We start from the raw sequence: 72,089 nt of genomic DNA, 5'->3' as shown, positions 1-72,089 counted from the left end.
AGATACATAACCAAAAATTCCGAGAGCTAACCGGCAATGATATCTTCAAGCAAGATGTCGGTTCAGATTCTGTCGAAAAACCCCTGAGCCGGGCAAAACTGCGAGAAATGAGCGGCAATAACATCTTTTCCGAGGGGAAGGTAGAATCTAGAGATCATCTGGGCGGGGTACGCAAGCCCCCTGGTGGTGGGAGCAGCATTTCCCTGTTTTAGGTTTTGATACATCATATATATATTGCGCTGCCTGTGCCTGTTTACCCCAGCGATTAGTGTATTTGCATTACATATATATTGATTATGCAAGTGCCCTTGATGCCTAACGACGATCGAGTTTCGGCATTGGAGTGGCTTCTGTATACATCGTTAGATCGTAATGTTTTAGATTGGAACCGTGGATGAAGAAGCTAATTGAGTCATTTTCCAAGAGTTTTTCTAGTGTTGTGTTTGTTGACGTTTGCTTTGGATTCATGACCAACTCTGTTGCTGTGGAATAATAACTCTTTGTTAATGAATAATATTATTATTGTCTATAACTCAATGCAAAGATGTGGGGAAATTTGAAATTTTATTTTTATTATAAAATCATTAAAAAAATTTAAAATATGAAACAAGTTTTCTTAATGGCCCCTTAATACTAAACATAGCCCAGGATAAAACTGCTACCGAAAAAGAAAGCAGTTTCGTTCGTTCTGCCAAAACGCCTCACAATCTTCAGTTTTTGGTTTTCGTAAACAGATGATGTAATGTTTCTGAAAAGTTCAAAGACAGACCCTGGTAAAATTTGCTACCACTGACCGACGACTATGCCTTGAGCTCTCATGATTTACATCCAAGCAATTCCAGCTTCACAAGGTAGTAAACTCCATGTTAAGCTTGATCATTGGTTTCTTCACGAAGTAGTAAAACCCTCTTCAGTTGGCGTTTTGATCTTTGAGCTTCATCAAGGGAAAAAAAACCCAGAGTTGCCTGAATAAGGAATGGTTGAAAATGGGGAGTAGATTAGGAAGACGAGTTGTAAACTTCGCGAACCTTCCATCTACCTATTGATTCCAAACTCTTTCAGCAACATCGAAGAAATAGCTTTCAAAACCATCCCATCGGCATCCAAGATCAAAATCAAACGAGTGCTTCAATCCCTCTACGGCTTCGACTTCGAACAAGTCTCTACTCTCAAACTGGAGTATCCATGAGGAAGTCTTTCTTTTCCTCTCTTCACGTTATTGTTGAGAAATTATAATGATGCTTGTCATCCAAGTATTTTGAGATGCTTTTTCTTTTTGTTGAAGTTTTATTAAAAAAAATTGTTTCATTGATAGAGCATAATTAGTAGTGTGGTTTTTAAAGGGTGGAAAGTTATTGAATTTATGAAATTGTTTTGGAGTTTAGCATGATTGTTGATCAAATCTCTTTGAATCATGTGTTGCCTTGTTGAGAAATCCAATGCCTGCTTGTTTTTTGTTTCATTGGAGGCACATTTCTAGTGGCCTGTTTATCAGTTCTAAGTTGTTTTCTGCTTTATACATTGATGTAATGTAGTGTTGGTAAGGAAGACATCGTTCAAGGCTGAGAGTTATTTGCTGAGATCACAGATCTTTTCCATTATGAGCATGTCCTATGATCTAAGAACAAAATAAAGTTTGATAATTGCATAAGATCACAGTTCCCTTTGAATATTTGCTATGGTCTTATAACAGCTTACCATTAAGATTTACATTACTGAACATGTCCCTTGCATCTTTCATATGGAAGAAAGAGATGCAGATATACTTTAAGATAAAGATATTGCATAATGATAACATTCATCTAAGCCTTGTGTAATAAGCTAGTCAAAGATGGAAAAAAGATGCACACAATGCTGTTGATGCTATTGCTTCAATCGAGCTGCTTGACCATTGCATTATAAAATGCTTACTGTGAATGAATTCATGAGACTGATCGCCTACGTCTAAAGCTGAGTCTGAAGCCAGCTCTATTTTGCCTTTGCTGTCCATCTCCATTGTAATCACTTTCTGCCATTATATGGAAAGAGTTCTTAATCTTCCTCCAATTCAAAATCCAACCAGATGCATTCTTGTGCTTGCTTGTTATCTTTTCATACTCTTGTTGAAGATCAGAGTAGTCATTTTGTAGTTCTGTCATCTTTGTCTTTACATTCTCGAGTTCTGATTTGAGGTTCTTTATCTCTGTGTTTGTGGATGGCCGGGGTTCATCTTGTTCAGAATTATCACCAACTGCCATTGGTTCCTTACCCTGCATTGCCATCCTCATCTTTGCTTGCTCCGAAAATAAAACCTGCATAGACACAAGTATTACGTGGTAATTTGCTATAGAATTAGGAAATGATAGTTTGTGTAGTTCTTTGAGAATCGGCTCATCGAGCTTGATAGCTGATACACTATAAATTCTCATGGGAGATATCAATGCAATTTAAGATTTTTGGATATGAAGTTCTGAATTAAGTTACCTGGACAACAATTCTTAGGGGTAGTCGATCATTTTGTGCAGCATGCATGCATGCATCAAACGATAGTTTCTCACAGTTCATTATTTTGCACAATCTTCTTCGGTCATGCTCAGATAATGAAGGATGTGTCTGAAAAGGATATCAATAATTAGATATTAACATCAAAGTCAACAAATGATATAAAAGAAATAATAGGCTTAGTGAGTAACCTTGAGATAGATGTCAATGGCCCTATACAGACCGTCATCACATGATCGAGCATTTTCTGGCAAGGATTCAGCAAGAGCTTGAAATTTTGTGATGGAAAGATTTGGATCCCTTGCTATTTCGGCCAGGTAGTTGTCTAATAGCTTACTAACATTTATTTTCCCTATCTTTTGTTGCTGTTGTTGTTCATGCATCAGGAAATAGTCCAAAATCCTTTGTACCACGTCTATGTTGTGCATTGTTCGCTGCTCAAGTGAACTGTTGAAGAAGGTATACATAAGATGGAATATAAAGCAGTTAAATTGCATGGTTATGAAAGGGATTCTCCTTTGGAAAGTATCTTTGTGGATTAGCTTGCTGAATTGTAGAATCTATTAATGAGGTAGAATGGCAGAATACTCACTTTATCATTATTCCTTGATCTTCATCCTTATAATTAGGAATCAGTAGATCGTTTACATTGGCATCTTCCAGCATCAATCCAATTCTCTTTTCAAGATCTGATATCAGAGCCGGAGACGCAGAATACACCACGGCTGTTTTCAACATCTGCAACAAGAACTTACATGTAACTGCTCCATTTTGAGAAGGAAGCATGCTTACTAGGCTTTCAATAATCGTTCTTTGTTCCTTGTTTTGTCCTGCACTCTCTTCTTCCTTCCTTCTCAAAATACTAAACTGCAAGTCACTCTTTCCAAACCCATATCCTCTCAGTCCTTCCAGCCCCTCATCCATATCCGGCAGCCACTTATCTGCATAATTCATTATGCATTTACCAATGATCTCTGCTTTTGTTCCTTTTGCTCTAATTGCTGTCATAATTCTCATGAAATGATCAATGCGAAGGGTAGCCACATCGTCAGACCACCAACTTTCTTCACTAACTATTTCTCCTGTTGATGAACTCTCTCTCGAAGCCTTATAAGCTATTGAGTCACAGCATCTTCTGACAATCTGAAGGTTTTCTGCCCATGGAGATAGAGTTTCACAAGATTTGAGGACAGTAATAGTGTCTTTCCACGAAGCCAGGACAACAAACGTTAGAAAAGATTCTGTCTTGCTTATCAGATTTCCGTCTTCAAATTCTTCTGTCATCTCTAGATATTCAGATGCACATCTTAGTGCAGCTACATTATTGGGGTTCAAGTCTGCTGGGCAGCCGTAACAAAATTTTAGAATAATCTCAAATGTATCTGGTCCACCAGGAAATTTCTCAAGCTTGAGATCATGCCCAAATTTTGAGATTGAAGGCTGAAGTTCCATCTGTCCAATGTAGCCACATTTTGATACCAAGGGATACTGTTTCAGGAGAAACACATGATAGCCAGCTGTTAGATACCGAGGTTAGCTCTCTATCCTTTTAGTCATTAACCTTAAGTTGACCAGTTTCTTGTGTTAATTGATACTACGTATATCGAAAGAGTAGATGGTTTCTTTCATCGTCCAACTTGATCAGAGATTATTCAGATTTTTTTCAGTGTGAAAAGTATGAATCCTTGAAATCTGAACTAAATAAGGGTTTAAAGCAAAATGTTTTATTTGCTAATCATCTATAGTGTCTATATGTGTGTATACCCATATCATATCACCAGGGGCTTTGAATGTTCTACAGTTGCCTTACTCTATGCTTTACCTTATTTGTGTTCTTGTTTAATTATTGAAGCTTTCTGCAGTTTAGTTTAGCAAAAGAAGGGTTAAGCAAGAAAAAAAAAGGGTCTTGATAGTTATACAGTTCATATGAAATGCTACACAAGATCTTCTTAAGTTTGCAGGTTACCTTGTGAACATTAAATATTACATCTTGAACTTGGATTGCTAAATCTGTAGGGATTTGAGTTGTGGCAAACCTGCATTCACCCAAAACAGAAATTAACCAAGAGCTTCAGAGATAATATACTTCGAAACAAATGGTAAATAGCTTATGTTGATTACAAAACAATAACTATGTTGTGAATTCTAGATTTTTTGGATTGAAGCTGGAGGGCTTGAATAGTAAAGAATGCATGCTTTTACCATGAGAGTTCTTTCCTTTCGAAGTTATCAGCTGCGATGATGAGTTTGTTTGGAACTTCGATGTTTTGATCATAAGTTTGATGGCCGGTGCCATCAGTGTCACTTCCTGCAGGACTTTGAGGCTGAGGCATTTGAAGAGGTTTCTTCATGCTAATGATCTTCCATCAAAAATAGGAATTTGAGATTGGTTGAAGAATATTTGAAGCAAAAGCAGGGTGCAGCTTGAATAAATGTGAGAAGCAAGTCTGTGGCTGGAAGACAAATATGGCCAAGTTGGTTGGTGGTGGACTGGTGGGCTTCTCATTTCACTGTTTTATTTTTTTTATATGAATAATAATGAGAGGAATTGTTAGGAAAAAGATGGAGATGGATCAAGGTTTGATGTGTTATAATTGAAGGGAATGTTGGGTATGATTTGTCAATTTCTGAACCACTTATGCCTTTGGATCAATATTATTTAATGGTGATTGTGTGGCCGATACTCTGAACTCCATCTCTTTGATCAGGCGAGGTCATTTAAGATGAATAGCAACGAAAGATGTACATTGTCAAATTTACCACGCACTCGGTTTCGCTTTTTATTTATTTATTATTTTTTTATTTTTTATATTGGTGAAGATTCATCACTGGAGCTGAAGGGTGACTTGTATACAGACTTAAAAGATGTTTTAACTATGGTTAAAACACAATTTTATTAATATTCAAATTTATAGTAATTTCAAACTGAATTAAATAAAAGATTGGGTTTTGGCTAGATTAGATGGATAACTTGGGTCTGGTGGAGGCATAAATGAGTTTGAGCCCCAAAAATTAATTTTTAACATTATCTCTAAGCCATATTATTATTGCATTTGTCTGTCTTTGCTTTTGATAGGCATATCTTAATCCAAATTAAATCTTTGATTTAAAATTTCTCATATAAATGCTAATTAAGCATATTTAATTCACCTTGCCGTTGATATTATAACACTTCTAACCCAATCTAATCGGGAGTCGAACCAATATATCACGCTGATTGATCAAAATAAAGTCCAACTAAAACCAAATAAAGTCAAAGATTCACATCTATTCAGGCATAATCAAGGACTTAAAGGTAAACTATACAAACATCAAAGTCATAATACAAATCAAACAAAATTGAAGGACCATTTAAAATTTTTAATCAATTTAGGCTATTAATATCGATATTGTGTGAGCAGTACTGATATTAAACATTAATGATACTCAACAATACCAACACCAAATTAATATAGTGCCCTCAATTTAACCTATTGGTATCTATATTTAGATATAAGTTTTGACAATGTTAAAATAATATTAATACTTGAGACTAATACGATATCAAATTGATAAATTATCTGCTGAGATATGTTTATGATTCAAATGCTTCTTTTAATAATACAAAGACCTCCCATTGATTTAGATCCATATCATATCATATAAATATTAAATGTGTTAATTGCATTATATGTCTCTAAACTATAAGCCTTATTTTAAATCAGTTCTTACATTTTTAAATATTTTAATTTTATCCTCAAACTACAATTCTTATTTTAAATTAATCCTTAAACTTTTGAATATTTTAATTTCATCCCTAAACTATGACCCTCTTTATAAATTGGTCCCCACACTTTTGAATATTCCAATTTCATCCCCTAATTCATTCAAATACGTAATTAATTTCAATCATAATTTCAACTAATTTTTTTTCAAACATGTAATAATATATGTTGGCCTAACGATTTTATTAACAATGGATGTGGTTAGTATATACATATAGTTTGGGATGAAATTGGAATATTTAAAAAGTTTGGGGACCAACATAGAATGCATGTCATAGTTTGGGGATGAAATTAGAACATGTAAAACTTTAGGAACTAATTTAAAATTAAGGTCATACTTTGAGGACATGTGATGCAATTAACTCATATTAAATACACCAAAATAAGCAAAATTTATCCTTTAAATTGATCTTTAACCATTCAAAACATCCATTTATCATCAACTGACAGATCATAGTTGGAGGTTTCTCGTGGAGTTTATATGAAAAAGGATATTAAAACTCAAAGCTTCATTTTATTCTATCTTGAAAATTTCCATTTCCACCTCACAAGGAATTTGTCCGTCAAGATTCGGATTTAATTGGCAAAAAAATAGAGAGAAGTTGGAAAAATGCCGACGGTGTCCCCTCTGGCGAAATACAAGCTGGTGTTCTTTGGAGATCAATCCGCTGGGAAAATCAGCATCATCACTCGCTTCATGTACGATAAATTCGACACCACTTACCAGGTAACTTTTTATTCAACAATCAGACGCCATTCTTCCTTGATTCATGCCCATTCCACGATGTTTTCACCGTTTCTTAAATTGTTTGGATTTGTTTAGTTTCCGTATTCGAATCATGATTTCACGGTTAGGGATGGCAACGGGCCGGGTATTGGTCCCCGTCCCCGTCCCCGTTTAAAAAATCGGTACCCGTCCCCGTTTAAAAAATCGCGGGGATTTAAACAGGGATCCCCGTCAGGTAATCGGGGAAACGGTATCCCCGTTTAGCATAAACGGTTATTTAAACGGGTATTGGGTCGGGTATTGGGTTGGTATTGGGCCGGGAATCGGGCCGGGTATATATATATATATTTAAATTAAATATATATTTTTTATTTAAATTAAATTTATTAATATTATATATATATAAAAATAATTATTTTTAATATTTATCGGGTTGGGTATCGGGACGGGTAATCGGGGCGGGTAATCGGGGCGGGGATTACCAAACCCGTCCCCGTCCCCGTCCCCGTTTAAAATAAATGAGTTTTTCCCGTCCCCGTTTATCATCCCGAACCCGACCCGTTTAATTCGATTTTCGGTTTTTTCCGTCGGTTCGGATTTTTTTGCCATCCCTATTCACGGTTGCTTATTGATTTGGACTCTTAATCCCGGCCTGAATATCTTCTCTGCTTATGTTGTTGTTCCCAAGCCTTTCGAAAACGATGATAGTTTTATAAGGCCTGATCTGTAACGCAAACTGAATTATGATCAGTTTGCGTCAATACGCTCGAACTGATCTTTATTTATATTATCGTTTATGCATATATATCTTATTCTTTCCCGCAGTGTAATTCAATGAATTTGAATTTTTCTTCTCTCGGATCGTAGAATGGTGGATTGAAGAAGATTTTGCTCGTGATTTTTTTATAATGTATCTAGAAGATCGAACAGTTCGTTTGCAATTTTGGTAATGTAATTTCTCACTTTTCTCTCTCTTATAACAATGTACATCTCTAGAACTATTGCTTTTATATGTGGAATGAAACATGCGATCAAAAATATTTGTTTTCAACTCATTGCATATTTGTTTAGACTACAAATTTGTTATACAATTTCACCAAGTATTAGAAATCTCCAAAAGCACGAGTAATAATAAACAGGAGGCATCACCACTCATCAATCACATAAAGTATAAATCTCATATAACATATCTCGAGTTTGGATCTCTGATTAGGCCCAACCTATTACTTGATATTTGTAATTTTCGAGAGAGAGAAAAGGTATAAATATGAAAGATAGACACAATACAAGGGAGAGACCAAGACTATCATCTCTCTCTAGCATCCAACACTCCATCCATATCAAAATGTGTGGACCAAAAATCTCAAATCCCTAACAATCGTAAACCACCATTTCACCAGTATTATATCAAAATTGGTGCGGTGAATGTGGACGATTTTCTTTGTTGTTGGAATCTGCCAATATGTTTAACCCACACCAAACTCAAAACCAATCTTGTGATAGGGAACTTGTGATGAAGTACAAGAAAATCAACATACAGGTCAGGGACGGAGTTATATTAAGATTGAAAGAGGATGTAGCTCTCCAATCCCGCTAAGAAAAGAATTTACATTTAATATATATAATTAAAATTTTATGGGATAATTAAAAGTTATCCCCCGCACTTTCAAAAATATTATACTTTGTCCTCCCAAATTGAAGTTCTGAATCTGTCCCAGATCCAGGTCAGGATCTATTTAATGGCCCGACCAAAAACACACATGCAATTATAACTCTTATTAACAATCAACATGTTCAGCGAAAAGGTTTCTTGAACATTAAACTTGCCAATATAGGCAATGTTTCTGGGCTTATGTCCGGTTTCAGGGTGTGTAACCTCGTCACAATAATCGACCAACCTAAACCTTACGTACGATTATAGCCCCTTCTGGCTGATTTCGTTGCAGCCTCAGCTGTGATAGTAGCAGGAGCAGTTTAGGGCTTCTCAAGTATACTCCACCAACAATAATTATAGGACAACAATAGAAGACCATGCAAAGGACATTGAATGAACTCTTAGCCATTAAATAGATACGTGGCCAGGGAACAAGGAGACACATATGCTACAAATCTTACAACGGTGTAGCAATGACAGAGTAAGGCCACCGACACCTTTTGCAAGTCTGAGACTTAAACCCAAAACCAACATGCATAATATCAAGAACCACGGGATAATAACTTTTATTATCCACATAATTACTGAACATGCATGTGACAGTAGAAATTTGAAATTTTAATTAAAGAATTGAATGAGTTCAAAATTACTCAAAAGGCCCTAGCTACCTCCAATTTAATCTCGGAAGAAAGAAGTCCTTAACTTATAGCAACATATCTAGCCAACTTTAAGTTACTGAAGGAGATATATAATGGCACTTGGGACCTCATGTATCATTTGTTCTAGTCAACATGAATATTTTGGGAGCTTTCAGTGAGCTCAAGTCAAGTAAGTCTTTCCAACCACCATTCGAAGACACTCATAGCTAATACTATTCTCTTCCTCCTAGTCAACATGAAAATTATAAAAACATTTTAAAAACAGGAGCTATGTGACAGTTAAAATCAAATCATACAACTCAAAGTTGATAATCTAAAAACATAAGGTGCTATGAATACACATGCCCATTAAAACTACAATACAATACTCTAGAGAAGACGTTGGAAATCATGATACGACGATGTTTCTCGAATGACTCAACTATTAATCTACGAATGAAAACATCTTAACGCCAAGCTTAAAATGTCCAACAATATAATTGCAAAGAGTAGCATTATGAGTCTCATAAACATAAGCATGCTAGATGAAATGAATAATAGGTTCATGCAGGATCATAATCCCATTCTACCTACTTAAGATTCAATAGTTCTATCACCATAGTGTAAGTGCAACGCTTTCCTTATTCTCTACTAAGGGCCTTGCCATGAGTAAACATATATTGGGTCTCTGGCCTTAGTATTATACTACAATGCATCATCATGCAACACACAATGATAGTACCTAATATTACAAAGATGCTAGGTATAATCACATAATGACAAGTAAGCATCATAGTGTAGTTCGAGGTCACATAGCATCGTAGAAATCGCATCTCTATTTGCTAACTGGAGGTACCTTGGATAAGATCTGGGTCACATAGCATCAACATCTCACAAGTACCCTAGGCTAGGTCTAGGTCACATAGCATTGGCACCTTATCAGGCTAGTCTGGTCCTCTAGAGTACTCGAAACGTGTATGGGTCGCATAACATCAGTACAACATTCAACTAGCGTTTTAAGTGCCTTTGTACTGATTTGGGTTATATTCAAATATTTTCTTAGTTAATTGGACGATTGTCACACACACACAAGTAACTCGGGTTTCCTCATCATTTATTGAATGTCAAAAAAAGGCATAAGTCTTATAGAATCTTACCTCATAAGGTTATGATTATTACATAGATTAAATTATTATTACATTATTATCTCATCGTTGTTATAAAGCTCTTCCGTAGAGCTAAACGTCTCGACACACATCAACCAAGGCCATGCAAAGCAAATCATGGTAGCTCGACTACTCACTATCGAACTTGTCCTAATCTGGTGAGGCCATCCCCTCACTCGTCACTATCTCACTCGTTCTCTCATTTAGAATGTTATGTAAGGGATTATTAGCCTTTTAGCGCTTTATACCCTTAAGTTAATCAATAATCCTTACCACCCATTTGTATAGTACTACTAGCTTAACACTCGATTCGGGATTGGTTTATTGATAATGACTCATTAGTCGCTCATCACACTTCCCATTGGTTCACCCTTGAACCAGTAGGGTAACTTGCTCATATTTGATTATAGGTGTTCATGTTTTACTCGATTTTCTCTATCTCATTAATCATGTTGTTCACCATCTCACTTGTCAACACTTCTTACGCAACGATCCTTCGCTTGTGATTACTCGACACGCTCTCGATTGAAGATACTTGGAAGTTTTACGCTTAACATGGTTACTTCGGTTGTAACTCACCGCTAAGAGTGTTTCTAGGCACCTTTTTCCATTTAAGTGTCTCGCGGACTAAGTTCACCATTATGGGTTATCCTTAACTCTTACGAGCCTTAACAAAGTTAACTTGGACCATCTCAAATAGATAGTATCGATACTTCACATGTAGTATTGATACCCCTTAGTCAAGTATCGATACCCTTGAGTATCAATAACTTTTTTTTTACTAAAACTGGTCGAGTATAGGTATAAAGAACCCTCAATATCGATACCAGAGGGGAAATATAGATACTCATCCTCTCAATATCGATACTCCCTGTTGAAATTTCCATAAATCATCTCATTTCATCCAATACCGATACTCGAATACAGAAAACTAAAAAATAGGCTCGAGAATCACTCAAAAATCCTTCCACACACCCTAGTTTGGTCCCAAAATAAGTTCTAAAGTTTATGGGAGATATTTAGGGTTATCTTACACTATAAAAACACAAGCTTTATAACAAAAACATCATCTAATGTAATAATCAAGCTGTCGACACCGTTTTCCGCCTGAGCGGGGGAAAAACTTAGTACGACTTGGGGTCTATTATTTGAAAAAATTTTGAAATGTTTTTGAGTTGCCATCGACCTTTTGGATTAGGTAGGTCGAATACCCAAAAATTTTCTTTTAAAAGTATTTTTAAGGAAAAAGTCATTTTAAAAGATTCACCAATCCACGTGTAACCAAAAATTCATTTTTTAGTAATAAAAAAGGTTCGGGGGTCGATTACGTGTGAGGAAGGATAAGCACCCCCACAACGCCCAAAATTGGTACCTATCGATTATATATTGTCTCTAAATAGTAGAAATCTAAGAATTCGAATACATATTTAAATTACGATTCCGTTATTCCGAATTCAACCATACAATATTATAAAACAAAAAATTCTATGGAAAAATAGAAAATATTCTTATATTTCCAATTGAAGAGAAAATAATCCCTAAATATTTTAGGACGAATATTTCTCTTTCCCATTGAAAAAAAGGAATATAATAATTTTTCCTAAGAATCCAATATTAAAATAATTTTTATTCTACAAAAGAAAGAAATTAAACCCATTAATCCGAATTATTATTATTAGAAGAGATAAGGGATATTCAATTATTTTAAAAATACCGAGACTAAATCCCTAATAAAATTAGACGAATCGTCTCGATAAGTTTAAAATAGTGAATATTTCATTTTTCCCTTCAAAATTAATTAATTTTAAATGCAATCAAATTTTTTAGGTTTTTCTAGTGAGATATTTATTTATTTTAAAATATCGGAAAAGGACATCTAGTTGTCTTAAGATTGTCCCTTCTTAATATTTTAAAATACATAAATATTGCCCTTAATCCCATTATGTAATCAGTTAAGTTATGATAATGAGGCTTTTAAACAAAATAAAATATGATACATTTAAGCACTTGGAGAAAAATAAATAAATACACATATGGATAAGAAAACAATTTTAAGGTTATAGATACATATTTTCTAAATATTATATTAAACATAGAACATAATATTTATTATAAATGTACTAAGATGTAAAATATAACATTCATATACACAATACAATACATTTAGTATTATATAAATATATATAATAAAGTAATATATATATAATAATATACGTAAAATAAATACATAATAATATACATAAAATAAATACGTAATATATAAAATATACTTAATGGTACAACATAAAACAATATTCATATGCATTCATTCGTAACATAGTGACAAAAATAAGTGTAAAGTAAATTTGAGATCATAAATATAAACAAACAAACATCTAGGCATGAAACAAAAAAAAAATCATGTAACAAGAGAACCATAATCGTAATAAAATCATAAATATACAGGGCTAAAATGAAATAAATAAAACAGTAGCCAAGTTTAAGGAAATAACCAAGCAATTAATGACTAAACTATAACAAAAATGAACCATATTGTCAAATTCATAAAAAATAACAAAATGAGGTACTGAGTGACCAAATTAATAAAACAAGGGAAATATACATGGAGCTAAAGGTGATTTTACCATGATAGTGACCAAAGCTTAAACACGCTGAAACTATGATGACCTGGTACATGATTTGACCCTGCAATAGATGAACAAAATAGAAAACCCCTAGAAACCAGGGACTTGATACATGATTAACCCATTTTTCATATAAACAAAATACTTCCCCATGTTTACGTGAACCATCCGAGAAACCATTCAAAACTTCAAACGCACTCGGTCACCGTACGCCGACCCTCACAAGCCGGCCACCGGGCCGATGACCACCCTAAACCACCGGTGACCTCGACCATGAACGAAGGAGGATCGACCAACTCCTTTGAACGGCAAAAAATCTCCCAATTATTCCTATCTCACTCTCGTTCTTCCTTTCTCCTCCCCATTCGACGGTCGAGAAGGCTAAAAAACGAGCCCCAACGTCGACCACCACCCTTGTCTACTCAACGTCGAACACTCGAACACCGAAGCAAAGATCACGATGAAGGGAAAAAAAGCTAAAAAAAAAGAAAGAAAGCAAAAATGGAGAGCAAGCACAAAGTCAAAGAAGATATATTTTTATTCCCTATTTTTGGGGAAGGGGGTCTCTGATTTTACAAGGTTGGTTGGGGTATTAATAACCCCAACCACTACAATATTATAATATTTTTGTACATAATAAATAAAAATAAAAATGGTGTTTACAACTGCCCACTTTGCTCATTGTTGTGGAACAGGAATAGAGCAAAGATATTATACACTATTTTTTATCTAGCCTGAACTGCTAAAATCTTGAGCTCTAATTTCTTCTGATCAGACGAGTTCTTCTCATTATGAACTCTTCACTGGGAATATCAATCCACTCCCTTCTATGATGGAATCACCACGGTTGAACAAGTTCTTCTCATTATGAACTTCTTCTCCATCATCGGATGAGTTCTTCTCATTATGAACTATCCACTGGAAATGTTGATCCACCTCCTTCTATTATGATTGATCCAAGGTAATGCTGATCCAACTCCTTATGCGATGGAAACAAGCTAAGGTTGAACAAGTTCTTCTCATTATGAACTTCTTCTCCCTTATCAGATGAGTTCTTATCATTATGAACTCTCCACTGGAAATGTTGATCCCTCGAGTGAGGTATTGCTGATTTAACTCCATATGTGATGAATCGAGCTAAGGTTGAACAAGTTCTTCTCATTATGAACTTCTTCTCCTTCATCGGATAAGTTCTTCTCATTATGAACTCTACATTGGAAATGTTGATCCCTCGAGCGAGGTGTTGCTGATTCAACTCCATATGAGATGAATCGAGCTAGGGTCGAACAAGCTCTTCTCATTATGAGCTTCTTCTCCTTCATCGGATGAGTTCTTCTCATTATGAACTCTCCATTTAAAATGTTGATTGGTTCATCTTCTCATTGAAAAGTTTTAAACCTGCAAAAGATTATCATATGTCAGTGATTTGGTGTTTGAAGTACCCGAATGTATTGATTCAAAGGTCTTCGAATTTTACTGTGATCTATTTCTTTCAATGGTGAAACATATGGACTGATTCTTTGCTGAAGTCGTGAAATGAAATCTTTGCTGGCTCTTTGAATTCCTTAATGTTGCAGATTGCTGAGTTTTTTGCCTTTGTTGGGTCCATCTTTGTTGGAAATAGATGCAAGAGCAGTCTTCATTTTTTTCCTGGTTTGATTGTCTTCTTTATCTTTCGCACTTGAGTGTATTCTTAATAATCTTGACTTGCGAATGGGCGCATCTTGCCTTAGTAAATATTTTTCAAAAAGATTCATTTAAAGTTATCAAGAAACCCCTGAAAATCAAGCTTAGTTTCTTCAAATCTTTCGTTTTTTAGTTGTCATCAAGGAACCCCTAAAAATTAGGCTTAGCTTATTTTAAAAATTCTTTGGAGATAATCGTCAAGAAACCCCTGAAAATCAGGCTTAGTTTCTAAAAACTCATTTGAAAACATCCTGCCTGAAGGTCTTATAGATGGTCCGAAGGACTTATTATCTTGCTCGAAACACTTATAGATGACCTGAAAGATTTAAACATCACGCTCGAAAGACTTACTGATGTCCCAAATGACTTACTCATCAAGAAACCCTTGAAAATCAAGCTTAGTTTCTTAGCTGTTAAGGAACCCCTAAAAATTAGGCTTAGCTTCCTTTTAAAAATTCTTTGGAGATAATCATTAAGAAACCTCTGAAAATCAGGCTTAATTTTTAAGAACTCATTTGAAAACATCCTGCCCGAAGGTCATATGGATGGCCCGAATGACTTATCATCTTGCTCGAAACACTTATAGATGACTCGAAGGATTTAAGCATCATGCTCGAAAGACTTACTGATGGCCCGGAAGACTTATTCATCAAGAAACCCTTGAAAATCAAGCTTAGTTTCTTAAAATCTTTCATTTTTCAGTTATCATCAAGAAACTCTTAAAAATTAGGCTTAGTTTCTTTAAAAATTCATTTGAAAATATCAAGAAACCCCTGAAAATCAGGCTTAATTTCTTTGAAAATTTATTTGAAAACATCAAGAAACCCCTAAAATTCAGGCTTAATTTCTTTGAAAATTCATTTGAAAACATCAAGAAACCCCTTAAAATTAGACTTGGTTTCTTTGAAAGGTCATTTAAAAATCATCAAGAAACTTCTGAAAATCAGACTTAGTTTCCTTAAAAGCTCATTTGAAAATTGTCAAGAAACTTCTGAAAATCAGACTTAGTTTCCAAAAAAACACATTAGCTGAGTAACATGCCCCACTTCAAAAATCATTATTGTTCTGTGTATTGAGTTCCTCAATTCTTGAGGTTCTGCCACTATTAATGTAATTCCCTCCATTTGAGGCTTGAATTCTGGCTTTTCCTTTTCTTTTTTCTTGAAAAATCTATAAAGATGTGCTTTGATGCATGAAATGTGAATGTAATATGTATCTACATGTAATTCATGACTCTATTATATGCAGAAATGTTAATTATTAATCCTCTTTTGGCTTCAAAGTGGAGATCTCGGTCCTCATTCACTTGATCCCTCTTGTATGGAGTCTTCCTCAATGGTAACTTGTCAGCTTAAGCTTGCGTCTTCCGAAGAGTAATCTGATTATCTTGTGCAATCATGTCTTTTCTATCTTCTATCTTTGGTTTCTTTATTACAGTCTTAGAAGAAGTGCTCTCATGCATTAAACATGTGGTTTTGATACCTCTTTCTCGCTCTAATTCAATGGTTCTTGTCGGAACTGTCTTTCGGGCTTCGACTTAGGTTAAATGAATTTGAGTCGTCATCGAGCACTTTAAAAGAAATTTAGGTGGGTAGGACGCCATCTTACCTGATCTGTGTTGTACAAAAAATGTATCGGGTTCGGGAGTCGGTTACGGTCAAGGTAGGATTAACACCCTTGAACTGCCCTTTCGGTACTATGTAGTTTCCAGTTGTCTTTAAGTAAGAAAGTTGTAAGTTAAAGTTAAAAGGTAAAACAACGATCCAAATTGCTTACCTTAAATAGTTTTAAAGGTGTACCCTTAAGAAGTCACGAAAGGTGTTAGGAAACAAAGGTAGCGAAAATGAATAAGCTATAAAAAAATGAAGTAAATAGAATATGATAAAGAAACGGAATATACAGAAGTTAAGAAATAAACTAGAGATGAAATAAATATTAAATACAATGAAATAATATAATAAAAATAATAATGTATATATCGTAAAAAAAAGAATGAAAATAAGAACAAAGAATTAAAATAGATATAAATGTCATATATAAAAGTGAAATTAAAAAATTGAAACAAAAAAAGGTAGTAAGAGAGAAAATAATAATAAAATATATATAATTATAATAATAGATATAATCGGGCATAAAAATAAATAAATGAATATATATATATATATAAATATGTATATATATACATATAAAATAATATATTATATATAAAAAATATGAAAAGATAAATTAATTATATAAAAAAAGACACACATATATATACAATTACGTAAGTAACCAAATTGAATGAAATTCAAAATAAAAGGCAAAATTTCAAAGAAAAATCCGGAATTGAAATTGATTTTGGGACCAAAATAAATGTTTTTTTAAATATAGGGAGCCAAAACGCAGTTTACCCCTTTTTAGTAAGAAAAACACGCGGGTTGCGTGTGGGCACAGGTCAGGTCTTGGAGGTCCGATCGGTCAACTATATAACTTAATTTGTTTTTAAAACTCATTTGCTTCTCATTTGTAAACCGAGCCACCCCCTGTTTTCATTTTCCCTCAACGTTCTTCACAAATGAAGAATAAATGCCGCGATTGCCAGATTCCGGTGGTTGCGCTGCCTCACCGGCCGCCGTTGATTGGCACCGGTCGTCGATCATTGATGGCGAAACCTAAAAAATTTAGTTTTTCCAAGATCTCTCTCTTCCCTTAGTTCAAATATCCACTTTGTTTTTTTAAAATCGCATCGGGGGAGAGTAGATCTAAAAGAAGAGTTTCGAAAAAATAACCCCTGGGACCTTGGCCGAAAGCTCTTAAACCGTGAGAAAACAACACATGCAAGCAAAAGGAAAACGAAAGCAAGGTAAGAACAAAATGATACCTTTATTTCTTTTTGAACTGTTTACAAAATATGTCGTGATTCTCCTGTGCTTTTTGTGATTTTCGTGCCTAATATCGTCTCCCCTATTTTGTTCGATTACATGGGTATTTATAAGTACCAAAAAACCTATTTCTACAGTTTGATTCTGAGTAAAACTCGATTGTTTGATGCTTATCAATCCACGACTCTGATTTGTTGTTTGGTTGGTTGTAACGAGCGTCGAGATCCTTGCGCCAGATGATGTGGGTTGTTGGGGGTGAGACATGCGACTGTGGAGTCCTCTTTGGGACGAATTTCTCCTGTTGCGGCGATGAAGGTAGGTTTTCTAGGGTTTTGGAAACGAGTCAAGGTTGGGCTAGGTCACGTGCATCTAAATCACCCCTTATAACAAATTTGGGCCCCGTTTTTAGGCCTGAAACGAAAATAAAATGGATGTAAATACGATGTTTTAATAAAGCTTATAATATATATATATATAAATGCAGTATATATAATATAAATATATGTTTATTTCGTTCAATAAAAGTGTGTCTACAGCTGCCCCTCTTTGCCCATAGTCATATAACGGGGATAGGGCAAAGATTAAAAGACACACTTTTCGTTTAACATAAATGTATCTAAATTTAACACCATCCACATAGGGGTCAAATCTCATCGAACATCCTCTATTGTAGAGTTGAAATCCGATATTTGGATTAAATCACAAAGTGATTCCCTCTTCGTGTGGTTGAGTTGAACTGGAAACTTCTGAGCACGATATCCTTCATCGTGAAGTTGAAATCAAACTCATAGGTTCAGTGTTTCAAGATAAACATGTTCAAAGGTTTTCTTTTGTGCTTCCAGAGAAACAATTTCAAATGTTTCATTTTGTGTTCCAAGAGAAACAATTTCAAAGATTTTTTTCAAGAGAAACTGTCTCTACGGAGACAAAATTTGTTTCAAGGGAAACTATCTTAAGAGAGACAAAATTCATTTCAAGGGAAATGTTTTTAATGTTTATGTTTCAAGAGAAACTGTCTCAAGGGAGACAAAATTTGTTTCAAGGGAAACTATCTCAAGAGAGACAAAATTCATTTTAAGGGAAATGTTTTCAATGTTTATGTTTCAAGAGAAACTGTCTCAAGGGAGACAAAATTTTGTTTCAAGGGAAACTATTTCAAGAGAGACAAAATTCATTTCAAGGGAAATGTTTTCAATGTTTATGTTTCAAGAGAAACTATCTCAAGGGAGACAAAATTTTATGTTTCGAGGGAAACTATCTCAAGCGATATAAAATATTGTTTTAAGAAAAACAATCTTGAGGGAAATAAATCTTCTTTCGAGTAAAACAGTCTCAAGTGAGACAAAGTCTGTTTTAAGAAAAACAATCTTGAGGGAGATAAATCTGCTTTCAAGTAAAACAGTCTCAAGTGAGACAAGGTTTGTTTTAAGAATGACAATCTCAAGAGAAATAAATCTTTTTTAAGTAAAACAGTCTCAAGTGAGAAAAGGTCTGTTTTAAGAATGACAATCTTGAGGGAAAGAAATCCTCTTTCAAGTAAAATAGTCTCAAGTGAGACAAGGTCTATTTTAAGAATGACAATCTTGAGGGAAATAAATCCTCTTTCAAGTAAAACAGTCTCAAGTGAGACAAATCATCTGTATTAAATGAGGCTGTCTCAAGCGAGACACAATTTATATTGGAAATGTTGAATCTGAAGACGATTACTCCTTCTTGATGAGGATGCCTTGTTGTCTTTTAATATCATCTTCTCTGAAAGATCTGTAAAATATATCTGGATGCAACTATCATGATGATGGGTGTTTGATGTATGCCAAGATGAAATTTATTTGCTGTTTTATTGAATTTGTCCTCAAAAGAGGAAAAATCAAGGCCTTTACTACACATGATGATGAATGCAAAGATGCGAATTTCATGCATAATGTATGCATGTGTTGATGTATATGCGAAATATGTTAGGGTTTGAAGAGAAATCTCAATCTTGGTTGTCAGTCTTGATGACTCTTGACTCTGGAATCTTGAATTTCTTATTCTTGATATTGGATTCTTCAATATGCTTAAAATAGAATGTTGATATGTGAAGGGAATAATTGCGTGAGCAGTCTTTATTCTCTCAGTTTGTCTTCATTTCCACCATGGTGTATTCTTGCAAACCTCAACCTAAGACAAATTATTTTCATTACTCCAACAAATTTTGCCCCAAAAATTTGGCTTCTCTTGCCTCAGTTTCAATCTTGAATTTTCAAAATTTTGAAAAATATCAAAAGGAGTTTTGAAAAATATTGCATCTTTCTAGGTTTCACAATTGAAGTAAATCGTAAAACAAGAGTTTATTGAATATCAACAGAATCAAATGCTCTTTTAATTGATAACTGCAAATCTTTGACAAATATCAAGATCGAAAAGTTGGTTTAGAGGTAGGTTATTAAGGTTTGTTTCATCGATTCGATCATCGCGAAAACCATGGCATGCCCCTCTTTCTTGATTTGGCATTTTGATCGGAGGCAAACAAAATGACACAACTACCAAAATCAATGGCTAGACCTTTCAGAACACTTCTGTTTCAGTTCTCTGAAATTTTCCATTTATTCAAGTTTTGTAAGTCCTCTAACAAAGGTAGTGCAGAAATATCGATCTAAAAATGAGATTCTTGAGTGCTCGTGTGTATTTAACTATAACAGGTGTTCCTTAAATCTCTTAGTCCATTTTTACTGAAACTCCTTATTTAAATAAATTTAATTCGCCATCATCTGGCTAGCTGAATCCATAAAGCCGGGGTGTTTAATCAATTGCTCTAGAGGGACAACTCAATATGTAAATACCTTTATCAGGTTAGTTGAATCTTATCCATAAAGCCGGGGCGTTTAACCAATTGCCTTAGAGGGACAACTCAAGCTTTATTGTATAGTATAATCGCCTTTATCAGGCTAGCTGAATATTATCCATAAAGCGGGGCGTTTAACCAATTGCTCTAGAGGGTCAACTCAAGCTTTATTGTATATATAATATTATAATGTGGGTATACGAGTCCAATTTCTTAAGTTTGTTAAGAAAACCTGTTATAGTCTAGCTGTTTTTGAAGGTCAGAAAATCTCATCGTTAGAGTTCAATTCCCAAGCAAATGACCTAAACTAGATTCACCTACTTGACCATTCCATCTGAGAAGATCATGATCATCATTGAATGTCATAAACAAATGTATAAACCAATTAGTTTTGCAATCTCATTTGCTAGTTGCCCTATTTTTTTTGCTCCTAACACATACCTGAATACCAAACCTTTGTTGGACTCTTCATGAAAAGAGAAAACTTAGCTCGGTAGGAGAAAAACATATAGTCTGATGTATCTTTAGGACCAAGGGGTCTTTGTTTTGCAAGGTTCAATCTTGTCATTTGTTAAAGATTTACAACCTCAATTATTAAACAGCTTTTAATTAAGGTGATATTCAAGGAATTCAAGATTAAAATTTGCTCATTTCCTAAGAATGAAGCATTTTATTTGAAATGTTTAAATGTCAAGTGACTTAAAAACGTTCACGCATAAGAAGTACGAAAGAAAAATAAGTTCAAACAAGATGACATGCTTGATAATGCAACAAAATTCCTGATGGATGCCCCATTTGACTCTCAATCAGAATGCCCCATTACACATTGAAAGTCCATGCCCCTGAATCGATCAGATCTTGGACTTTAAGTTTCAAGCCCCACAGTTCTCAGTGGTGTGCCCTGAGCTCCCAATATGATAGCTGCATACAGCGTTAACATCATGGCCTTCAGGATATGGGGCCTCTCTGGGTTTGGATTGAACCAGAGTCACAAGATTCTTCTCAATTAGTCTTGGGAGTAACTCCTCATATGTCATTGGGATTGGACTTATACGAATCTTTTCTTTCCTTGGTTGTCTCTAAGTTTGTTTAGAAGTACCGGATGGTACAACAACAGTGATTTTCGAACTTGAGATCGTAACACCTTTGTTAGCGTTGTAGGTGTTGACATTATTGATCTCTCGCTCTTTGTTCTTCATGGGAGGCTTATCACTGGAGTCACTTCCCTTAATTTTTCCTTATTTTATAGCTAGCTCGATCATCTCACCAGCCATAATTAGATCTGAGAAAGTTCCCGATGTAATTGCCACCAGGTGCCCAAAGTAAGGTGTCTTCAAGGTGTGTAAAAACAACTTTTTAGTTTCCTTTTCATCCAAGGGTGGATGAACTTGCACAGACAAATCCCTCCAACATTGTGCGTATTTTCGAAAACTCTCGTTGTGCTTCTTCTTTAGGCCTTGTAGTATAACCCGGTCTGGTCTCATATCGTTAATATACTTATATTGTTCCAGAAATAACTTGGCTAAGTCCTACCAAGTCTTGATATGGGTTCGGATGAGCTGATTGTACTACTGGATGGCTGAGCCCGACAGACTTTCCTGGAAGTAGTGAATCAGGAGTTGGTCATTTCCCACATATCCTGTCATTTTCCGACAGAACATAATGATGTGGGCTGAGGGGCAACTGTTTCCGTCGAACTTCTCGAACTCAGGGACTTTGAATTTCGGAGGAAGAACCAAGTCCGAGACTAGACTGAGCTCCGCGGCATCGACTCCAGGGTAATCATTGTATCCTTTAACTACCTTCATTTGGTTCTCCAAATGCTTAATTTTCTCCTCTATCTTCTTTGATTTGTCCTCTTCATCTAAATCCAGTGTATAGTAATAACCTGGATTGTTCTCAGGGTTAAATACAAAAGATGAGGGTTTCACTTTTACAACAGATGAGTCTCTTCGAATTTTCGGTATGATTTCAGGTGAGATAACCACTTGTGGGGTAGGTGGCCTAGTTACCCCTTCTGGTGAACCTTTCCCAGATGCACTGGTTTGTTGTAGGCCAACTAACTTGGTAACAATCTGATTAACCAAGGACTCTTGGTTCTTTATGATTGTATTCAGAGTACTCAGACTACTCTGGTTTATCTTATCTTCTAGCTCTCTCTGGAGCTTCAACATGTTCTCCTCGATATGAGAAATCCTGACTTCCATTTTCTTCTTTTTCAAGTGGGTGTTATGCTGATGGGGTGTGTCCAACGCTTGAGGTGGAATGTCCAGTGTTTGTACCCTTTTTTATGAGATATCACTTGTTAGTTAATGTGGATGAAATGAAAAAAACAGAAAAGAAAATGAAAATAATGCGGAATATGCAAGAATGCATGATGCATGAAATGTTCGAGGCATTGATCCAAAAATGTGTCTATTATTATAAATAATCCTTATTGGGGACAAAAGTATTTTATCTTTTAAGAGACAAAAATATCCTGACAGCTTCTGACATGTTGACTAGTCTTCTACCTTCGTCAGTCACCTGTTGAACCGCTCTGGCTTGCAAATGTTGAGTTACTTTTTGTACTGGTCCGAGAAGTCTCGAATGACTACATCTCTGACATTTATCTTTTTTTGAACCCGTTCCCAACAGATACGTCCTTGGAGCATTCAATTGATAGGAACTATGTGAAGTTCATTTGTCTGTTTCTCGAGTTCGTCAGCAATGGTCTCCAATTTCAGCTATCGTTTTGCCATTGTTGTCTTTGAAGGGACTCCCAAGATCAATAACCTTCATCTTGCCCCTGCAACCTCTGTCAGTCAGTTCTTCAAATATATACTTTCATTGTGCTTGATGTTGACCTAGTTTATTCTGAGTCCTTTATAATGCAGCAGAGTGATATACTCTTTAATTTTTGGCACCACGTCTTCTGGATTGAATGTGACACATAGTCGCCTTGTAGAATGTCCTCTGTATTTTCATCTCTTGTATTACAACCCCTTTATCCATTAATTCAGATTATTTTACGTGTAACAAACACCTTTTTAGGGATCAATGGCCTCTTGTTATGATGCAAATGCTTTTAAAAAACAACGAGGCAAAGAGTTAGTAAAATAAATAAATATATAAAAAAAATGACGAAATAAAGAAAGAAAAGTAAGGAAAAAACGACATGGCTAGGGTAAAAATGTCTTATGTTTTGGAATGTGGTTTTGGGGTAGGCTCTAATTCTCTACAGTCTCCCGGTTTATGTTCTAAAAATGGTACCTAAGTTCTCCTTGCCAGTGCCCCCTTCGGCTTGCCAGACCCTTAATCATAAACCCATCACAGGCTTGTGTGGACTAAGTTAAACTCGAGAGGACACATTCCCTTATACCCATACGGAGAATAAATTCACACGAAGGCATAAGGTATATGAATCCCGAAGGCTACTTGCTAGGCCCATACGGTGAATAAATTCACACGAAGGCATCGCTTTCACCCCCACTTAAAATGGGTTTGGAGCTCGGGTTTAGAGCCTTAGATGAAAAAATCTTTAGGGGCTGAAATCATTAGAAAACGGTTAGTACAACTATTTACTCGAAAATATAATCAAAAGTAAGTAATAAGGATCAAAATGTTACCTTAAAATTTAAACTTACCCTTTTCGTTAAAAATACAACTGGAAATTACCTTAGCCTAACTCGCTTATCGTCCCCAGCAAAGTCGCCAAGCTGTCGGAACCGTCTTTCGATTAGGCCCCGAATTGGGCTTTGACTTAGGTTAAATGAATTTGAGTCGCCACCGACCACTTTAAAACAAATTTAGGTGGGTCGGACACCATCTTACTTGATCTGCGTTGTACCAGAAACGTGTCGGGTTCGGGAGTCGGTTACGGTCAAGGAAGGATTAGCACCCTTGACCTGCCCTTTCGGTACTATGTAGTTTCCAGTTGTCTTTAAGTAAGAAAGTTGTAAGTTAAAGTTAAAAGGTAAAACAACGATCCAAATTGCTTACCTTAAATAGTTTTAAAGGTGTACCCTTAAGAAGTCACGAAAGGTGTTAGGAAACAAAGGTAGCGAAAATGAATAAGCTATAAAAAATGAAGTAAATAGAATATGATAAAGAAACGGAATATACAGAAGTTAAGAAATAAACTAGAGATGAAATAAAAATAAAATAAAATACAATGAAATAATATAATAAAAATAATAATGTATATATCGTAAAAATAAGAATGAAAATAAGAACAAAGAATTAAAATAGATATAAAGGTCATATATAAAAGTGAAAATAAAAAATTGAAACAAAAATTGAAACAAAAAAATGTAGTAAGAAAGAAAATAATAATAAAAAATATATAATTATAATAATAGATATAATCGGGCATAAAAATAAATAAATGGGAAAATATATATATATAAAAAATATGTATATATACATATAAAATAATATATTATATATAAAAAATAAGAAAAGAGAAATTAATTATGTAAAAAAGACACGTATATATACAATTACGTAAGTAACCAAATTGAATGAAATTAAAAATAAAAGGAAAAATTTCAAAGAAAAATATGGAATTACTGATTTCGGGACCAAATTATATGTTTTTTTAATAGAGGGAGCCAAAACGAAGTTTACCCCTTTTTAGTAAAAAAATACGCGGGTTGCGTGTGGGCACAGATCGGGTCGTGGAGGTCCGATCGGCCAACTATATAACTTAAATTTTTTTTAAAACTCATTTGTTTCTCATTTGTAAACCGAGCCACCCCCTGTTTTCATTTTCTTTCAACATTCTTCACAAATGAAGAACAAATGCCGTGATTGCCAGATTCCAATAGTTGCACCGCCTCGCCGGCCGCCAGTCATCAGCGGCGAAACCTAAAAAAAATTAGTTTTTCCGAGAGATCTCTCTTCCCTTAGTTTAAATATCCACTTTGTTTTTTTTAAATCGCATCGGGGGAGAGTAGATCTAAAAGAAAAGTTTCAAAAAAATAACCCCCTGGGTCCTTGGCCGAAAGCTCTTAAACCATGAGAAAACAATACATGCAAGCCAAAGGAAAACAAAGGCAAGGTAAGAACAAAATGATACCTTTATTTCTTTTCGAACTGTTTACAAAAAACGTCGTGATTCTCCTGTGATTTTTGTGCCTAATATCTTCTCCCCTATTTTGTTCGATTACATGGGTATTTATATGTACCAAAAAACCTATTTATAGAGTTTGATTCTGAGTAAAACTCGGTTGTTTGATGCTTATCAATCCACGACTCTGATTTGTTGTTTGGTTGGTTGTAACGAGCGCCGAGATCCTTGCGTCGGATGATGCGTGTTATTGGGGGTGAGACGTACGCCTGTGGAGTCTTTTCTGGGACGGGTTTCTCCTGTTTTGGCGTTGAAGGTAGGTTTTCTAGGGTTTTGGAAACGGGTCAAGGTTGGGCTGGGTCACGTGCAACTAAATCACCCCTTGTAACAAATCTGGGCCCCATTTTTGAAACGAAAATAAAATGGATGTAAATACGATGTTTTAATAAAACTTATAATATATATATATGCAGTATATATAATATAAATATATGTTTATTTCATTCAATAAAAGTGTGTCTACAGTTCTATTAGGCACGTTTCGAGGTAAACTCTTTGTGTCCTCATATTCTGCCCTTGGCATTCTAAACGGTGAGACTCATTCACCATGTCTGTTTGATTTGAATCTTGTTATCTCAGCGAGATCTGGTTTTGGTAATGCCCCAATGTGTGTACTTGTGGCTCTCTTCGTGTCAAAGTCTTAATCTCGGATGGTCTCAATCTGGTGTCACCAAACAAAAATGTTATCGAATAACTTGAGGGATGAAGCCACAATTAGATGGACATTTAAGAAGTGGTCAATTCTTCTAACAGAAATGTCTTGAATCTTTGCTATGAACTGAGATATGTGCCATTTTTCGACTAAGGCGATCATCCGATTCTTGATGGATTACTGACCATGTCACAAAGAAGTGTTAGACATTCTATCCTCTAGTCTTTCTGATCTCTCAGACTATGTGAAATATCTTCATTACTCTGACATCATTTGTTCTTTTCTCATATTGAGGCAGAATGAGCCTCACCAGCTTCAAGGACCTTTTTCACTTGAGATTGTCCTGTTTGAAAATGTTTTTCTCCTTTATTTTATTTTAGAAATATGAAAAAATTGTTGAATAAATTTTAAAAATGTTGTCATTTTCTTCAGGCTCACAATCAAAACAAATTATAACACAAGAGTTCATTGAATATTAAATAAATCAAATACTCTTTTAATCCTTCAAAAAGTATACACATTTGAAAAGTGTAAAGATTAATGTTGATATAAGGCTTAGGATTCCTTGGGAAGGTAATGTGTTTCAGATTAATTTGGGGAAGTAATGTGTTTCAGGTTGATTTGGGGAGGCAATGTGTTCCGGGTTGGCTTCTTTGGTTGAAATCTTGCATCATTGATTCTGGTGTTTATTGATATGATGCAATAGCCATTACACTTATCTTTCGAAAATGTTCATTGGTTCCAAGCCCTCGTGAGCAACTTTGGGTTGTGCAGTTCTTCGTCAAGAGATGTATAAGATCGTTTTTTGTACAGTGGTTGACAATCTTCATGTTTCGCCTTTTCATGTTTTCAACTCAAATTCTCCTTTGGTTTCAAGATGTCATCTAAAATTTTACGTCCTGAACCCTCCTTTTATTTTTTCCCCTATCATGCATTAAAAATTTTAGAAAACTAATTTTTGCAAATAAAATTAACCCTGAAGGGCATAATGAAATCTGAAGATAATCTCTCTACTTAGAAATCCATGTATGATTAGAAGGGACTTTTCAAGCACGTAATGTAGGCTAGGGCTCATGGTTATGAAAGAAAAGGATAAATCGGCCTAAATAAATGTTTAAGGGTTATCGAACCAATGATCAATTAATTTTGCCATCTTCAATCTTGCTCTGCCTTATTTGAATCTTCTCGCGTGTCTTTTATTTTATTTTCTTTTGGTGTTCTCTGATCTTCTGGTGAATTGATTCTAGATATTTGAATCGCTCGTCTTAAAGTGTTGGATATGTCTATTTTCTTCTTTCTTTTTTTTTCTTTTTTTTTTTGTTTTTTCTCTTTTTCTTCTGTTTTCTCTTTCTTTTTTTCTTCTATTTTTTTTCTTTTTTTACTTTCCTTTTGTGTGTGTTTTTTCTATATCTTGTTATATCTCTTCTTTTTCTATATCTCTATTTCTTCGTTTTGATCATTTGAGCTTCATGAATTCCAGTTTGATGTATCTCTTCAGTTGTTTCCTGGAGCACCATTCTGGATCATTGATGCGTTTTTGCATTTCTATTCTACCTCTTCTAGCGACATTGTTGTATTGAAAGCTTTCTAATGTAACTATTAACTCGGTAATCCATACCTTTTATGACATGACATGTATGAAACATGTGTTAAATTCAAGGTAATTATTTTATAACAACTTTCAAATACCTCACAACGTCCCAACATTTCAAAGCGGTTAAAAAATATATACCCCTTCGTGTAGCGTTATCATTTTAAAGTCCTTATAATTTTGATAATTACCTCGAGTATTAACATCATGTTTATGACAAATAAAACAACATGGCAAGGAAAAGATGTTAGCAAAAATAATAATCAAAGAGAGAAAATGTATGTTGGTGAAATATGAAAAGATTAAATTCAACTAACAAATGAACCATAAAATACAGTGAATAAAACACATAGAGAAAATTAAAATCATAACCGCATAATTTCTAGTTCACATGCATTTATTAAAAAATATCTATCTAATAAATTAAAAGACGAAGGTTAGAGTTCATTTCTTCTTGGTGTACACTTATTTGGGTACCTATGGATAGAGTTTCAGCATGGTTATAGATCGGGTGGGTTTCTACAGTTGACTATATGTTGAGTTTCGGTCCTAGGAGTAAAGGTACTCAAATTGTCCTTGTCGGTGCCCCCTTAGGCGAGCCATACCCTCAATCCTTACCCAAATCCTTACCCATTATAGGCTTAAGCGGATCGAGTTCAATTCAAGAGGGCACATTTCCCTACGCCTGACACGGAGAATAAATCCTCACGAAGACATAGGGCATATGAAGCCCGGAAGTTACTTTATAGGTCTAACACGGAGAATAAATTCCCACGAAGACGTTGCTTTCACTCCTACTTAAAGGTTAAAGAGCACGGGTATAGAGCTTATGTTATGCAATGCAAGTGTCGTCTGTGAGGAGAAATTCTCAAACCTTTGAAAAAAAACCACACTAAAATCGAACTAAAGCGAAACCAAAATTTCTATATCTGAAATCAATCAAATACAAATATTAATAAACAATGATAAAAAAATAATAAAAGAATTGAAAGAAATCAAAAGAATCGTAAATTAAATAAAATCAAATTCTCAATTTACAACTATAGAGATAATATATAATCGATTTAGGGCTTGGTCCACTACTGTCCCCAGCGGAGTCGCCAAGCTGTCGACACCGTTTTCCGCCCGGGCGTGGAAAAACTTAGTACGACTTGGGGGCTATTATTTGAAAAGATTTTGAAATGTTTTGGAGTCGCCATTGACCTTTTGGATTAGGTAGGTCGAATACCCAAAAATTTTATTTTAAAAGTATTTTTAAGGAAAACATCATTTTAAAAGATTCACTGATCCACGTCTAACCAGAAATTTATTTTTTAGTAATAAAAAGGGTTCGGGGGTCGATTATGTGTGAGGAATGATAAGCACCCCCACAACGCCCAAAATTGGTACCTATAAGTTATATATTGTCTCTAAATAGTAGAAATCTAAGAATTTGAATACATATTTAAATTACGATTTCGTTATTCCGAATTCAACCATACAATATTATAAAACAAAAATTCTAAGGAAAAATAGAAAATATTCATATATTTCCAATTGAAGAGAAAATACTCCCTAAATATTTTAGGACGAAATTTCTCTTTCCCATTGAAAAAAAGGAATATAATAATTTTTCCTAAGAATCCAATATTAAAATACTTTTTATTCTACAAAAGAAAGAAATTAAACCCATTAATCCGAATTATTATTATTAGAAGAGATAAGGGATATTCAATTATTTAAAAATACCGAGACTAAATCCCTAATAAAATTAGACGAATCGTCTCGATAAGTTTAAAAAAGTGAATATTTCATTTTCCCTTCAAAAGTAATTAATTTTAAATGCAATCAATTTTTTTAGGTTTTTCTAGTGGGATATTTATTTATTTTAAAATATTAGAAAATGACATCTAGTTGTCTTAAGACTGTCCCTTCTTAATATTTTAAAATACATAAATATTTCCCTTAATCTCATTATGTAATCAGTTAAGTTATGTTAATGAGACTTTTAAACAAAATAAAATATGATACATTTAAACACTTGGAGAAAAATAAATAAATACACATATGGATAAGAAAACAATTTTAAGGTTATAGATACATATTTTCTAAATATTATATTAAACATAGAACATAATATTTATTATAAATGTACTAAGATGTAAAATATAACATTCATATACACAATACAATACATGTAGTATTATATAAATATATATAATAAAGTAATATATATAATAATATACGTAAAATAAATACATAATAATATACATAAAATAAATACGTAATATATAAAACATACTTAATGGTACAACATAAGACAATATTCATATGCATTCATTCGTAACATAGTGACAAAAATAAGTGTAAAGTAAATTTGAGATCATAAATATAAATAAACAAACATCTAGGCATGAAACAAAAAAAATTATGTAACAAGAGCACCATAATCGTAATAAAACCATAAATATACAGGGCTAAAATGAAATAAATAAAACAGTAGCCAAGTTTAAGGAAATAACCAAGCAATTAATGACTAAACTATAACAAAAATGAACCATAATGTCAAATTCATAAAAAATAACAAAATGAGGTATTGGGTGACCAAAATACTAAAACAAGGGAAATATACATAGATCTAAAGGTGATTTTACCATGATAGTGACCAAAGCTTAAACAAATGATGAATAAAACAAAAAACCCCTAGAAACCAGGGACCTGATACATGATTAACCCATTTTTCATATAAACAAAATACTCCCCCATGTTTACGTGAACCAGCCGAGAAACTATTCAAAACTTCAAATGCACTCGGCCACCGTACGCCGACCCTCACAACCCGACCACCGGGCCGGTGACCACCCTAAACCACCAGTGACCTCGACCATGAACGGAGGAGGACCGACCAACTCCTTTGAACGGCCAAAAATACCCCATTCTTCCTATCTCATTCTCTCGTTCTTCCTTTCTCCTCACCATTCGGCGGTCGAGAAGGCTAAAAGATGAGCCCCAACGCCGGCCACCACCCTTGTTTACTCAACGTCAAACACTCGAACTCCGAAGCAAAGATCACGATGAAGGGAAAAAAAGCTAAAAATAATAAAGAAGAAAGAAAGCAAAAATGGAGAGCAAGCACAAAGTCAAGAAGATATATTTTTATTCCCTATTTTCAGGGAAGGGGGTCTCTGATTTTACAAGGTTGGTTGGGGTATTAATAACCTCAACCACTCAATATTATAATATTTTTTGTACATAATAAAAAAATGGTGTTTACACAAGCAAAACTCCCAAATATGCTCAATAACCAAATCCCCAACAAAACATCATATTTAGGAAAGCCATAACTCCACAAAGGATTAGAAATGTACTACCTTGGCTCTAGAATCCCGAAATGAAGCTCCTTTAGCTAGCTACCGCTCTTCTCCAAGACTTGGTTGTTTCTCCACCGTTTTCTCTAGCCATACAAGGAACGCAAGTATCTTCTTAACAAAAATGATTGTAGGAAGACTAAGGGTGGATTAGAAGTTGATGGAGATAAAGAATGAGCTCCTACCCTCAACCTTTGATATATAAACTTGAGGAATAAAAGAAAAGGGGAGAAAAATAGAGAAAAAAGAAGATGAAGAGAATGGACCATGCCTTTAGCTTTTTCACCCAAAATGTCTCGCCCAAACCTATTTCAAATCTCTTAATATCAACCTCATTTTCAACAATGGGATAATTACACATTTGGTCCTCATTTGCCTCTAATGTAAAAATCCCCTTTTTATAACCTAACGAGGCTAGTTTACATCAAATTGAACTCAAACTTGGCTAAACGCTTTTTAATTGAAACTCCACTCGGTGCATAAGCCTATTGGGTCAATCCAAAACTATTAATCCAAAATTTAAGGTGTTATAATTCCCTTTATAAATTTAGAGGGTTGTCATAGTATTTTAAACACTTTTTGGCCAAAGGCAATCCTTAAGTTGATATTGACTCTATCTAAAGTGGTATAAGAGTCATGTAACACCCCGAATCCTAGAATAATTGTTTCGGGTTAACCTGATAAAGTGAATAAACAAACCCATTATCTTGTAGGAAGCTATGACCTAAGTTTAAGTGGATTTGGGCTTGGTTTGAGCCTAACATGAGTTAAAATGAGTGTTTTTAATTGGTGACCGAAACTCGAAGGACTAAGAGAGCTATTATACAAAAAATAATTGTAAAGGTTGTATTTCATTATAAACATGGTGATCTCACGCCTAACACCCTCCTTATATCTCATTTTCTTCACACTTTTATCTTTTCTTTTTTCCCATTTCAAACTCTTCTATCTCCCTAACTTTCCAAGGAAAAGGTACAAAATTTATAGGATTTCAGACCTTACCCAACAACCTTAAGATAAGAAACTTAATCTCTTCTTTCCAACCTTCAATTCAAGCCCTCTCATGCAAGTTTTCATTATAGATAACAAATATATGTTATGGGTTTTAGAAACCTAAGTGAAATCAGCTCATTTTTTAGGGATTCAAGCCTCAAGAAACGCTCTAAACACTTTTCTAAACTTCCCAACAGCATTAGTAACACTTGTGGTTAATTCTTGTCTAGTAAGGGAAGTTGGTGAAAGCTCCCAGGTTAAGAGGAAAGAAAAACTAGCTATTATTCTGTCTCCCCTAAAGATGTTATAGAAATAATAGTTAGATAAAAACACCTGCACATATCTATTGCTAAAAAATAAACACTCGACGAGAGACATCTGAGGGGACGTAATGTCATATATAAGCAGAAGAACTGACCGCTTATTACCTTTGAAAATAACTTAGATCCTATCATCCTAACAATGTCATGTCAGTGAGTTAGGTTTTGTTTTTACTGTGTAAGGTCTACAAAGCTCTTATGTCTGCACCGCACAGACTACGCACAGACATTCAGCTTCGCAGACCGTTTGATTTTTAGAAGACAGAAGCTCTTCTAACGTCTGCGCATGGTCTGCGCGGCGCATACGTGGCCTTATGTCTGCAGACGTCTTCTAACTTCTTCAAAGAGGTTTTATATTTAATTTTATATTATATTTGATTTTAATTTTAATATTAATTTTTTTAAATAAATTAAATATTAATTTTTAATATTATATTATATATATTAATTTTAATATTAATTTTTTAAATAAATTAAATATTATTTTTTTAATATTATATTATAGATATTTAATTTTATATGTTATAAATTATTTTATATATTATTAAACTTTTATATTTATTTTAATTATTTTGATTTAAGTTTAAATATAATATTTTTTTGGATTTGTTATTTTTAAATTATATTTACACTTTTTATACAAAATGTAAGTATTTAAACCACATTTCTTAATAAAAAATGATTTCATTGTTTGATAATTAAGATTTTAAAATATAAAAAATTATAAATTATGTTTTTAAAATTTTAAAATATAATCACAATTAAATAAAAAATAATCATAAAATAATTTTATAAATTAAAAAATATTTTCTAAAAATATCATATAATTATAAAAATAAATTATGAATATATATTTAAAAAATTAAAAGTATTAGATAATTGCATATTTAAAAAATCATATAATTTAATGATCATTTATAAATTTTATTCTATAAAACTAATAATACATGTGATTATGTGATACTTATAATAGAATTGATAAGGTGGTGTTTGTTTTTTTTAAAAAATTATTATTGTAGTTGTATGAATTATTTAAATTTCAGTATTGTAAAACTAAAATTATTTAAATCTTAGTATTGCAAAACTCTTTTAAGTTTAAAAAATCAGTTTATTTATATTTCAGTTTATTTTAGTAGTCTGCATACGTTAAAAAACAAACAGTCTTCTTCTTGTAGACTGCAGACTTTTGGTCCACCTCTTATGCTACAGATGGCTGCAGATGTGGTCCGCTGCAGATTTTTTACAGAGACCTAGGCTTAAAGAGGATTGGAAAGTCAATTTTCAAGACAAGGATGTGGCTAAAGAGCGACGGAAGATGATGGATGACACTTTAATAGATTTTGTTCGAATAAAATATTTCTCTTCAAAAGAATATCGGTGGACAGTGGCAATGTCATAGAAGTGTTGCAATGAGAAATTTTCCAAAATATAAATATCCATTAGAATCATTGAAAGCATATGGAACAATGTATAAGTTTTTAAACTACCCAGTTGAAATAAAAGGATTGATAATGTTACCTATATTGATGGGAGATGGAAGACACAAGGCAGTAACATACACTGATTTCTTAGTGGTAGACCAACCTTTTGCCTACAATATCATCTTTGGAAGACCCTTGATGAGAAAGGCTAAGCGTGTTTTGGCCATATTTCTTAGTGGTAGAATAATCAGGACAAACATAAACTTATTACTTACACTCCAGTTCGGGTACTTTAGATATTCATATATCTTCTTAGTTTATGATGCATATACTCTCAGTTAATCAATTTTGTAGTCTTCGTTTTAATTTCATCTTGTAATTTCACAGGGATACTGCAGGGCAAGAGAGATTTAGGAGTCTAATTCCTAGTTACATCAGAGATTCTTCTGTTGCAGTAATCGTCTATGATGTAGCTAGTGAGTATAATAAGTTAACCCAAGTATTCCTTATCTTTTCAAGTTAATCAAAATGAGATACTAATGGAAAGCTCTGGTTAATTGACTCTTGATAATGCTTGTAGACATCTCTCTACTATTACAGTCATTATCATTTATATTCTCATACATTTTAACCCAAATTACTCACATCCCCCACTTGACTATATCCTTGCAGATAGGCAATCATATTTGAATACTTTTAAGTGGATGGAGGAGGTACGCACAGAACGAGGGAGTGATGTTATTATTGTACTTGTTGGAAACAAAACTGATTTGGTTGACAAAAGGTTAGTGATGAGTAATTTTTCATATTACTAGAACCAGAAGATAAGCCTGTAAACGAACCGAATGCACACGAACAGAGGTATGTTCATGTTCGTTCATTTAATAAATAAACGAACATAAACGAACACGAACATAAATGAACAAAATTATTTTTGTTCATGTTCGTTCATTAAGGAATATAGCTTGTTCATATTCGTTCATTTAATAAATAAACGAACACGAACGAACGCAAACGAACACAATAAACGAACATAAACGAAAAACACAAACACAAAAAAAACTTATTCGAACACAACAAACGAATGTAAAAAAAAAGTAAACAACAAGAATAACAACTTAAAATTCATTAATATAACCTACAACTTTAGAGTTAATTTATTCGAATACGACAAAAACATACATAAATCATAAATAAACTATATGAACATAATAAAGTCTTAAAGTTAATTTGTTCAACAAAACAATCTTCTTGAAATCCAAACAACTTCAATAATCTTCGTAACATATTCAACTTGTCCTCTGTTCGAACATAAATGAACATAAATGAACGAACATAAACGAACATATAATCGAACGTTCACGAACGTAAATGAACGAACGAACCCTTTGTTCATGTTCGTTCATTTAATTAAACGAACGCAAAATTTTATTCATGTTCGTTTATTTAATAAATAAACGAACTTCCTGCCGCACGGTTCGCTGAACGTTCAATTCATTTACAGGCCTACCAGAAGAGCTTCTTTACTTGTGTTTATTCAAAATTTTACAGTAAGAATCTGATTATCACAAACTACATTTCATAAAATCATTTGGGTCAGTCTGAAACTTCTAAGGAATATCTTTTAGGCAGTCGTAGCGATATCATACGTGAACTCTTTATGTTGTTTTCATTTATAATTTCTGATGATCATTAAACAGACAGGTTTCCATAGAGGAAGGAGATAACAAGGCCCGTGAATCTGAGATCATGTTTATAGAAACCAGTGCAAAAGCAGGATTCAACATCAAGGTGAACGAGCAACATTTTCTGTTGGTTATGACAAAGTATTTTTCAAGTCTTCCATACATATCTCTTTAATGCAATTTGAAGAAACATCTTTTTGGTAATTTATATTAAGAATGTAAAATTACAGCCTCTATTCCGCAAAATAGCGGCGGCCTTACCTGGGATGGAAAGTCTTTCTTCAACAAAACAGGAAGAGATGGTGGATGTGAACTTGAAGTCGACCGCCAATTCATCCCAAACAGAGCAACAAGGAGGGGGCTGCCCTTGTTGAAGGAAAAATGCACCATTTACTAAAAGCGCAAGGGAGAACAAAACCAAGCATTCCAATTTAACAAAATACAGTAAAGATATGTTCCATAGCAAAATCAATTTTTATCCCTTCAATTTATGCTTCCAGGCATTATAAGTAAGGTCCCATTGTTTTTATATCTTAGAAGAAAAGAAAACAGTCTCTTCTTGATTTTTTTTTAATTAGAAAAACATAGGGTACACTAATTGCTCCCATGTTCCATTTTTTCTGCGCTACTTTGTCTAGGTACCCATTTCCAACACATATTTAGACGTGAAAACATCTAAAACGAGTAAGGTCAATATAAAGGGATGTAAGTTACAAATTGCAACACATTCCATGTTCTATTTGCTTTTTGGTAGTTGTTAAAAATTTAGTTCAACTTGCTAAAACATCAAGTTTTTATGTCATTCAATTTGATTTCTAGCCGAAGATTGTATTATATCAAGATTCATCATCAATTTCATGATCCCTTATATAAACACAAATTGTAGAATTTGGGATATTTGAACATGCAATATTGGTATCAAATGATAGCGTTTTTCGCGTATAGAAATTCCTCTTTTACGACATACTCAAAATCCAAATGAAATTGCTTAAAAATTGAATTGAAATTTTCTCTCACCTTTGGAGAAACCCATGACAGCTTGGAGTAGAAGATGAGCAAGTTGGAATGAAATGTTAGGTACATTTCATCTTAGTTTACATTTAATTCCACTATAAATGAATAAAATATTCATTTAATTGAGATAAGACCAAAACACCCTTAATGAATCTTCTTATTTACCATAAAACCAAGACACCTCATCCTTATCATATTCCAAAGTCAAATATGAATTAATTTGACTTTGATTTACAAAATTTCCCCTGAATTTTTCAAATATTACGTTTTAGTCACTAAATTCCACTGTTTTCGGTTAAATATGAAAAATTGCACATTTCCAAACCAAATTTCCCTAATCTAAAATATTAAAATAAAATTTCCAACCATTTTATAACATCTTCAATTTTTTTGTAAAATTTCAATTCGATCTGAATTACTGATTCCTTACCAGCTTTAACACTTTCTAATTTTTCTTTACTAAAATTCCAAATCCAAAAATATGATTTCTATAAAACCCCACTCTCAAGAGGAAACTATTTATTTATGGAATAAAATTCTTTTTAGGGAATTATCACTTAATTTCTCAAACTTTTCCCAATTTTCTACTTTGACCATCAAACTTTCAAAATTTTTATTTTGTCTATTATCTAAATTTTGGGGTATTACAAGGATCTGGATATTCAATGTTAGTTTTGAACCAAAACCATCTAATTTTCTTTCTTCTTAATCAAAGCTTTTAGTACTCCTTATGAAAGATATTCAGTCAATCAAAGTAGAAGTGAAAGAGGGTCCTAGGCTAAAAATTTTTATCTTCTTGTTTGGTTTTTCTTTAAATCAGAGAATTGGTTGGAAGTATCGACATAGTGAAATCGCAGGCTTAATCCAAGAGATTATTGGTACTAGTTTGTTGGGAATTGTATTGATCCGACCTGTGGTTTTCGGTGTCCTGTGAGCTCGTATTCTTTTTAATAAGTTCATGTTGATTATGAGACTGATATATCGTGAACGAACTTGATTTTTTACATGTTTTAGAAATTTTACAGTTGAATCTGTATTGAATTATAACTTTAGAAGAAAATTATGTATGCACGTAACTCGAAAGGCATCATGACATGGTAGTATATTTGGAGCAGCTACTTGATATGATGGTCGATCATTGCACATTTGCACCTTTATTTCTGGCATATATATGTTTGTTGCAGTGTTATCTATGTTTTACAATGTCTTTTATTGCTGGCATGACATGAATTTACAAGAATTATTGGGTCCTATGATTTTAGTTCCACTATCTACTTTAGATTCTCATCATGTTTGGCTATTGATGAACATTAAACATTGAGCATTAGAAGCAATTATATGTTAAAATGGTAGGCCATTAATGCATTTGCAACTTGTAATGTTGTATTTGGCATTGAATATCTATATTAAATAACCCATTTGACGCCTTAGCTTTTGGAGTGACTATGACCGAACCTCTTTCCCTTTATTTATTAAGTCCTCCTTTTGAATGAGTTATTAATTGATATTCTTGGTTTATTTTAGTTATTGCTTGGTTGTATGTTGTAGTCCTATGAACTAAAACTCTTTACTATTTTCGCAGCTGTTGGATGTGCATGCTCAAGTTCCATCCAAACCTACCAGATTGTCATACCAAAGTGTGGCAGTTGCGAACAAGACAAATTGACCTTGTTACTTTTACTTCAACAGTTTATGCAATAAACGTGATAGGTGCACTTTTCATGTTCAAAGTGCGGGACCCGTTGGATGTGTATGCAACAAACCTCAAATTTATATTGAAGTAAACACTGTCAAATAGCAAATTCATGTTCAAAATTCCAAAACACTTCAATTATATTCTAAACCCTAAATTCCAAAATACTTTAATTATATTCTAAACCCTGAATTAAATTATTTTAGAATTTGAGGTTTAAAATATAATTGAATTATTTTGGTATTTGGGGTTTAGAATAAAATTGAGGGTTGTGTTGCAAGTTTTAAAAGTTAGGGGACCTAAATGCAAGTGCTTGAAAAGTTTAGTGACCATATTGCAAACGAACTAAATGTTGGAGGACTGCCATGTCATCTTCTTCTAATAGCAGTGTAACGACGTCAAACGGCTAGTTACGTAAGAGAATATATTGCAAACGGACTAAATGTTTGAGGACTGTATTGTAAGTTTTAAAAGTTTGGGGATCTAAATGCAATCATCATAAAAGTTCAGTGACCATTACTATGTTTTACCCTTAAAATAGTAATATATTAGAAAAAAAACGTTGATTACAAAGATTAAATGTATAATTATTAGAATAATTTAAATAGTTGAGTGGTATATTTAATCAAAATGAAACATAGGTGGTTAAAGTAATTTTTTACCATAGTTTAGTAGTCACTCGTATAATTTATCTTAATTTCAACAAAAGTTTAACCCAAATTTTAATTATTTTTAAACATATAAGATATAAATTGGCCTATAGTATGTATATATAGTTTGAGATGAAATTAAAATATTCAAAAATTTTGGAGATCAATTTAAAACAAAGGTCATAGTTTGGGGATGAAACTGAGATGTTAAAAAAATTGAAGATTAATTTAGAATAATAGTCATAGTTTAAGGATGAAATTAGAATATTTAAAAATTGAAGTAAAATAGAATGAGATTTATAATTTGAGGATGTATGATGTAATTAACTTATTAAATTACTAGATTAGGAGTATTTTTAATAAAAACTTCCTACTAGCAATAAACAATTACTTAACTATTTACTTTTATGTTGAAATACAAACATAAAAAAACTGATTAATTGAAAAACATGAGTATTAAATCAAGAGAACAAATTTGATGTGCAATATTGAAACAATGAAGACGTTCAGAGGTTAAATCCATATTTAAACCTTTAGTTTATATTTTTAATATTGTTTTGGATCTGTATAAATAACCTTGAGTAAGAGTAATTGTTTGGGTCCAAACAAATCCATTTAACAAAACCCAAACTATAAATCTAGACCCATAATTATTCCACGTGTATGAATCTAATTCATCTCAGATAAAAGTAATGGTCTTCCTTAACAACACTGTATTATCCCCTCTCTCTATATAGACATCCACTGGGAACCCTAAGTTTAGAAGGCAGCTAGCAAGAGAAGAGTGGAGGCATTTCTTCCTCAGAGCTGTAACCAGGAAGACCCATCAAACCAAAATGAAGGTTTCTTCTCTTTTCATAAGAATAGATAAATATCAATCCTTTTTGGGTTTTGTTTATTCTTTTCATTACTGTTTAATTTTTGTGTTGTTGTTGTTGTTGTTTGCATCAGTTCAACATTGAGAATCCCACTACTGGTTGCCAGAAAAAGCTGGAAATTGATGATGACCAGAAACTGTATTTTCCTTTATTTCTCTCTCCGTCCTTTTGTATACAAATTGTTGAGCTTAAGTTTACTTAATTGATTCAATTTCAATGTTAGTATTAAATTCAATGCTTGTTATCTTGACCATGAAAATAGCCATATGAGGGAAATCTGACTTTTTCCCATTTACATCTTCAATCTATGTTAGTTTTTTTTTTTTTTGTATTTATGTTATTTAGGTAGTATTGGATCTTGCAGAGTATATACATAATGTGAAAAATAAATAAGTTTTTAAGCAAATTGAAAATGTATATAATTTGCTAATGAAATTTGGGTTTTTTGTTATTCAAAGATATGATTTTATGCATATACGAAAAAAGAAATCTAATATTTTAATGATTGTCTCTTTTTGAGATGTAGATTTAGACTTTTTTCAAACTCAAACAATGTTGACTTTGTTTTATATTTTTGTTTAGTCTTTGATGTGGTTTGTGAAATTCAAAATCTAGCCAAAACAATCAGCTACTGAATCTGAATCATACATCTTGAAACATAACCGTATATATTTGGTTCTTAAATCACTTTTCCCCCATCTAGATATGAAGTGCTGACCTATAATATAGTATTATGGTGGATTAACTTGTTGGATGTAATGAACCTGTATTTGACGAGGGTAAAAGAACATAGGCAACGAGGCCCTATAAGATGATAGCTCAACTTGCAAGCTGCGATTGTGATGATAGTTGGTGTAAATTTATTTTCTTGCTGCAACGCAAGTTGTAACTGTTTATTAAGAGAACTCATCTTGACATCTGAATTTTCAGTCGAGCCTTTTTTGACAAGAGGATCTCACAGGAAGTCAGCGGTGATGCCCTGGGTGAGGTATGTTCAAAGTTACTTCTAAAATTTTCCTTATCTGCCTCAAATTTCTGCTGGTGTGTGTAGACTTCAAAACTGTGACTTGCTTGCTCCTTAAAATACCATTTAACAGGAGTTTAAGGGCTATGTATTCAAGATCATGGGAGGCTGTGACAAGCAAGGTTTTCCAATGAAGCAGGGTGTTCTCTCTCCTGGCCGTGTTCGCCTTTTGCTCCAAAGAGTTCTGTGGACTCCAAAACTTATTTCCTTTTTGTTTATTGGTAGAAATCTTTCTTGTATGGATTTTTTGTTCATTTAATTTGTTTTTCTAATTTCCTTTGAACAGGTACCCCTGCTTCCATGGGGTATAGTAGAAGGAACGGAGAGCGTAGGAGGAAGTCCGTTCGGGGATGCATTGTTAGTCAGGACCTTTCAGTTCTGAACTTGATTATTGTTAAGAAGGGTGAAAATGATCTTCCTGGATTGACTGACACTGAGAAGCCAAGAATGAGGGGTCCGAAGAGAGCCTCAAAAATCAGGAAGTTGTTCAACCTCTCCAAGGAGGATGATGTTCGGAAGTATGTTAATACATACCGCCGAACCTTTACAACGAAATCTGGTGAGTACAAAGTGATCCTTTGAGAATAAGTTTCCCAGAGGAGTTTTTCATTTATAAAATATCGTTTTGACGGAAGCTGCCCGTGAATTGGAAATAACAATCACTTTCTTGAAATGCAGGTAAGAAAGCCAGCAAGGCCCCCAAAATTCAGAGGTTGGTGACACCTTTGACCTTGCAGAGGAAGCGTGCCAGAATTGCAGAGAAGAAGAAGAGAGTTGCAAAGGCCAAGGCAGATGCTGCTGAGTACCAGAAGCTCCTTGCACAGAGGTTGAAGGAGCAGCGTGAGCGCAGGAGTGAGAGCTTGGGGATACCTTTTTGGTAACCACCAGCAAACCATCCAATTGCAGCAACAGTTACTGGTTTAGATATGGCAGCACCAAAATCTAAATCATGCGAAACTGCCTTTTAGCCGTTTTTGGCAGTTGAATATGTAATGTAACACTCTCAATGCGGGTGATATGATCCCATCCGAGGTAGAGTCATCGGAGTGATCTACACTAAAAATTCAGGAAAATTTAAAATTTTTGTTAATCCATTTAAAATCGTAAAATAATTTATAGAAAAAATACAATTTCAAAAAATCATTTATATATATTAAAATAAAATCACCAATATTCAGTAGTATAACAAATTTTAGACTCGAATATAAAAAAATAATACAACTTTCATGCTCTTTAATTACATGCATCGTACTCTACAAGCAATGCCAGTGGGACTCATTTACGATGTCTATACAAGCACAAAATAAAACTCTTAACTTGAAATGGTAAGTAACAGAGTGAACTTTGGAAAGCTTAGTAATAGAAAAGTACCACATGAATGCAATAGTTCATAAGGTATATGGTAAAGCATAGCTTTCGTTAGTGGGACATACATCATTAGATTTTATCGGTGATTTCAGATTCTATTAGCTAAGTCTTCAGTGACAGGCAAAAATTTACGGTCAGAAGGAAAAATTTAGAGAGACATATTCAGACGATTAAATTGGGGGAATTTAGCATATTCCAACAAAACAGAGAAGTGTACAAATCCTTTAAAAACATTAGTAGTTTAAAACATATTTTAAAACCACAGTAATACCCTCCAACCGAACACCAATATGCAATTTCTCTAGAATTGCATTCCTAAGGACATACCCTAAGCACACAACAAAGAAGCCACGCTAAGGGAGTACTTACGGGCCTACCCAAGGGTCTCCTTAGGTTCGTAAGAATTTACTAACTTGATCAGAGCTGAACCTCCATACTCTAGACTCATACTCATATATTATCCAATAGAAATCAAATTGAGCAGTAACTTTAATATCAAAATCATGATCCAATAGAATGTTGTAAAAATGACAATGTAGTTATTTAAATCACATGAATGTCCTCCATATGTACACCAAAATACAGTCACATTCTAAGGGCATTTTAAAAACACGAGTAAAACATTACAAGATCAAAATACGATTTATCATATAAAATACATAAACACATAAAAACTGACTTGATAAGTCAAGTTTCTGTCAAATAACATGCGGAACAATATTTAGTATGCCCAGCATACCTATCAATCCATATATTGAAAAGTATTTATTCATAGCCCAATGTATGTCAAATAAGAATGCAAGATACATGAGTTGCACATAAGTGCTAAAGGAAAGTATATGTACTGTAGTAACAACGACACTACACTAATATGTTCAAAGTAACTCACAAACTCATTATGAATACCATGCATGCAAACATAGTGCTGAAAGTACACAAAGGTACTGATACGAAAATGCAACGTATGCATTAAACAAAATTGATCGATAGCCACACATAGTGCCGAAAGTACACAAAGGTATTGATACGAAAATGCAACATATGCATTAAACAAAATCGATCGATAACCATCGCTCTCTATGTATGTCAAAATGCACCTATGACTCTCAATGCACATATAATAAGCCTTTAAATCAAATTTGCAAATTAAACATTTATTCTGGAACATCAATAGTTGTTAAAACAATATAAAAGTTCATCAATCTATTTTAGGGCAGTTCATACTCTGAAATTTATTCGTAAAACCCATTTTTATAAACTTTATAAAAATATTTCAAAATACGATAAAACATGCTTTTATAAAAATATATGAGGTTGACTCATCACTAGTCGTCTTTATATCATATAAGTACATAATAAATGCACTCACCTGATATGCCTCACTATTATGTCTTACTATCGAAATCCGATTATTCTTGAACTTTTTCCTTTCCTTTCGTTTTGCTCGTATTATGAGTTTGATCACGATCTACAAGAGCATCTATACAAAACATATATAAATATAAAATACATGTTAGTATTCTTATTAACATTTCATAATAATAATACTCCAAAAGTACTATTATTTCGAATTCTTATAAAAATTCATCTTAATTTTTCCTTTTTTTATATTGAGCTATTGTCATTAATTTTTCAATTCAAGGCCCAAATAAGCCCAATAATTTCCAGCATTAAACTTTCAGCCCAAATATCAACAATGCCATATTTTCCATTTAATCCACTAACTTTCTCAATGTTTACCATTTAGCACTCAAACTTTGTTAACTTTCCAAAATGGCTAAATTTCACATTCTAACTTCAATTTCAGTCCCCATATAGAAATTTAAGGCATAATACAATAATTATCTGAACAATTATACAACCCATACCTTTTTTATAATTACCAATTTGGTCCCCCAATTTTCACAGAATTACAAATTGCCCCAAATATTTTTCTAAGGCTTGTAAAACCTTTCTAATATCATTTCTAAGCCACATGAAATTTTTCAAAAATTTTCCCCATCATTTTCCTCATGGTCGAATTGTTTATGTACCCAAGACTAGGGTTTTCATGATTTTACTCGATTTTGATTCGATTCAAGCATGAAATCAACTTCGATTCAACCTTATACAATCTATACAGTCAAATCCCTAATAAAATTTCATCATAACTTAAACTACATCCAAGATTAGGGTTAGGCTGAAATTACCCATAGCGTATATAGGCATGTATAATTGATTTTAATCATAAACCATGCTTGGAATTGATTCTACAACCTCAAAAACATCAAAATCCTTCATCAATTCCATAAACTCTAATATAAACATAAACCCTAGAATTTGGTATCTTTGAACACATGCCAAATTAAAAAGCAATAAAGGCACCAAACGGCAACGTTTTTCGAATAGAACAATTTTCTATTTCATGGCATGATCCAAAATCCAAATGAAATTGCTCGAAAATGAAAAATAAAATTTATCTTACCTAGTTCATGGGGAGCATGAAATGGAGCCGAAAAATGGCATAAGTTTCATGAAAATTAAATGAATAAAATATTCATTTAATGAGAAATGCCCATTTTTCCATTAATGAAACTTGATATTTATAATAATACCAAGCCATATAACCTTATCATATTTCCAAAGTCAAAAATGAACAAAATATTTTACCCATTTACAATTTTACCAAGCAACTTTCCAAAAATTAAAATCTTGCCACTTTGATCTAAAGGTCCAAATTAAACATAGAAATAAATATTCAAATCCAATGATCCATATTATTTTCCATCATTTTAACATATGGAAATAATATTTTTAAGCCTTATTTACCATCCTTTATTTTTTCTCGAAATTTCAATTCGATTCGATTTATCGATTTCTTACCGGACTTTAACCCTTTTTAGTTTTCAACGTAAATTATGGATCAAGAATCTGATTTCAATAAAACCCACTCTCAAAAGTAAACTATCTATTTATGAAAAAATATTTTTGGGAAAATTACCACTTAGGTCCCTAAACTTCTCCCAATTTTATACTTTGGCCACTAAACTTTCAAAATTACATTTTGGTCACTAACCAAAATTTTGGGTATTACAACTCTCCCCCTTTAAGAAAAAATTCATTCTTGAATTTTAATACGTACCTGATGTGAAGAGGTGCATATACTATCGTTTCATGTCCTCTTCTCTTTTCCCGGTCTCTTACTCGACTTTATGATTCCACCAAAGAACTTTGACCAAAGGAATCGTCTTGTTCTTTAGTTCTTTAACTTCTCAAGCCAAAATCTCAATTGGTTCCTCTTCATAGGTCAAATATGATCGAATCTTTATTTCTTTCGGGGTGATAATATGCGACATATTTTATCGATACTTCTTGAGCATCGACACATGAAAAACATTATGATCTTGTCCATTTCTGGAGGCAATGCTAACTGTTAAGCCACTGGTCCAACTCTTTTCAAAATCTCATAAGTTCTAATAAATCTTGGACTCAACTTTCCTTTGCGTCCAAACCACAATACTTTCTACCAAGGTGATACCTTGAGAAATACCTTATCACCCACTTGATATTCAATCTCTTTTCTCTTTAGGTTTGCATAAGACTTTTTTCGATCAAAAGTTATCTTTAGATTATCTTGAATGATCCCCACTTTAAATTTCATTTTTTCATCAAATCAAGGTTAACTAGATATTGATCTTTTAGTTCGAATCAATTTAATGGTGTTTGATACTTTCGCCCATAAAGTGCTTTATACGGAGCCATCTTAATACTCGAATTATAGTTGTTTTATAAGAAAAGTTTTCTAAAGGAAAATACTTTTCTAATGATACCTTGAATTTGACCACACACACTTTTAGTATATCCTCAAATATTTGAATGGTCTGCTCCGACTCACTATGCATCCGTGAGTAATAAGCCGTATTGAAATTCAATCGAGTACCCAATGCCTCGTGCAAGGAATTCCAGAATCTTGATGTAACCTTGGATCTTTGTCAGATACTATCGATACATGCATTCCAGGCAGCCAAACTATCTCTTTTATGTACAACTTATCATATTATCCATCGAATAATCTATTGTACTGGAATGAAGTGAGCTGTCTTAGTTAATCTATCATCAACCACCCAAATTAAGTCTTTCTTGCCGAGTGCCAAAGGTAGCCCTGTAAAAAAGTCCATAATGACTCGTTCTCACTTTCATTCAGGAATGGATATCGATTGTAACAATCCAGAAGGCACTTGATGTTCAACTTTCACCTATTGGCATATCATGCACTATACCACAATTTTTGTTATAACTATTTTTCATGTCAGACCACCTATATCGACTATTTATATCTTGATACATCTTGTTTCTACCTAAACAAGAATATCTTTCTTTAGTTCTTCATAGTCGGGAATACAAAGTCTCCCACGATACTACAAATATCCGCCAGACCAAACCTCAAAGCCCTTAATCTCACCATTTTCTACTTGTGTAATTCTTACCAAGCACTTTTCGTCTTTCCTTTTTAATTCTATTATCCGATCTAAAAGCTCCAGCTTTAACTTTAACTTGACAATCAATGCATCGACTTCCTTTAAATATAAACGTGCATCCAAAGCTATCAAGGCTGTAAAAGTCTTTCGGTTAAGTGCATCAGCCACCACATTAGTCTTTCATGGATGATAGTCAATGATCACATCATAATCCTTTAAAAACTCTATATATCTTCTCTGTCTCAGGTTCAGCTCTTTTTGAGTCAACAAGTACTTTCGAATTTTATGATCCGTATAAATATAGCACCGCTCACCATACAGATAATGAAACCAAATATTTAAAGCAAACACGACCGTTGCCAACTTTAAATCATATGTTGGGTAATTCTTCTCATAAGTCTTTAAATGTATCGAGGCATATGCCACAACTTTATCTTCTTGCATAAGCACACATCCCAAGCTGTTATGAGATGCATCACTAAAAACCTCATGGTCTTTACCCGACTTAGGTTGTACAAGCACTTGTGCCTCTATTAAAATCTTCTTTAACGTTCCAAAACTCTCTTGGCACTTATTCGTCGAAACAAAAGGCATATATTTCCTTAAAATATTGGTTAACGATAAAGCTATCATCGAAAAGTTCTTCACAAACCTTCGATAGTAACCAAAAAGTCTCAAGAAACTCTAAACTTTTGAGACGTTCTTTGGGGGTTCCAATCCACTATAGCATGAACTTTCTTGGGTTCTACCCTTATGCCATCTGCCGAAACAACATGGCCAAGAAAAACTTCTATCAACCAGAATTCACATTTGATAGCTTGGCATACAACTGTTTATCTCAAAGAGTCATTAAAATTTGATTAAAATAAAATTGAAACACTAGATTAATCAAATCCTTAAATGTTGCAAGAGAAATTGTCAAACCAAATGGCATCGCCACAACTTGTAGTGTCCATACCGCGTCTGAAAATCTATCTTAGGAATATCCTCTTCTATAATTTTAATTGATGGTATCCAGACTAAAGATCAATCTTAGAGAACACTGATACACCTTCCAATCGATCATACAAATCATTAATCCTCAGAAGTGGATACTTATTCTTATTGTCACTTTATTCAACTGTCGATAATCCATGCATAACCGCATAGATTCATCTTTCTTTTCGCCAACAACACATATACCCCCAAGGTGAAACATTCGGTCTGATGCAACCTTGATCAAATAACTCTTGTAATTGTGACTTCAGTTCTCTTAACTCAGTCAGATCCATTCGATATGAAACCATAAAAACAAGCTCAATACCCTAATAACCATCAATCTTGAATTCCACATCTCGATTTGGAGGTAACCTAGGTAATTCATCTGAAAAGACATCTGGAAATTCCCGAGTTGTGGGAATATCATACAATCTTACTTAAGATACTTGAGTATCTATCACATTAGCTAGAAAAGCTATACATCCTTCTAACATCATTTTCTTCGCAATCATTGTCGGTATCACATTGGACGGTGATTTTGTTTTTTAACTAATCACTACAATTTCTAAATACTCCTTATATTTATGAAATAATCGTTAATTGCGACAATCAAACAACCATAATGCAGAAACAACCAACCCATGCCCAATATGATATTAAACTCGTCAAATGATAATCCCATCAGATTCACCAGGAACATAGTCCCATGAATATTTATCGGATATTTACTACATGTCCGACTCACACTTGCACCATGACCCATAGGGTTCACCGCTATCATATCACTTGAGATCAAGTTGAATAGAATACCTCTATTTTAAAATTCCTTATTTCATTCTTGAGGTAATCCGTATAACTTTTTCGGATCCATTAAAAATATTCTCAAGGAGTTGAAACATTTTCCATCTCAACAATGAAAGTCTAAATGTCTACATCATTTAATAAGAAGACTTGACAACTTTGTAGCAATAACTCCATAGCAGTTAATGCTAAAATCACACTATTAAACAAATTTACTCTTTTTCCTACCACTATGAACTCGAAACTTTTCAAGTTCTTAAAAATCAACCGCAATCTAAGCGATAATTCATTATAGCATTGAAGGGGTAGACAATATATTCCACAAATTTTACCTTCGCATGGTAACTCTATCAATCATAAAACTGAACATCTACTCTCATTCAAACTCATTTTAAAACCTTTAGAATGATAACATAATTATCATCCAATTCACTAATAACTCATTTTTTTAAAACATTTTAGGGGACAACTTACTTACTGCTTACTTATTTCCTCTAACTCAAATCAACGTTTCTTTAAGCAACTTAATGTTTAACTTAAATATTCCTCAAATATTTAAGCTTACATGTAGAAACCACAGAGTCATCAGTGAATTAAATAATCTCCTCTGGATCCTCATAAGATTCAACTTCTCTTGTAATCCATTTAAACTTTTTAATGGATCCTCTAGTGCAGTAACTACTTTAAACACTAGGGGTATTTCTTCCACAAAATGGAGAAAAATCCCTTACAGCTTCAACTCTTATAAAGCGTGATACTAAAGTCACATCGGATCTTTTTTGGTCTATTTCAATCTCAACCTTCCTTTCAACGTTATCAATTTTCTCACCTTTATCCTTAGTTCACGACATCTAACACACATAATAACAACTTAAGTTAGTGAGGAGTGACATTAATAATATCATATTGACACTATATTAGTAAATTTTGTCATCCTAGTGGAATGTACACCATTCCCCCCCATAAAATACACTCATTTTTTGCCGAAATCGGCTAAACCTATAGCTCTGATACTAATAAATGCAACACCCATTTCCCGTATATGTCCCCGTACATGAGTCACAGATGTCATATGACTTTTAAAATATTTTCGTAATTGAAAACTAGTAAAATTTTATTTCTTTAAATAAATGAATTAATAATATAGTTTATAAAACATTCTTCAAATACATATATGTATATAATAACATTTAAAATCCATCAAATAACAGTTTAAGTTCGAATATAATATAATACTACAACCAAGTACCAAGTTTCTTATCAGAACATCACAAGATATCTAATTAAATGCTAATTAGAAATATCAAAATAAACATCAAGAGATGTCATACTGTTACTAATGAGGAAATCCTTAACATATGATATAAGATGCACTACACACTCTGATTCGTACACTAAACCTAAGCGTGAAAATAATCACACACTAAGTATTCACTTTGTGAGACAAAATAAAACAAATAAGGCATCTTAAAAACATGAGTAAACCATTATAAGATCAAAATATGATATATCGTATAAAATACATAAACACATAAAAACTGACTTGATAAGCCAAGTTTATGTCAAATAACATGTGAAACAATATTTAGTATGCCCATCATACCTATCAATCCATATATTCAAAAGTATTTATTCATAGCCCAATGTATTTCAAATGAGAATGCAAGGAACATGAGATGCACATAAGTGCTAAACGAAAATATAAGTATTGTAGTAACAATGACACTATACTAATATATTGAAATGATAATTCACAAACTCATTACGAATACCATACATGAATACATAGTGCTGAAAGTACACAAAGGTACTGATACGAAAATGCAACATATGCATTAAACAAAATCGATCGATAACCACATATAGTATCGAAAGTACACAAAAGTACTGATATGAAAAATGCAACATATGCATTAAACAAAATCGATTGATAACCATTGTACTCCAAGTATGTCAAAATGCACCTATGCCTCTCAATTCACATATAATAGGCCTTTAAATCAAATTCGCAGATTAAACATTTATTCTGAAACATCGATAGCTGTTAAAAATAATATACAAGTTCATCAATCTATTTTAGGGCAGTTCATACCCTGAAATTTATTCGTAAAAATCATTTTCATAAACTTTATAAAATATTTCAAAATACGGTAAAACATGTTTTTTATAAAAATATTCGAGGTTGACTCATCGTAAGTTGTCCTCATATCATATAAATACATAATAAATGCACTCACCTGGTATGTCTTACTATCGGAATCCGATTATTCTTGAACTTTTTCCTTGCCTTTCGTTTTGCTCGTATCACGAGTTCGATCACGATCTACACGAGCATCTATACAAAGCATATACAAATATAATATATAAGTTAGTATTCTTACTAACATTTCATACTTAATAATAATAATACTCCAAAAGTACTATTATTGCTAATTATTCTAAAAAATCATCTTAATTTTTCCTTTTTATTCATATTGGGCTTTTGTCATTAATTATTCAATTCAAGGCCCAAATAAGCCTAATAATTTCCAGCATTAAACTTTTATCCCAAATAACTCAATAATGCCATATTTACCATTTAATCCACTAACTTTCTCAATGTTTAACATTTAGCACTCAAACTTTATCAACTTTCCAAAATGGCTAAATTTCACCTTCTAACTTAAATTTCAGTCTCCAAATAAAAATTTCCAGCACAATACAATAATTATTGAACAATTATACAACAACCCATACCTTTTTCATAATTAACAATTTGGTCCCCTAACTTTCACAAAATTACAGATTGCTCTAAATATTTTTCTAAGGCTTGTAAAACCTTTATAATATCATTTCTAAGCCACATGATTTTTTTTTCACAAATTTTCCCTGTAACACCCCAATTTATGGGCTAAATTTTAGAAATTATAAAGTGGTGGATTTAATTGGTATTTTGGAAGAGAATTGAGTATTAAATTATAAAATCGTAAAGTTGGCAGACCATTTTAAGAAATACAAAAAGTTCAATGGCTAAACTCATAGTTTACCCATTTTTCTTTTGGAATGAATTATAACCCCCTCTCGTATGTTTTTTCTGCAGATTTTATCATTTTCCTCTTCTCCTCAACCCTCTTTTCAACTTCGATCTACTCACCGTCCGACCTCCGATCGGTGAACCGAAACCACCATCGTGTTCGTTGTCGAACATGGAACAAAACCCCTCAAACCTTTCGTCGTGAATCATCGCCGTTCGTCGTGAATTTCAGTCGGAAGTATGGTCGGTAATAACTTGATTTCAGTTGGTTTTTTATCGATTCACGACGATCCGACCATCCGTTTACGACACCTCCCGCACCATCGTGTTCCTTGCATCGTTCCGAGTCCACCAGTGTTCTCCATTTCTCAGTCGTCGCCGGCGCGTGGAGGGGTGAGACCGTCAAAGTTTCTGACGTTTCAGAATCGAGCTCTCCGCCGTTCAAAATTATGAACCGAGCTTTGTAAGTGCCTCAAAATCGCTTAAAATAATTTTTAGGAATTTTTTCGAGAATTTTCCGACACAGGGTTACTGTTCACACGCCGCACGTGCCACCCTTGAGAGTGGGCATCGTCTGGGTGATAATTTTGTAATTAATTTATGATTGGTTGCTATTTGTGTAAAATTCGGGTGTCAGTTTAGTAAATATTTGTAGAATATGGCTAATTTGGTCATTAATTTATGTTAGGGTGCTATTTGTGTAAAATTGTCGACTGTTAACCATTGACCGGCGTTGACTACAATTGACCAAAACTTTGACCGACTCTGACTGGGCATTAAATGACCTTTGACTTTGATCGAGTATACCTATCTTGACATTCTTCGACGTTCCAAATCTGATTCCACAGTCAGTTTTTCGAAATTCAAACCTGAAGGCCTCGAAATTGCTAGTCAAACCCGTTGACTTTGATTTTGACCGAAAATTCCAAATTTTTGAAAAGTCATATTTTATACTTTCGACGTCCTAAATCCGAATCCGAAATCCGTTTCGGCAAATTCGAATCTGGTAAGCTAATTTTCATTGATTTTTTATTTGATTCGATCCGTTTTTCAGAATTAAGCTTCGTTTTTTATGTGATTTTTGTTGATATGGATCCGAGGAAATATTGGAAGTTGAATTAAAGATCAAAGGCGTTCGAATGGAATTTATATGGTTGATCAGTATGGAACATAAATCGAGATAATACTTTACTACATCTTTATGCTTTATGGAACATTTGAATATTGGTAAATGCATGAATAAGATAATGTTGGTCTCATTTGGGTAGTTAATGAATTTCTATACTCGATCCGAATACAGTAGAAATTTGGTAACTGATTATGGTTCAGAGAACTTTTATAAGAAATTTAGGGATTGATAGAATAAAATTACAAGTTATGTGCTTAGTGATAAAGAAATCAACCTGGATCTGTAACTTATAATTTATTTCATCAAATGTTAAATGTTAAAGGTACTTGGATGAGAAATTATGAGAATACTCCGGTAGGGTAAAATTACAAAAATACCCTTATGTTATAAAAAGACAAGATTTGAATATGGAAGTTGAATAAGAGGTTTTTACAGACACATTGATCTAATAAAAATATTGATGTGCATAAAAAATGTTAGTTTTACTTTGACATTATGGATAACCAGTTTTTAATCCTATGAGGGTTTGTGAAGGATACTAGAAGTCTGTTAAGGGAATCATTTCAAGATCAGAGAGTGATAAAGAAAACAATTAATCATAGGATCTCTAAATTATATTATTTTCGTTAATAGCTAATATCGAAATTATCTGGTTAAGAAATTACAAAAATACCGTTGAGAGGTAAAATAGTCCGAGTTGACCCTGAATGAGAAAGTACTTGGAAGATTTGTACTTAACTTGATTAAGTACGAAATTGATTGTTAAGATTCCGACTTAGTGTAGAAAAATTCTTGATATTCCGTTGGTAGAAATCTGAGAAGACACTTGACCTGAAAATATCCGAGTTACGAGTAAATACCTGAAGAACAATTTATCGGAGAGTGCTCTTTTATCAGAATTGTTCGAAATGACTGAAATAAATTATAAATTGGAATTAAATAATAAGATAGGATGGAAGGAAATGATTGAAATATATCGGATATGTAGAATGACCAGAATACCCATGAAATAGAAATGACCCAAGAATACCACCAAGCTCAGGAATGATTGGATATCCTCGAGCTCTGAAATGAATGGAATAAAACTGAACACCAAAATTATCAAAATACCCTTATGGCCTATACTAAGTAAATGTCTTGGATTAATTAAGGAATCCAAATAAGCATAGGAATTTGACTACCTTTAAAAGTAATGGAACACAATTTAAGTGAATAGATCAACCCTAAAACTATATCAATACCTAAATGGCATATATATTACTTGAATGTGTGTTTGTCTTCTCAAGTTTGGCTCGATGATAATTTTGGAAGTATTCAACTCAACTCAACTCTAGATCATATTCAGTACTAAGAATTTAACGTTTGTTCGATAAATCAACTACGAAGACCAAATTGAAAGGATCAGAAGTACAATATGTATCTGAAATTAGGAACTTTTGAATTACTCTGGAAAATCCTGAAGTAACTGGAATGGACTTGAATGCTAAATGAATTAAGTAACCTCAATGACTGAGGATTAAGTAAGTGATTAGGATAAGCCTGGAAATTCGGATGAACTTACATGATGTATCATCCCTATGGATTATGAACCATAAATCAAGTACGTCAGCATTTCATGGTATCGTAGAAGCGTGAAAAAGAAATAAAGACCATTAGAGTATTTGTTCGTCTCCTTAAGATATGTTCAGTGATGACTCAAAAGTTGATTTATGGACAATAATTATTGGTATTAAAGAGTGAATACCTGGTAGGACAACGAATGGACTGATCAACATGCATTAGTTTTGGGAGTTGTTAAACTTAAGTTATTTCAATAATCCGATAAATCGACGCCGATTGTAAATGTCCTGAATCTTCATTTCTTCCTTATCAGCTCAAGTTATATTCTGAATAAATGATGATTCTATTAGTTATTGAACTATTCCTATGGTGATTCTAAATACCGACATTCTATCGGTAAACTGAAGATCCTTGTTTCTCTCTCCAATAAGATTATCCAGTATCTCTGAAGAATATCTGATAAATATTTTGATCCTCTAGCGTGTTCCACATATACTAAATGACAAATTTATATGTTTCAAATGAGTTTCACGAAAGTATTGATTTACTGGTTTATGAACCATGGCAATATGGTATGTGATCTCTAATTACGGTTTTCATCGAAAAGTATGAATTGTACATGATTTATGAAATAATGGAATTTACTGGTTTATGAATTATGGTTACCTAAAATGTGTTATATGGTTTCCTGTTTTTCACTGGAAAATATGAATTATTCCTGATTTATGGAATCATGGAATTTAGTAGGTGTGCAGGTGGGTGTAAGGTTCTGTGGAACCTACACATTATGGAGTGTTGGTTGGATGGAATAATATGATTTTTGATAAACGTTTTATGGGAGGGTGTTGTTAGAGGAAGTTATCGTTACTGCAGGCTCCTCTGCTTTTGCTCAGGGTAAGTCCTTACTTGGTGTGTAGGTGGGTGTATGGTTTTGGGGAACCTACACATTATGGAGAGTTTGGTTGGAGGGATTAATATGGTTTTTGAATAAAAATATGTTTTTAAACTACTACTGTTTAAAAAGAAAAGATTTGTATCTCTTCACTGGTTTTATGGGAACACACTAGATAACCTATTCTGATCTCCTAAACCTAGACATCCAAAATATTTCCATCTGAACTGAAAACTTATTATCCGTTATTATCTGAAATATCAGTAGAATCTCCGATATGCATTAAAATTCATAGAGGTTCGGAACCAATAAGAAAATTTATGTTTATCTGTATCTGCACGTTCTTCAGCATCACCTGGTAGTTCTGTATTACTGAGCTTTCCGAAGCTCACTCTATTACTCAACATTTCAGGTTAAAAGAATTGTACCAACGCAGCTATCGACTTCAGTAAGGGAGTTTTTCCGGTGTTGTTATTAGAGAATGGTACAGGTGATTAGGGGGCATGTAATTATATTTTGTTTTATATACGAGTCTGAAGATCTGTTTTATTTCTTCATTCTGGTAAATCATTTTATAAGTTACATGTTTTAATAAAAGTTTTAAATTTTCCGCCATTTTTATAGTGGGTCGCTCCGGTGCCCTAATGTGACACTCCAGACTGGATCGGGTTATCCGCATCGGTCTGATAGGGTTACATTCCCCATTATCTTCCTCAAGGCCTAATGGTTTATGTACCCAAGACTAGGGTTTTCATGATTTTACTCGATTTTGAATTGATTCAAGCATGAAATCAACCTTGTTTCAACCTTATAAAATCTCTACAATCAAAGTCCTAATCAAATTTATTCATAACATAAACTTCCTCCAGGATTAAGGTTAGGCATGTAACCCCCCAGACTGATGCGGGTAACCAGATTTAATCTGGGGTGTCACATTTGGGCCACCGGAGCGACCCACTGTAAAAATAGCAGAAAATTTAAAACTTTTATTGAAACGTGTAACTTATAAAATTAGTTATTGCTATTTAAAAATAAAACAGATTTCCAGAATCGTATATAAATCAAAATATAATTACATGCCCCCTAATCACATGTACCATACTCTGCAACAACGCTGGAAGAACTCCCTTACTGAAGTCGATAGATGCTCTGGTACAATTCTTTTAACCTGAAAATGTGAGTAATAGAGTGAGATTCGAAAAGCTCAGTAATACAGAACTACCAGATGATGCTGAAGAACGTGCATATACAGATAAATAAATATATCCTTATTATTTCCAAACATTTATAGATTTTTATGCTGAGCAGAGAGCCTACTGATATTTCAAATGGTAACGGACAATGAGCTTTCAGTTTAGACAAATATTTCGGATGACTGAGTTCAGGAGATCAAAATAGGTTATCTAGTGTGTTCCCGTAAAACCAGTAAAAAGATACAGATCTTTTAAAACATATATATATATATATATATATATAACACAATCCGTCAAGTCCAAAATATGTAGGTTCCCCAGAACCATACACCCACCGTCAAGTCCAGTAGGCCCTGAGCACACAACCGAGGAACCGGTAAGTAAGGCCCTGAGCACACAACCGAGGAGCCTCCAGGTATAGTTCCTCCAACATTACCCCCCAAGTAAAACATGTTTCGTCCGTAAACGGATATATCAAAAATCATAACATAATCCAGGTCAAGAATCAGATCAAAATCCAGGTCAAGTATCCGATCAGAATCCAGGTCAAGTATTCGATCAGAATCCAGGTAAGGTATTATAATAGAAATCAAATCGAAAATCAGGTAAAATATCCAGGTGATTAGGGAACACACCAGAGTTTACAGGTATTATTTAGAGGTACTTTATCAGGCAGAGAAACACAGTTCTTCAGTATGTCGATAGAATGTTGGAATTTAGAATCACTATTGGAAGAGTTCATTAACTGACAGAATCATCAGTTATTCAGAATGTGAATTATCAGGTTAATATCTTATTCGGACAGTTTTCAGAAGCTGTACGTAATCAGAAGGGTATTCAGAATCCTTTACATCCATGTCAATTGATCGGATAATCGAACAACTTGAGAACGAAGATTCAGAACCTTAACAATCTATGTCGATTGGTCAATTCATTTTCCTTCTAGGGTATTTACTCTTTAATACCACAAATTCTTGTCCATAGATCATCTTCAGAATCATCGCTGAATAGATATTCCAATGGTCTTTATTTCATTTCCAAGGTTCCGCTATATCATGAAATACTGACGTGCTTGATTTGTAGTTCATGTTCCATAAGGGCGATACATCATGTAAATTTATCCGAATTTCCAGGCTTAACATAATCACTTACTTAATCCTCAATCATTGAAGTTATTTAGTTCATTTAGCATCCAAGTCCCTTCCAGTTACTTCGGAATTTTCCAAAGTAATACAACGTTCCTGTATTTCAGATATATATTGTACTTCAGATCCATTCAATTTGGTCTTCTTGGTTGATTTGTCAAACAAACGCCCAATTCTTAATACTGAATGCGATCTAGAATTGAGCTGAGCAGAATACTTCCAAAATTATCAACGAGCTAAACTTAAGAAGACGAACATGCATTCAAGTAATATCTATGTCGTTCAGCTACTGACATATCATTAAAGTTGATCGGCTTACTTAAGCTGTGTTCTATAACTTTTTAAAGGTAGTCCAATACCTATGCTTATTTGGATTCCTTAATTAATCCAAGGCATTTACTTAGAATAGGACAAAAGCGTATTTTGGTAATTTTGTGTTCATTTTTATTCCATTTATTTCAGAGCTCGAAGATATCCAATCATTCTTGAGCTTGGTGGTATTCTTAGGTCATTTCCACTACAGGGGTATTTTGGTCATTTTACAACAGTGTATTTCAATCCTTTCCTTCCGTCCGATCTTACTATTAAATTCAATCTTATCATTTATTTTAGTCCTTTCAAATAATTCTGACAACAGAACACCCCCGACAAATTGTTCTTCAGGAATTTACTCATAACTCGGATATTTCCGGGTCAAGTGCCTTCTTAGATTTTACAAACGGAATATCAAGAATTTTCCTACACTAAGTCAGGATCTTAACAATCAAATCCGTACTTAATCGAGTTAAGTACAAATTCTTAAAGTATTTTCTCATTCAGGGTCAACTTAGACTATTTTACCTTTCAAGGGCATTTCCATAATTTCTTAACCAGATGATTTCGATATTAGCTCTTAACGAGAATAATATAATTTAGAGATCCTATGATTAATTGTTGTCTTGAACACTCTATGATCTTGAAACGGTTCTCTTAACAGACTTCTAGTATCATTCACAAACTCTCCTAGGATTAAAACTGGTTATCCATAATTTTCAAATAAAACTAACATTTCTTATGCACATCTGTAATTATATCATATCAATATGTTCTTTCAGAGTTATTATTCAACTTCCAGGGATAATTCTTAATATCCTACAACATAAGGGTATTTTCGTAATTTTACCCTACCGAAGTATTCTCATAATTTCCCATCCAAGTACCTTTAACATTTAACCTTTGATGATATAAAATATAAGTTACAAATCCAGGGTTGATTTCTTTATCACCAATCACAAACTTGTAATTTAATTCTAACAATTCCTCAATCTCTTATAATAGTCATCTGAGCCATATTCAGTCACCTACTTGCTACCGTATTCGTATCAAATGTAGATCTTTATTAATTACACATATGAGACCAAACATTTTCATTCATGCATTTACCAATACCAACATGTTCTATAAAGCATAAAGAGGTAGTAAAGTATTACCTCGATTTCCGTGCAATACTGATTGACCATAAAAATTCCATTCGAACGCCTTTGATCTTTAATTCAACTTCCAATAATTCCTCAGATACATATCAACATAAATTATATCAGAAACGGAGCTTAATTGCAATAAACGGATCAAATCGGGTGATAAATAAGTGAAAAATAGCTTACCGGGTTCGAATTTGGTGAAACGGACTTCGGATTCGGATTCAGAATGTTGAAAGCATAAAATATGACTTTTCAGAAATTTGGAATTTTCGGTCAAAATCAAAGTCAACGGGTTTGATTGGCAATTTCGAGGTCTTCGGGTTTGAATTTCGAAAAACGGACAGCGGAATTAGATTTGGAACGTCGAAAAATGTGAGGATAGGTTTACTCGGTCAAAGTCAAAGGTCGTTTAATGCCCGGTCAAAGCCCGTCAAAGTTTTGGTCAACAGTGGTCAACACCGGTCAACGGGTCGGGTCGGATCAATGGGTCGGGTCAACGGGTCGGGTCGGGTCGGGTTATGACCGGTCAAACCGGTCAACTATGCACCAAAACCTATCAAACTGGTCATTTGGACCATCCCCACGAGCAGTGGCGGTGCGTGGATACTGTTCTGGCAGCGTAAAATTCACAGAAAAATTTCTAAAAATTATTTTGAGCGATTTCGAGATACTTACAAAGCTCGGTTCAAATTTTTGAACGGCGGAGAGCTCGATTTCAACAAATCGGAAACTTTGACCGCTTCACCTCCACACGCGTCGCCACCGCCAGAGAAAAGGGAGGACATCGGTGGACTCGAAACGGCACAAGGAACACGATGGTGCGGGAGGTGTCGTAAACGGATGACCCGATCGTCGTGAATCGATGAAAACCAACTAAAATCGGGTTATTACCAACGATACGTCCGACTGAAATTAACGACGAACGGCGACGATTCATGATGAAAGGCTTGAGGGGTTTTGTTCCTCGCTCGACAACGAACACGATGGTGGTTTTGGCTCGTCGATCGGAGGTCGGACGGCAAGTAGATCGGAGTTGAAAGTTGGTTGATCGGAGAGGGAAAACTGGAAAATTTTTCCAGAAACATACGGGAATGGGGGTTTATACCATCTCATAAATAAAAATGGTTAAACCAAGAGTTTAGCCATTGAACTTCCTGCACTTCATAAAATGGTCTGCCAACTTTAAAATTTTACAATTTAACCCAATGTTTCTTTCAAAATACCAAATTAAATCCACCACTTTATAATTTCTAAATCTTAGCCCCTAAATTGGGGTGTTACAATTCTCCCCTCCTTAAAAGAATTTCATCCCCGAAATTCATTCGTGTCACATAATTGCATAAATGAAACTTCCATTAGTTCTTTCATATCTTTCATGTAGCTCTTATAGAAATACGAATCCTCCACTAATCCCTAACTAGTTGAGTATACATTCTTATCAGAACTTTCTCTCATTTCAATAAAAGAATCTGAACGAAAATTTTCTTGAGTAATCAATTCAGTCTTGGTCATGAGAATAGGCTCATAGAGCAGTAGCATATCCCAATTTCATTTCCAGAGTCGAGTCAGAATTTCTCAGATAATTAACTCTCACATGGCTCGTGAGGTACTTTAGAGCGTTTAGACAGATGTTACAGGTATTCCTTTTTGTACAAGTATAGCCTTAACAGATAGAAATTTCGGTTCTCTTGTTACAGATAGAGACTCAACCTTGGAGTTCCGGCTCAGAGAAGTACAATTGTAGTCTAGGGGCATGTATTGATCAGACATATTTTGACATTCGACCGGCCGATCTATCTTGAAAATTTTGACTCAAACCAAGGCTCTGATACCACTAAATGTAACCCCCCAGACCGATGCGGGTAACCAGATCCGATTCGGGGTGTCACATTTGGGCCACCGGAGCGACCCACTGTAAAAATAGCGGAAATTTTAAAACTTTTATTGAAACGTGTAACTTATAAAATCAGTTGTCGCTATTTAAAAATAAAACAAATTTCCAAAATCGTATATAAATCAAAATACAATTACATGCCCCCTAATCACATGTACCATACTCTGCAACAATGCCGGAAGAACTCTCTTACTGAAGTCGATAGATGCACTGGTACAATTCTTTTAACCTGAAAAAGGTGATTAATAGAGTGAGCTTCGAAAACCTCAGTAATACAGAACTACCAGATGATGCTGAAGAACGTGCATATACAGATAAACATACATATAATTATTATTTCCAAACATTTACAGATTTTTATGCTGAGCAGAGATCCTACTGATATTTCAGATGGTAACGGACAATGAGCTTTCAGTTCAGACAAATATTTCGGATGACTGAGTTCAGGAGATCAGAATAGGTTATCTAGTGTGTTCCCGTAAAACCAGTAAAAAGATACAGATCTTTTAAAACATATATATATATATATATACCCCCATCCGTCAAGTCCAAAATGTGCAGGTTCCCCAGAACCATACACCCACCGTCAAGTCCAGTATGCCCTGAGCACACAGCCGAGGAGCCTCCAGGTATACTTCCTCCAACATTACCCCCCAAGAAAAACATGTTCCGTCCGTAAACGTATATATCAAAAATCATAACATAATCCAGGTCAAGTATCAGATCAAAATCCAGGTCAAGTATCCGATCAGAATCCAGGTCAAGTATCCGATCAGAATCCAGGTCAGGTATTATAATAGAAATCAAATCAAAAATCAGGTAAAATATCCAGGTGATTAGGGAACACACCATAGTTTACAGGTATTATTTAAAGGTATTGTATCAGGCAGAGAAACAGTTCTTCGGTATGTCGATAGAATGTTGGAATTTAGAATCACTATTTGAAGAGTTCATTAACTGACAGAATCATCAGTTATTCAAAATGTGAATTATCAGGATCATATCTTATTCGGACAGTTTTCAGAAGCTTTACGTAATCAGAAGGGTATTCAGAATCCTTTACATCCATGTCAATTGATCGGATAATCGAACAACTTGAGAACGAAGATTTAGAACCTTAACAATCTATGTCGACTGGTCAATTCATTTTCCTTCTAGGGTATTTACTCTTTAATACCACAAATTCTTGTCCATAGATCATCTTCAGAATCATCACTGAATAGATATTCTAATGGTCTTTATTTCATTTCCAAGGTTCCACTATATCATGAAATACTGACGTGCTTGATTTGTAGTTCATGTTCCATAAGGGCGATACATCATGTAAATTCATCCAAATTTCCAGGCTTAACCTAATCACTTACTTAATCCTCAATCATTGAAGTTACTTAGTTCATTTAGCATCCAAGTCCCTTCCAGTTACTTCGGGATTTTCCAGAGTAATACAACGTTCCTGTATTTCAGATATATATTGTACTTCAGATCCATTCAATTTGGTCTTCTTGGTTGATTTGTCGAACAAACGTCCAATTCTTAATACTGAATGCGATCTAGAATTGAGCTGAGCAGAATACTTCCAAAAATTATCATCGAGCTAAACTTAAGAAGACGAACACGCATTCAAGTAATATCTATGTCGTTCAGCTACTGACATATCATTAAAGTTGATCGGCTTACTTAAGCTGTGTTCTATAACTTTTTAAAGGTAGTCCAATACCTATGCTTATTTGGATTCCTTAATTAATCCAAGGCATTTACTTAGAATAGTACAAAAGGGTATTTTGGTAATTTTGTGTTCATTTTTATTCCATTTATTTCAGAGCTCGAAGATATCCAATCATTCTTGAGCTTGGTGGTATTCTTAGGTCATTTCCACTACAGGGGTATTTTGGTCATTTTACAACAGTGTATTTCAATCCTTTCCTTCCGTCCGATCTTACTATTAAATTCAATCTTATCATTTATTTTAGTCCTTTCAAATAATTCTGACAACAGAACACCCCCGACAAATTGTTCTTCAGGTATTTACTCATAACTCGGATATTTCCGGGTCAAGTGCCTTCTCAGATTTTACAAACGGGATATCAGGAATTTTCCTACACTAAGTCAGGATCTTAACAATCAAATCCGTACTTAATCGAGTTAAGTACAAATCCTCAAAGTATTTTCTCATTCAGGGTCAACTCGGACTATTTTACCTTTCAAGGGCATTTTCGTAATTTCTTAACCAGATGATTTCGATATTAGCTCTTAATGAAAATAATATAATTTAGAGATCCTATGATTAATTGTTGTCTTGAACACTCTCTGATCTTGAAACGGTTCTCTTAACAGACTTCTAGTATCATTCACAAACTCTCCTAGGATTAAAACCGGTTATCCATAATTTTCAAATAAAAACTAACATTTCTTATGCACATCTGTAATTATATCAGATCAATATGTTCTTTCAGAGTTATTAACCAACTTCCAGGGATAATTCTTAACATCCTACAACATAAGGGTATTTTTGTAATTTTACCCTACCGAAGTATTCTCATAATTTCCCATCCAAGTACCTTTAACATTTAACCTTTGATGATATAAAATATAAGTTACAAATCCAGGGTTGATTTCTTTATCACCAATCACAAACTTGTAATTTAATTCTAACAATTCCTCAATCTCTTATAATAGTCATCTGAGTCATATTCAGTTACCTACTTGCTACCGTATTCGTATCAAATGTAGATCTTTATTAATTACACATATGAGACCAAACATTTTCATTCATGCATTTACCAATACCAACATGTTCTATAAAGCATAAAGAGGTAGTAAAGTATTACCTCGATTTCCGTGCAATACTGATTGACCATAAAAATTCCATTCGAACGCCTTTGATCTTTAATTCAACTTCCAATAATTCCTCAGATACATATCAACATAAATTATATCAGAAACGGAGCTTAATTGCGATAAACGGATCGAATCGGGTGATAAATCAGTGAAAAATAGCTTATCGGGTTCGAATTTGGCGAAACGGACTTCAGATTCGGATTCAAGACGTCGAAAGCATAAAATATGACTTTTCAAAATTTGGAATTTTCGGTCAAAATCAAAGTCAACGGGTTTGACCGGCAATTTTGAGGCCTTCGAGTTCGAATTTCGAAAAAAGGACAGCGGAATCGGATTTGGAACATCAAAAAATGTCAGGATAGGTATACTCGGTCAAAGTCAAAGGTCGTTTAATGCCCGGTCAAAGCACGTCAAAGTTTTGGTCAACAGTGGTCAACGCCGGTCAACGGTCAACGGGTCGGGTCGGTCGGGTTATGACAGGTCAAACCGGTCAAATATGCACCAAAACCGATCAAACTGGTCATTTGGACCATCCCCACGCACGGTGGCAGCGCGTGGGGGCGTGGGTACTGTTCTGGCAGCGTAAAATTCACAAAAAAAAATTTAAAAATTATTTTGAGCGATTTCGAGATACTTACAAAGCTCAGTTCAAATTTTTGAACGGCGGAGAGCTCGATTTCAGCGAATCAAAAACTTTGACCGCTTCACCTCCACAAGCGCCGCCGCCGCCGGAGAAAAGGGAGGACACCGGTGGACTCGGAACGGCACAAGGAACACGATGGTGCGGGAGGTTTCGTAAACGGATGACCCGATCGTCATGAATCGATGAAAAACTAACTAAAATCGAGTTATTACCGACGATACGTCTGACTGAAATTAACGACGAATGGCAAAGTTCATGACGAAAGGTTTGAGGGGTTTTGTTCCTCGCTCGACAACGAACACGATGGTGGTTTCGGTTCGTCGATCGGAGGTCGGACGGCAAGTAGATCAGAGTTGAAAGTTGGTTGATCGGAGAGGGAAAACTGCAAAAAATTTTCAGAAACATACGAGAATAGGGGTTTATATCATCTCATAAATAAAAATGGTTAAACCAAGAGTTTAGCCATTGAACTTCATGCACTTCATAAAACGGTCTACCAACTTTAAAATTTTACAATTTAACCCACTGTTTCTTTCAAAATACCAAATTAAATCCACCACTTTATAATTTCTAAATCTTATCCCCTAAATTGGGGTGTTATAAGGCCGAAATTACCCATAACTTATATAGACATGTATAATTGATTTTAATCATAAATCATGCTTGAAATTGGTTCTACAACCTCAAAAACATCAAAATCCTTCATCGATTCCATAACCTTAATTTGAACATAAACCCTAAAATTTGGGATATTTGAACAGAAACCAAATTAGTAAGCAATAAATGTACCAAAAGATAGGTTTTTCGAATAGAACAATTTTCTATTTCACTGCATGTTCCAAAATCCAAAGAAAATTGCTCAAAAATAAAAAATAAAATATCTCTTATTTAGGTCATGGAGAGCACGAAATGAAGATGAAAAATAGCCTAAGTTTTATGAATTTCATGAATTTTCATGTTAATTTAACATTTATTTAAGCTTAAATGAATATTTATATTCATTTAATGAGAAATGCTCATTTTGACATTAATGAAACTTGATATTTATAATAATACCAAGACACATAATCTTATCATCTTTCCAAAGTAAAGATGAACAAAATATTTTACCCGTTCCAATTTTACCAAGCAACTTTCCAAAAATTACAATTTTACCACTTTGATTAAACAATCCAAATTAAACATGAAAATAAATACTCAAATCCAACGATCCATATTATTTTCCATCATTTTTACATGTGGAAATAATATTTTTAAGCCTAATTTATCATTCTTCAATTTTTTCAGAAATTTCTATTATATTCGATTTACCGATTTCTTATCGGACTTTAACCCTTTCTAGTTTTCAACGTAAATCCCGAATCATGAATCTAATTTCAATAAAAACTCACTCTCAAAAGTAAACTATATATTTATAGAAAAAATATTTTTGGGAAAATTACCACTTAGATCCCTAAACTTTTCCTAATTTATACTTGGCCACTAGATTTTCAAAACTTATATATTGGTCACTAACCAAAATTTGGGGTATTACAACATATCAGGTAGCCATAGTTCATAAACAATAAATCAATACATCACTAAACTTATATTTTGGTCACTAACAAACGACACAATGTGTTGAGATTTAACGGCATTTTTCCCACAAACACCGTAAAATGTGTATGTATGTAACAGCGTTTTTACAAATGCCTCAAAAGCTTAAGATATTTGGCAGCGTTTTTCAGATACAAACATCGCAAAAAATCAAGTATATAACAGCTTTTTTTTGGATACAAACACCGCTAAAGGTCTGGTATATAACGGTATTTTTCATATAAACGCCGCAAAAGGTCTGTCTATTGCGACGTTTTTAGGATACAAACGCCGCAAAATATATGGTATATAACGGCGTTTTCTGTTACAAACACCGCTAAAGAACACATAATTTAAACAATTTAAATATTTTCTTCGATTACCCCAAATCTATTTTTTTCAACTTGTTCCATTATCCAACAAACATGACATCAAACTCTATATCCATAACAAACAACATCAAATCGAATATAATAAATAAAAGTTTCATTAACATAATATCAATTCAGTTAAACACGATTCAACAATATTAACAATCTGCTGATAATATAAATAAGACTATGATAGTGGATTCTGAGGTTGCATTTTCTGTAACATCTGCATTATATCATCAAGTTATTTTTCAAATTCTTGACATCTTTGCTGATATGATGTTTCTCTCTGTGCTATCGATGCTTCTCTCTGTGCTTCTATTGCTGTTATCTCTGCTTCCCTTACTTCATTTTCGACTTTCATGTTAGTCATTTGTTGATCCATTTCAGCCAACTTTTGTTTTAAACGACTAACTTCTAATTAGGAAGACTGAGACTGAGACTGTGACAATATGTACTGAGATGAACTGGACCCAAAATATTTGGTGGGAGTAACGAATGATCCTTGACAGCGCACCTGACCATATCTTTCAGGACCCAAAACGTCATTAATAGCTTGGTTTTCAATGTCATCCTCATTAATAAAACTTTGATTCGAAGCAGTAGCATGATACTCTGCTTTTTTCTCACACAATTTTTCTTAATAATAAAGTGAATAATTAATTTAAATAAAAATGTCATGCTACAGATATAAATAAAGTCAGGTAAATTTTAAATATCTATCCAATAAACGTACCATAATTTCTGCAGCTTCAGCAGTCATAGGAGTGACATCTTTCTTTGTATGTGTCACGTCGAAAAGTTAGATTCATCCAACTTTAGAACCAGATGTATTTTCCTACAATGTACCATAATATAATTAGTTTAAGTTAGCATGTACATGGAATACAAATAACTCTGTGGATAATTTATAATACCTCCTCATTAGCTATACAAGCAAAGCTTTTTGATCCAGCCGAGTGCGTAAACTTTTGTTGTTGTCTGCTAACAACACAACATGCTTTCGGTCCTATAATGTCAAAAAACCAATTTTATTGATGATTTATAAATCGTTAAAATTATTTTTGAAAAATACATCATACCTGTCCGTTTTGTAAACTCCAGAATCTAACATCTTCCCATTGGTACCTGAGCATTCCAGGTGGAACTGTTTATAGCTTCTCTTCAAGGCTGAGATCATTCTTGAAGTATTTCTTCTTTAATGCGCTCTTGTGATCTCTATATCTCTTCCGTAACGCTTGCTTCATATAATCGTCAGATACCTCTAAAGAAAATTTCTCCTATGCAACAAATAAATGTTCAACATAAGTATAAATTATTATTGAATTGTTATAGAGTGTCTATTATAATGACATTATTACCTTAATAAAATCCAACGCCTGATTTTTGTTACTAGTAGACATTTCGCGCTATGACTCATAATTGATCGGTAATAGATTAACATTACGTCCAACTATACCTAAGTAACCGGATAGAAGACATGCTTCTGGGCCAATAGATTGATCGTCATCATTTCTTGAAACTTTGACACGGTGCCAAAGAGGAAGTTAGTATAATTCCTTCAACGTTGTACGCCCTCTACTCTTGTGCGTTCTCATTTTCAACTATATAAGAAATTATTAAATGTAAGTTTTGAAAATGAACAAACTATTAAATAAAGTTTCAAAGTTTACCTTGAATTTCTACTTCTTCAACAGTTTCAGGAACTTCGAAAGAGTCAACTGCATTCGATTCCTCGTTATTTTTTTGTTCATGGTCTTCAGAAGCTCGAACAACCCGCAAATCACTTATTTTTCTCCTCGGCATGATATTTGTAATAAACAAAAATTTATAATAAGAAAATGAATTAATTAATGAATATAATGAAAGCTAACATGGTAAAAGTTATAATATTATAAATAAATTAATTAATATATAAAATCTTACGACATTCTTATGTAGTGTTAGTTGTCATAAATATCTTCATCAACGTCCTCTCGAACCCATTGAAATTGTGGTGTATTAGTGATAGTTTCATATATGTTTTGTGGTAGTAGAGGTAAACATTATGATATTGTTTCAATGTCATCTCTACTTCCATCCCCGATGTCTATTAAGTCTCTAGGAGTATTACGGAGCACAACATACCAACCGTCAACCATTAGATCGTGACAGTAAAATACTTGTTTCACTTGAGAAGAAAATACATATTGTTCATCCATCAATCGTTGACCAGTGTGAATTAATCAAGAGAAATTCACCATTATAAACACGAATCTATCTCTTTTTATGCCTCTATTTACATCAACCCAGTCACACCGAAACAACACAACCTTTTGTTTTCCATAATAATCTAACTCAATAATGTCCGTAAGAATTCCATAATAATCGACATCTCCCTCCTGTGGATTATTGTCCCGGACAGTAACATAACTTGTAGTTGACGAAGTAACTATGACTCCACAATTTTGTGTCCTCCTTAATGTTTCACGAGATTTCGTGTAGAACCTGAACCCATTAATGAGGAAGACATTATATCTTTTAATTATTCTATTCGAACTTTGAGAAAGCCATTTAACATCTTCACTAACTTCTCTCCCACTCCAAACCTATTACACATGAATGATCATATATAAGGGTTTATTTCTATATAAAAAACAAGACATATATTATTTATAAGTATGTTGAATGATTTAGTTACTTACCATATGGCCTAACCATTCACGAAAAGTTTCTGTGAATAACTTATGTCTCTCTCGCTAATGTAATCTTCGAGAGCGTGCACGAGATCTCAAGACTTCTTTAAACTCACTATAAAATAGATTGTCATTAAAGAATGATAAATATAAAAGATTAAGGAATTTCATTAGTATTGGGTCCGAAAGACTTACGTGCGAAATGGATCTACTGAATCGTGATGGAAAGAACATATCGATATGCTTGTACCCAAGACGTGTCATCTAAGTATGCAATTTCAACTTTCTCAAGTGGTTGACCATAACTTCCAAACAAATAATCTTGAGGTAAGTATTTAGTACTGAACACAATTTCTATTTTGTATATTCCATCTTGTTTCAACATCTTCCAAATATTTAGAGCAAAATGTCATTCATTCCTCTGCCAAATACCCTTCAGCAATTGATCCTTCTGGATAACGCTTATTACGACAGTAAGACTTCAACTTGCCCAAGAACATATACAGAAAACAACGTACAATGTAAATACATTTAATTAAAAAAGTATAATCAGTAGTCATTTGAAATGTATAATTCAATTAGCACCTCATTATAGGGTACATCCATCGATAGAAAACTGGTCCACCAACTCTTGCTTCGTGAGGAAGATGAATTAGCAAATGCACTATAATTGTGAAGAATAAAGGCGGAAATATCTTCTCCAAGTTCCATAAGGTCAAGGCGACTCGATCTTGTAGTTTATCAAGTTCTTCAACCATCAGAACTTTCCCACAGATGACTTTCATTATATTGGAAAGTTCAATGATACAAGACGTCACCTTACTCGACATGCAACCACGTACAACTACTAGCAGTAAATCTTGCATTAATATGTGATAATCATGCGACTTTAAAGAATAAAGTCTTCAATCTTTAACACTGACACATGGAGATATATTTGATGCATACCCATATAGGACTTTTATATCCTTCAAGACCGTGCAAAACACTTCTTTTTCTTTCTTCTAAAGAGAAAAAATAGAAGGCGGCAAGAAATGTTTTCCATTAAGATGTACTTGCGGATGAAGATCATGCCCATGTCGACTAAGTCAATTCTACTCTTGATATTATCTTTAGATTTTCTTCCATCATTCAGAATTGTTCTGATAATATTCTCACAAACATTCTTCTCAATATGCATTACATCAAGATTATGTCTCAAAATTTGATTTTTCCAATAAGACAACTTGGAGACTATACTCCTCTTTTTCTACATGTCTACCTCATTTGGATCATCCTCTTCATCATACTCATCATCACTCTGTTGATCAACTTCAAGCTCTTCATTGATCTGCTTTGCCTTTTTCTTTGATTGTGTATTGGTTGGTTGATTCATCTTCCGTAAGTGAAATTGATATTTTTCAACATTTTGAATATATCAGTCCCGGTTATTTGGTCAGGAGCATTTCGAAACTCTTCATCTCCATCAAACATATTCTTTTGACATCTAAATCTATGATTATCAGGTAACTACCGACGATGTCCCATATAAGAGATCTTCTTTCCATTAAACAACCACTTCGAACATGTTTGTGCAGAACAACAAGGACAAGCATAACGACCTTTGATACTCCAACCAGATAAATTTGCATACGCAGGAAAATCATTAATTGTCCATAATAAAGTCGCGCATAAATTAAAGTTCTCCTTCTTAAACACATCATATGTTTCAACCCCTTCCCATAACTCTTTCAACTCTGCAATTAGCGACTACATGTAAATATCAATATCATTTTCGAGGCCTTTCTCGCCAGAGATTATCATGGATAAGATAAAAGATGTTTGCTTCATGCAAAGCCACAGAGGTAAATTGTATGGAACAAGTATAACAGGCCAAGTATTATACAAAGTACTCATGATTTTGAATGGATTAAACCCATCAGTTGTAAGACCGAGCCTGGCATTTTGAGAACTTCTCACAAAACTTGGATACTTGTAGTCAAATGACTTCTAAGCTAAAGAATCCGCAGGATGCCGTAATAATCCATCATCGGTTCTGCCATCATGATGCCACCTCATAGACTCAACAGTCTTGGAGGACATAAACAATCTTTGTAGCCTAGGTATGAGAGGAAAATATCGCAGAATCTTTACCAGTTTCTTTCTTGATCGTGCTTGAGCTTCATCCTCAGTAACATTTTCTGCGTCCCTAGTCATGTATCGAGATTTTCCGCATACATGACAAGACTCTTGGTTTTTTCGATCACCCCGATACAACATATAATCATTTGGATAACTATGAATTTTGTCATATCCAAGACCCAAATCTTTTATCATTTTCTTCATATCTTTGCATGATTGAGGGATTTTTTCAAAAGGAAACACTTCTCCTAGTAGCTCCAACAATTGCGTAAAAGAGTTACCAGTCCACCCTCCCAAGCATTTTAAGTGGAAAAGACGAATGTAAAAAAAGCTTTGAAAATGTTGATCCCTCATAAAGTTGTTCATTCATGTCATTCAACAACTTGTAAAACTTTGCCGTTTTTCCATTTGGCTCTTCATCTCATCCAGTTCTTCCCATCTCAATGAAATCATTATCATCATTGTCACAATAATTTTCGAATAACTCGTGGAAGAAGATGATCCTAATATAAACTCTCCATGAAATATCCATTTTCTATACCCCGAACAAATCCAAAAACAACTAGATGCTCGTACACAACTTCACGAATGTGCCAATTAATGTTAACACGATTCTTACAAGGGCAAAGAATCATATTCTCTTGGCTTGCATTCAGAAAAACTAAATTTAGAAAATTTTCGACTCCATTTCGATATTCGACGCTTACCCTTGAGAAATCCATCCAACTCTTATCCATTTCGTATTTATGTAGTTTCAATATCAAATGTTAAATGCTAATATTATACAGAAGTTATAACCTAAACATAAGCATTAAACTATAAGATTTAGTATAAAACTAATCACTTTCACATATCTTAAACCTCCAGCATTTAAATCTAAACAAACTCATATTTCACAATTTGTTCGTGACCAAGTTCATTACCGTTGTGATGATAACTACAATTTCAATCAATTAAAGAATTCATAGAAAATGAAACTATTTTTAATAAGCTGAGGAACCTGATCTTGTTGGAGGAAAGGTGCAGGTAGTTTCAACTGGTTTTGAATGTCCACGTCGAACAGATGCAACCAAAGCTGAAAATGAAACTATTTTTATTAAGCTAAATGGGTTGGCGATGGTAAAAGATATGAGAAAGACAAACAAAAATGATAATGAAAAGTACATATAA

The 72,089-nt window shown here is 33.7% G+C and overlaps 4 protein-coding genes and 2 long non-coding RNA genes across 8 annotated transcripts in view; 3 read left to right on the top strand and 3 right to left on the bottom strand.

The window, feature by feature from the left end:
* LOC120119139 overlaps positions 1 to 212 on the top strand; it is a 1,333-nt gene extending 1,121 nt beyond the window's left edge. Inside the window, exon 5 of the mRNA XM_039139024.1 lies at positions 1 to 212. This exon is cut by the window's left edge and continues 61 nt beyond it. Within this exon, the coding sequence (XP_038994955.1) occupies positions 1 to 212 (212 nt within the window).
* Positions 213 to 1,781: 1,569 nt separating this feature from the next.
* On the bottom strand, positions 1,782 to 4,832 carry LOC120119106 (BTB/POZ domain-containing protein DOT3-like). Its single transcript, XM_039138992.1, has 6 exons — positions 4,684 to 4,832; positions 4,448 to 4,517; positions 3,074 to 3,969; positions 2,673 to 2,928; positions 2,464 to 2,592; positions 1,782 to 2,291 (listed from the first exon to the last, which is right to left on the bottom strand). The coding sequence occupies exons 1-6, from the start codon at positions 4,830 to 4,832 to the stop codon at positions 1,923 to 1,925; spliced, it is 1,869 nt and encodes a 622-aa protein (XP_038994923.1). The 3' UTR covers positions 1,782 to 1,922.
* Positions 4,833 to 33,967: 29,135 nt separating this feature from the next.
* On the top strand, positions 33,968 to 35,959 carry LOC120119138 (ras-related protein RABH1e-like). Its single transcript, XM_039139023.1, has 5 exons — positions 33,968 to 34,149; positions 34,244 to 34,338; positions 34,535 to 34,646; positions 35,563 to 35,653; positions 35,778 to 35,959. The coding sequence occupies exons 1-5, from the start codon at positions 33,968 to 33,970 to the stop codon at positions 35,919 to 35,921; spliced, it is 624 nt and encodes a 207-aa protein (XP_038994954.1). The 3' UTR covers positions 35,922 to 35,959.
* A 3,700-nt stretch (positions 35,960 to 39,659) lies between these two features.
* LOC120119099 (40S ribosomal protein S6-like) lies at positions 39,660 to 41,900 on the top strand. The gene is made up of 6 exons (XM_039138984.1): positions 39,660 to 39,746; positions 39,856 to 39,920; positions 40,713 to 40,770; positions 40,880 to 40,986; positions 41,091 to 41,365; positions 41,485 to 41,900. The coding sequence occupies exons 1-6, from the start codon at positions 39,741 to 39,743 to the stop codon at positions 41,685 to 41,687; spliced, it is 714 nt and encodes a 237-aa protein (XP_038994915.1). The 5' UTR covers positions 39,660 to 39,740; the 3' UTR covers positions 41,688 to 41,900.
* Positions 41,901 to 66,271: 24,371 nt separating this feature from the next.
* Positions 66,272 to 67,836, bottom strand: LOC120119144. Of its 3 annotated transcripts, none has more exons than XR_005515812.1 (6): positions 67,797 to 67,836; positions 67,485 to 67,716; positions 67,206 to 67,403; positions 67,041 to 67,132; positions 66,860 to 66,961; positions 66,272 to 66,650 (listed from the first exon to the last, which is right to left on the bottom strand). It is a non-coding gene; the product is annotated as an uncharacterized LOC120119144 (long non-coding RNA). The 3 variants fall into 3 exon arrangements; XR_005515811.1 differs by having other exon boundaries at positions 67,485 to 67,727; positions 67,797 to 67,834; XR_005515813.1 differs by having other exon boundaries at positions 67,583 to 67,727; positions 67,797 to 67,834.
* A 3,768-nt stretch (positions 67,837 to 71,604) lies between these two features.
* LOC120119146 overlaps positions 71,605 to 72,089 on the bottom strand; it is a 3,054-nt gene continuing 2,569 nt past the window's right edge. The window contains exon 3 of the long non-coding RNA XR_005515814.1: positions 71,605 to 71,994. This is a non-coding gene — a long non-coding RNA (uncharacterized LOC120119146). The remainder of the gene's footprint in view (positions 71,995 to 72,089) is intronic.

This window comes from Hibiscus syriacus, unplaced genomic scaffold (genome assembly GCF_006381635.1).
Source record: "Hibiscus syriacus cultivar Baekdansim isolate YM2019G1 unplaced genomic scaffold, ASM638163v2 tig00110331_pilon, whole genome shotgun sequence".
Lineage (NCBI taxonomy): Eukaryota > Viridiplantae > Streptophyta > Magnoliopsida > Malvales > Malvaceae > Hibiscus > Hibiscus syriacus.
Note: the sequence above shows the minus strand (reverse complement) of the source record. Positions and strands in the feature narration are given on the sequence as shown.

What these genes read in the sequence shown, in the direction of transcription:
- LOC120119106 (XM_039138992.1), bottom strand. Translation starts at nt 4,832, where the DNA reads ATGAAGAAACCTCTTCAAATGCCTCAGCCTCAAAGTCCTGCAGGAAGT. An exon ending in GATCAAGGAATAATGATAAA is followed by an intron (nt 2,929 to 3,073) that starts GTGAGTATTCTG and finishes CTTCTTCAACAG; the next exon opens with TTCACTTGAGCAGCGAACAA. An exon ending in CCATTGACATCTATCTCAAG is followed by an intron (nt 2,593 to 2,672) that starts GTTACTCACTAA and finishes TATCCTTTTCAG; the next exon opens with ACACATCCTTCATTATCTGA.
- LOC120119138 (XM_039139023.1), top strand. Translation starts at nt 33,968, where the DNA reads ATGGGAGATGGAAGACACAAGGCAGTAACATACACTGATTTCTTAGTG. An exon ending in TTACTTACACTCCAGTTCGG is followed by an intron (nt 34,150 to 34,243) that starts GTACTTTAGATA and finishes CATCTTGTAATT; the next exon opens with TCACAGGGATACTGCAGGGC. An exon ending in AATCGTCTATGATGTAGCTA is followed by an intron (nt 34,339 to 34,534) that starts GTGAGTATAATA and finishes ATATCCTTGCAG; the next exon opens with ATAGGCAATCATATTTGAAT.
- LOC120119099 (XM_039138984.1), top strand. An exon ending in ATTGATGATGACCAGAAACT is followed by an intron (nt 39,921 to 40,712) that starts GTATTTTCCTTT and finishes CTGAATTTTCAG; the next exon opens with TCGAGCCTTTTTTGACAAGA. An exon ending in GCGGTGATGCCCTGGGTGAG is followed by an intron (nt 40,771 to 40,879) that starts GTATGTTCAAAG and finishes ACCATTTAACAG; the next exon opens with GAGTTTAAGGGCTATGTATT.